This window comes from Vicia villosa, linkage group LG1, assembly GCF_029867415.1.
Source record: "Vicia villosa cultivar HV-30 ecotype Madison, WI linkage group LG1, Vvil1.0, whole genome shotgun sequence".
Classification (NCBI taxonomy): domain Eukaryota; kingdom Viridiplantae; phylum Streptophyta; class Magnoliopsida; order Fabales; family Fabaceae; genus Vicia; species Vicia villosa.
Genome location: NC_081180.1, coordinates 79,418,779 through 79,487,290, shown reverse-complemented (window position 1 = coordinate 79,487,290; position 68,512 = coordinate 79,418,779). Strand labels below are relative to the sequence as shown.

At 32.0% G+C, this 68,512-nt stretch overlaps 4 protein-coding genes and 1 long non-coding RNA gene across 34 annotated transcripts; 2 read left to right on the top strand and 3 right to left on the bottom strand.

Annotated features, from left to right (window-relative positions):
* Nucleotides 1-13,913: 13,913 nt before the first annotated feature.
* Nucleotides 13,914-17,725, bottom strand: LOC131643286 (ATP synthase subunit beta, mitochondrial). Its single transcript, XM_058913476.1, has 9 exons — nt 17,187-17,725; nt 16,486-16,561; nt 16,291-16,379; nt 16,042-16,159; nt 15,847-15,950; nt 15,601-15,759; nt 15,279-15,503; nt 14,881-15,192; nt 13,914-14,335 (listed from the first exon to the last, which is right to left on the bottom strand). Exons 1-9 carry the CDS (start codon nt 17,661-17,663, stop codon nt 14,213-14,215), a joined length of 1,683 nt encoding a protein of 560 aa, XP_058769459.1. The 5' UTR covers nt 17,664-17,725; the 3' UTR covers nt 13,914-14,212.
* Nucleotides 17,726-18,221: 496 nt separating this feature from the next.
* LOC131643287 (ATP synthase subunit beta, mitochondrial-like) lies at nt 18,222-20,800 on the bottom strand. The gene is made up of 9 exons (XM_058913477.1): nt 20,302-20,800; nt 20,120-20,195; nt 19,932-20,020; nt 19,669-19,786; nt 19,473-19,576; nt 19,220-19,378; nt 18,907-19,131; nt 18,503-18,814; nt 18,222-18,403 (listed from the first exon to the last, which is right to left on the bottom strand). The coding sequence occupies exons 1-9, from the start codon at nt 20,764-20,766 to the stop codon at nt 18,287-18,289; spliced, it is 1,665 nt and encodes a 554-aa protein (XP_058769460.1). The 5' UTR covers nt 20,767-20,800; the 3' UTR covers nt 18,222-18,286.
* Nucleotides 20,801-28,921: 8,121 nt separating this feature from the next.
* On the bottom strand, nt 28,922-37,513 carry LOC131643284 (protein DETOXIFICATION 16-like). Of its 3 annotated transcripts, none has more exons than XM_058913471.1 (9): nt 37,195-37,513; nt 36,422-36,966; nt 36,228-36,270; nt 30,020-30,063; nt 29,886-29,942; nt 29,540-29,778; nt 29,340-29,458; nt 29,162-29,248; nt 28,922-28,985 (listed from the first exon to the last, which is right to left on the bottom strand). In XM_058913471.1, exons 1-9 carry the CDS (start codon nt 37,480-37,482, stop codon nt 28,938-28,940), a joined length of 1,470 nt encoding a protein of 489 aa, XP_058769454.1. In that variant the 5' UTR covers nt 37,483-37,513; the 3' UTR covers nt 28,922-28,937. The 3 variants fall into 3 exon arrangements, with proteins under 3 accessions (XP_058769454.1, XP_058769458.1, XP_058769457.1); XM_058913475.1 differs by having other exon boundaries at nt 36,422-36,962; nt 37,195-37,331; XM_058913474.1 differs by lacking the exon at nt 28,922-28,985 and having other exon boundaries at nt 29,169-29,251.
* Nucleotides 30,533-35,473, top strand: LOC131643285 (uncharacterized). 28 transcript variants are annotated; one of them, XR_009296193.1, is made up of 10 exons: nt 30,533-30,757; nt 31,014-31,074; nt 31,245-31,326; nt 31,876-31,947; nt 32,109-32,373; nt 32,467-32,802; nt 33,067-33,135; nt 34,628-34,739; nt 34,921-35,080; nt 35,161-35,473. It is a non-coding gene; the product is annotated as an uncharacterized LOC131643285 (long non-coding RNA). The 28 variants fall into 28 exon arrangements; XR_009296183.1 differs by having other exon boundaries at nt 31,867-31,947; XR_009296192.1 differs by having other exon boundaries at nt 31,014-31,101.
* Nucleotides 37,514-47,158: 9,645 nt separating the features above from the next.
* LOC131643283 (protein DETOXIFICATION 12-like) lies at nt 47,159-50,588 on the top strand. The gene is made up of 7 exons (XM_058913470.1): nt 47,159-47,525; nt 48,464-49,008; nt 49,303-49,389; nt 49,482-49,538; nt 49,635-49,873; nt 49,968-50,173; nt 50,350-50,588. Exons 1-7 carry the CDS (start codon nt 47,235-47,237, stop codon nt 50,410-50,412), a joined length of 1,488 nt encoding a protein of 495 aa, XP_058769453.1. The 5' UTR covers nt 47,159-47,234; the 3' UTR covers nt 50,413-50,588.
* The last annotated feature ends 17,924 nt before the right edge of the window (nt 50,589-68,512 follow it).

Here is a 68,512-nt window from a genome sequence, read left to right as displayed (position 1 = left end):
CAGGCCTTCAAAAAGGCCAGACTTAGGCTTTGAATTTTTTAACAGGTCAGACTCATGCTTGGCAAAGCCTAGCTCGACCCAGTCTATTCTCACCCTTACCTGCCACCCCCCGTTTTTTATACCTAGCACCCCCCATAATTTTTTAATTCAATTTTACCCTTATTGAAAAATGTTGAAATACAAAGAATTTTTGGTATACCAGAAATTTCAAGTTATTGGTATCATAGTTTTTTTTTTTTGCAAAAAATATCAAAAATTTCAATTATAAGAAAATTTTCGGTACATCATACCCGAAATTTTAGTTAATTTGAAATTTCTGTTATACCGAAAATTTCAAATTTATGGTATCACAGGGTTTTTTTTTTGCAAAAATTAACAGAAATTTTGAAAAATCTGATAATTTTTTCAAAATTTCCGGTAAAAAACTCACGGAAATTTTTTAAAATCCGATATTTTTTCAAAATTTCCGATAAAAACGTATATTTTTGAAAATTAGTGTTTTTAAACAAGGATATAATGATAAAAACATAGCTTTGGAGGTGGCAGATTTAATTTTAGGGTGGCAGATAGACTTCTCCTTAGAAACCCGCCTTGTACTCAAGGTCGACTTAAGGGTCCATTACCAAAGAAAAGTAAAAATTAATTTATATTTTTTTTTTACAATTTAACTTATTGTTGCTGTAAAGAAAAATTCTGCTTTTTTTTAGTAGTTTGGACCATTAAGAAAATGTAGTAGGCCTAAATGTGAAGGGTCCATTAAGTCAATAACATATCTATAATATAAGAAAGGAAGATGTTTTGGAAAAAAACATTTTTGCCCTTCTTTCTTTGTCTGCCACCTCATCAAAATGGGGGTATTTTGTGTCCAAAAATTACTTTATACAACCAAAGATGTCACTCAATTTCATTATAACTACATGGTTAGTAAATTGTGTCTTTGATTTTCGTGATTGAACAAAATGCTGATGCCATTTTGTTCTCTTTGGTTTCAAACAAATTTTTATGCTTTTTCACTTATACCAATGTCTCATCACATCACTTTTTGTTTTTTTCTAGCCATTTTCTCTTTCTTCCTCCACAAATTTTTTCTCCTCTCTCTTTCTTTGTTGTTCCTCCTCTTCATGTTTCTAACTCTCTCTCTTCCTTAGTTGAACTAAAAAACAAAAATCAACATTGTTATAACAAAAGAACCTCAACCAAAAAGACCAAACGGGTTTGAAAAATGATGTTTCAAATTTTTTTTCTTTCTTATTCACTTTAAATCTTACAAAATGTAAGCATAAAACTGCATATAGATCTATAATAAAATGCAAGCATAAATTTGTGGCGAAGGAGAACGAAAACGATAAAAAGTACTTGAATTAAAATTTGTTTGATTCGGTAGAGAGCTTGCGTGAAAGGGAGTGTGAAAAACACTTCCTTTCTTCATTTCCAATTGTGGCGGTCAACGGCAAGGTTGATCAAAACGAAAAACCAATTGATTTAATAAGAAGACTACACAAAGATATGTACAAAACGAACCTTATTTCATCAATAGGCGGCACAGTGGCTAAAGATTTGGGTAGAAGGGGTGCAGCGGCGGTTAGGGCTTTGGGGGGAGAGGAAATAGTGTTTTTGCTTTTTCTGTTTTACTGATAAGGAAAAAGACATGGGAGATGAAGGAGACAGATTGAAGTTTGATACAAATCAAACATTATACAACTTTTTAATTAGGGTTACCTTTTTAATTGATGGATTGGGCCAACCCATTATTCATTTGTACAACTCATTGTCTTTTTCTCATTACCATTTAATTTTGGAATAAATATTTATTGTTGATCATGTTTTACTATCATTTTCCATTGAATATGTGTTTTCTATTTATGCACTATTTTTTAAAATTATTTACCACTTAATTGAATATATTTAGTTTTACCAGATAAAATTGAACTTTTTCTTATAATATTGAAAAATATTAGTTATTTTATAAATATAAAATATAAATGGAATATAGTTGTCATTGATAAATAAATATTTATTATTCATATACTCATTATTACAATTAAACTAATTATTCAAATAATTATTTTCAATTAATACATACCAAAAGATGAATCAAATATTTGTATTTATTAATATAAATATAAATAACTCACGGGACAAATAGTAGTAAAAGGAAATAAAATTTTAATAAATATTATTTTTTTAATGTGGAAATTATATGAAACGGGAAAAATGAAGAAAAAAGAGAATAATAACATTATTTTCCAATCTTATATTAAATGATATAAGAAAAAAGAGAATCAATAACTCTTTCGAATAAAAATTTAAGATGAGTTATCGATTTCAAATGAAGGTTGAGATAATAATAATTTTACTATTTAAGAATTATTATTATTATTATTATTATTATTATTATAAAATATTTATAGAACGATTTTATTTTTTATGCATCAACTTTACAAATTAAAACTTTATCAAATCATAACATATTATTTTGTAAACATAAACACCATATACCAATTTTTTAAACTTTATTTTGACTATATTGTCTTATCTAATTAGCTTGACAAAGTTATTATGTTAGCGTATAAGAAAAAATCACTTTATAAAGGAATATAAAATAATTGTATTAATCAATTTTGATTATTGGGGTGTTATTTTAAAAAATAATATATTAACCACTTAGTCTCAATAAAATAGAGAATGAATGCGTATCCAATACATACATAGATTAAATATTATCGAAATTAAATCTATAATATAAGAAAATTAAATGTTATGAAAAATATAATTTTAACTTTTTGTTTTTGTCCGCCACCTCATAATTTTTGGGGCATTTTGTGTAAAATTTACTTTTTACAACTATACTTTTGCAACTAAATTGTACCATTTTGTGAGTATTTTGTGTCAAAGTTTACTTTATGCATGTGTAAAATAATTATACGCTTTGGGTGCATGAGTATTATTTTCTTTTTTTAATTCACAAGTAAATTAGTTTCTAAAATATATGTTATTAGTCTAATTATGTGTCAAATGTTTGTTATAGGTCAAAGTCAAATTCTATTATTAATTTAAATACTTTTATAAATGATGCCTACAAAAAATTAATATTTTTGTATGGGGTAAAATATATTTGATCCATGTATTTTTATAAACGGTGTTATTTTTATATACGGGAAAAAAATCTATTATTGATCTAAATATTTTTATATACGAAAAATTTACTATTGATCCATATATTTTTGAAAATGATACATAAACATAAATAATATTTGTGTACAGAAATTTTTTTTATTAATCATCTAAATATTTTTATATACGAAAGATGATATTTATGATCCAAATATGGTATACAGTAAAAAATCTATTATTGATCTAAATATTTTTATATATAAAAATTTACTATTGTTCCATTTATTTTTGTAAATGATACCTAAACAAAAATAATATTTGTGTTGTTCTGTTGGCTGGATCGTGAGCGATCGCCTACCATTGATTCAAAAAAATAAAATATTTGTATACGGAAAAAATTTATTATTGATCTAAATATTTTTATATAAAAAAATGATATTTATGATCCACAAAATTCTGATTCAAAAATGGTATACGAGAACAAAATCTATTATTGATCTAAATATTTTTATATACAAAAATTTACAATTGATCCAAATATTTTTGTATATGATACATAAACATAAATAATATTTGTATACAGGAAAAAAATTATTATTGATCTAAATATTTTTATATATGAAAGATGGTAAGTATACGGGAAAAAATCTATTATTAATTTAAATATTTTTATATACGAAAATTTACTATTGATCTAGATATTTTTATAAAGGATACATAAACATAAATAATATTTGTATACGGAAAAAAAATTATTATTGATCTAAATATTTTTATATACGAAATATGGTATTTATGATCCAAAAATTGTATACGGGAAAAAATCTATTATTGATTTAAATATTTTTATATATGAAAAAATCTATTATTGATTTAAATATTTTTTTCTTCTTTAATCTTTTATTTAATATAAATATATTATGTAAATAATGTTAGATTAATTATTTAATTAATCAAATATGGATTGAAATAATTAATTATTAATTAATTATATTATGGTCAAATGTTATTAAACACTAATTATTGATGGATTGTTTGATTGGGCTTTGTGCCTGAATGGACCGTGATGGGTTGGACCATTCAGTTAAGCCCAATGAGAGGTCTCTGCCCTCAACCGTTTAGTTATTTAAGCGTTGCCCCATTAGACGATTAACATACTGTGAAAACCCTAAACGGAAATGAGGGTAGTAATCCTCTCATACTCATTCTCTTTTGACGGTGTCTCAATTCAAAAGGTCTCCCAATTCTAAAAGGTACGCCGTTCTAATTATTCTTGATTACTCTGTAATATTATAATATGCTATAATTTGTATCAATAGATTCAATTAAATTCATCAATTGGTATCAGAGCCTGATTAGATACATTTTATAAAGCTATTATTTGTTATTTTATATGAATCCTAATTTTAATGGATTAATAGATCAAGAACGCTAGCAATTTTTAATTCTTGAATTCAAAAGTTTAGTTTGACTAAACCGAATACTGTTCCTAAAATGAGTTTTAGTTTTGAAGCCATAAGAATAATCAGTACAATTACATGATTTTTCATATTATCTCCTTTAAAAGATCAAATCACAAAACCTTTCTCAGTATACAATATATGTGATGATGGATCGAAACCTTTAAAACCTTTAACTTTCTTTCCCTGTGTCAATTTTTTACATACATATGGTTTAACTCTTGATCCTGATCTAAGTGCCAATTATTAAATTATGGTCCATAAACAATTAATATCAGTGGATCATCATTGTTACTAACCTATAGTAAAATTCTCAAGTTGAGTGTATTTGAAACCGTGCACCCATTTTAGGTGCCAAATTTTGTGGAATGTGATTTCAAAAGAAATTAATGCATATATCATAGGAGATTAGCTGTTTCGTGATATACTTCTTCAATGCTTTATTTTTTAGGGTTGGGAAACTTATAAAATTTATCTCCAATTTATTTTAATTGGGTTTATAATTTAAAATAAATGAATAAATAAATGAAATAAGACGTTGTTCTTATCTTTGAGATTTGCTGAGGAATTTGGAAAAAATAATTTTTGATATTTATCTTGCATTCAATATTATTAGTTCCATGTTTTTTTTACTTGATTATAGGATTTTATCTTAATTCTTATGGGATATCAAGTGAACCTAATAGTGATTGTTTTGATTTGGATTAAATTAAATATGTGAATAAGGAACACAATTTACTGTTCATTCCAATCCATTGGTCTTATATATAAGAGATAAATCTGCCTAATGTGATGAGTGCCTAATGTGATGAGTGAGACTGTTTTCTTACCTATAAGATATATATTTTCAAATATTATATTCTCAAAAGCATAAGTATAAATTATAATCATATTGATTATTTAATTTATGACACTTTATTATTTTCAATTTTATTATGAACGTGTTATTAAATCTACTTAATATAAATCCAAGGTTGTCGTGATGACAACCTTTGACACAACCCTAATCCTAAATCCAATGTGGCATGATATTAGAAACCTTATCCAATGTGGCATCATATTATAAACCTATTAAAATTTTGAATTTTTATCACTTTTTTTATTCTTCACACCAAATCATTATATCTATCCAATCTAATACCCTAATTTTCTTATAATAAATAAATAATTTATAATCAAATGATTAGGAAAATAATAAAATAATGGTTAAAAGTTTTTAAATCTTAAATTTCTTAATTAAAAATTATAGAATTATAGAATATATATAAATTATTTTATGGTCATAACTTTATTATAGAATATAATATAATCAATTACCACTATAATAATAATAAAAATATTAATAATATTCGATTACCACTATAAAAAATCTTCAATCGAAAATCAATTATTAAAAAAATCTTCCAAATATAAAAAATCTAGAAATCTATCCTATATTTCAAGCTTTATAAAATATAAAAATATAATTTAGGTATGCGAAATATTAAAATATTAGTATTAGAATGATTAAAAAAATTTAGTACAATAATACGAAATAAATATTGTAATTGATAATTTCCATATTTAAATATTGTAATTTTTTTAAAGATATATATATATATATATATATATATATATATATATATATATATATATATATATATATATAATTGTTACAATTATTATAGTTTAATATCTATTTATCATTTTTTAACAGCAATTAATTATGACTCTTAATATCAATTTAAAAAATCAGTTACATTTTACCATTATTATATTAAATTTAAATTTTAATTAGCTCAATTATTGTGTAATGTCAAAACATAAATTTATTTAAATAGTTTTTTTCTATTATTGCAAAATATTAGTATTCTTTACCAAAAATATTTCAATGTTGATTATAATTTTTTTTAAATATAATTTTTTTTTACTAACAATTATTTGTAAAATCTTATTATTAGTGTTTAATGTTATGATCATTATATTGAATTTTATTTACAATTTATTTTTGGAACAAAAATCAGTTACAAATTTTATAATTATATTATCTTAATAATTACATTAAAAGATAATGTTTAGAAAATGAGGAGTTTCATGAAACTGCCATTCATAATATTGTTTTATTATTCTAAAACTGATAAATCTTTCAGCCTTTCTTCCTTAAATAGATAAACTTCTCTCACTTTCTCTCTCACATATATTTTAGAATTTGATAAATAACTTGACAAAATATGGAATGAATGAGTGAACTATTCTACACCGATTCTTTATCTAATCCAAAAAGGTTTCATTTTTTTTTTTACATCTATTCAAATTTATTTCATGTCCATATTTTTTCGAATAAATTTTATTTTATTATTTTTATCATATTTCATACATTTTATTCCGATTATATTCAAATTCATTTCATACTCATATTCATATTGTGTAATATAATTTCTAATTATTATTCAACAGGTTTTGCAATTTGAAAGAGGGTCTAATCGGCACAAGCTCCTACAAATAACAATCTGAAAACGAAAATTGAAATATACATCTCTTGCATTCCTTTAGAGAATCTAAATTGTATAAATTGTAATACATATGCTTATGTTAAAGATATTTTTTTATTTTTTTATTTTTTTATTGATTTTTATTTATTTTTTGGTTTAATTTCTCTCCTCTTTCTTCACAATTCTAGAATGGTACTCTTTTTGCTTTTTTAGGATATAAATTCTAATTTTCTTCTATAGTATAAATTCTAATTATTATTTTAATCATATTTTATACTCATATTTATTTTGATATATGTTGTTTATTATTGTAGTAATAAAGATGCACATAAATTTACCGGTTTTTCAATTTTAAATTTTATCGGTTTCTACGAATAACAACCTTATAATAAATTTAAAAAATAGAATATTTTACTTAATTGATGTTACTTAATGATTAGTTGTATTTTTTCTTATTTATTGATTATTGTATCACTTTTCCGTAAAATATAATTCTACAACACTATTATTTTATTAATTTAAACATTAAAATTTTTAATTTAATTATTCAGCTTTGAAATTGTTTAAAGATGAAGAGAATAGTTACTAAGCACTATTGTTCTATAAATTTAAGAATATTATATAATATTTCATTTTAAGAAAATAGTCTTACAATATATTTTATCATATAATTTAACCATGAACCTGATATTGTAACAAAAAAAATTACTTATTCAAGGTCTCATATTTTTAATTATTAATTTATTTATTTTATAAATTTTATATATTGGAATTTTAAATTTATTATAATAAATTTAATGACAGCTATCATTACATTTTATAAAATTGTTGAATTGAATCATCATCATTACTTCAAAATATTTTATAGTAATAATAATAAAAGGAATGAAATTAATGAATAATTTAAAATTTATGAAAAATATAAAAAAATTATTAGTAGTTAGGAGGATAGAGAAATGTTATAAAATCAAAGTAAATATAATATCAAAAGCTAATAATTTAAAAATGTATATATAAATATAACTAATACATTTTTCAAGTGATTTTTTTTATTATGCAACTCATACAAATTTTAATTAACAATTACATCCATTAATTAATTATTTTTATTATTATATTCATAATCATGTTTATATAAATGTATGATATTGACTTATCATTATTTAATATATAATATTTTTAGATTGTATAGTCATAATAATGAATATATTAACTATAATTTAAAATCACAATAATATATTATAGGTCAACCGCGCAACGCGCGGGTTTTATACTAGTTTAGTTAACTCTAATGAATTTATAATGTGTATTAAATTATTATCTCTCATGATAATGGCCAAATCTCATATTTCAATTTTGTATGGTTTAAACAAAGATATTTATGCATTTGTCAAAAAAACAAAAAAACAAAGATATTTATGCATAAATCTATTATGTGAAATTTATGTAATTTATTTGGGAGTTTTATTTGTCTTGATGGATATCTTAAAAGCATGTAATATCGTTGCACTTCGTTCGCTTGCTGTGGAGAAAATAAGTTGCTTTGTGTTGAAAAATTTAGATTCAATATACAACCTTCACTGCCGATATTTTAAGCCTAGATTGATAAATAGTTGTTACGTCTCGCCTATTTTCTAAGATTGAATTACTAAACAAATGTATTTTGTTGTGGTTGGAATGAGAATTAATTGGATGATTTCAAGTTTTGTTGTACATTGAATGAGAATTAATTTGACGGTTTCAAAAAGTCTTGAAGCGTGATCCAATTTTTCGCTAAATATTTAGCATTTTATTGCTTGGGCAGTATATTTCTTAACGTTGTGATATATTTCAATCTTTAACTATAATGAGTTATTAAGTGATTGATTTTAATATTATATTATAATTAATTATTTGATATATTATGATCTTGAAATAAATTTCAATGTTATATGTATTCAAATTTTCTTATATAATAAATTCAAAAGATCTAAATGACATAAATATTTTGTTTTGAATTTACAATAATTTTATTATTAAATTATATATTGCTTAATTGTATACCTTCTCATTGGTAAAAAATAGTAATAATTATTATAAAGACAATTTAAATAATTTTATCCTTGCATTATATTAATTTAAATTATCGTTTTATATTTTGATATCACGATTTATCGTTGATTTATGCGTTTTGGATGACACTATAATATTTTGCACGTCGTCAAAATTTATAAGGATGAAAGTCGCAATCTCTAAGGTTAGTCATAATTTGATTAATTTTGTAATCTCTTGTGATTTATTATATAATTGCATATAAGGAGAAATTTGTTTCTAGCTAATATTATGTACTCCTTTTGAAAAAATATAAATATGCATTTATATAAAATTGTTATTTATTTTTTTTTTTTTTTGAGTATTATGAAATCAAGACTCTATATAATTTATCATAAACTGATTTCTTGTTATATACTCAAACAAATAAATAAGATCTAATCTTATGAGTATATATGAAATATTATTAATTTGAGAGTTTTATTCTAGATAATAAAGCTTAATTTATATAATTGTAATTCAACTATTATGGATACAATTATACAAATTTTTCTATTTTAATTATCTTAATTTGCATGATTGTAACTCACCTATCGTGGGTACAATTATATAAATTTTGTTTACTTAAATAATTAAAATTATTTTTATTTTAATTATATTAAATATTATATTTATTATATTTATACTCTGTCGGATTTGTTATTATTAATATAATTTATTTTGTTTAATGTACTTGTGATTTATGATTATGTAAGTTATGGTTCGAATACCCTATCGGTATTAGAATTTTGGTGACATAATATTTGTACATTGTTGTTATATTTCCTTTTAAAGACATGTAATATTTTAATTTTATGAATTCAATAATTTATTTTAAATATATTTTTTGTTAAAATATATTTCAATTCTCTTTGTATTATGTAAATGACTGACATACCCTATCGGTGTGGCATTACTTGACATGATCAGTTGTGATAGAGAAAATAGTTGAGTATTTGTATAAATATGTTAAAACTCTTAGATTAATGATTCAACTATTTTTCTCTATCAAGTGGGAGAATTTAACATGTCAATTATATAGAAATAAGAAATAAACATTATTTATTTAATATTATTTTATGGAGACTTATAGTGAGGATAATGTAGTCTTATGTTATTGATGGAAATTCATGACTACTTGTGTTATATCCTCAATATTAATTGAATTAAAGTCTCATATGCTGCGTATAACATATTATGTTTCTCAAATGTGTGTAATTATATTTGTAGCATTTGAGTTTTGAGTGAATTATTAAAATGTTGTATTTAATCCTATATTTAAAATTATATGGATATTTGATGTCACTCAAATGATGGTAAACCTTTTATATGACCATCATATTGTTTCATGTGAAATTATATCAATAATGATATATTTTGTTTATGTGCAAAATATGTGGTTGAGTTTGTAAAACTCTAGTGATGATATATTATACAACCACTTCTCTGTATATATTTGCACTAAAAATAAAATTAGTATCCCATTGAATAATCAGAGTATTTAATATTAGTGGGCTCTGATAAATGTATATCCATTGTTATATTGGATCAGTGGGAGTGCATGTGTATACAAAATAATATAATCCAAAAGAAAAAGAAATAGATTACTATTCTCATATTGTCATATATTCTTTTATGCAATATAAAATATGACATATTCTAAAATGACTTCAAAATGTAGAATAACTCTAAGAAGTATTATTCTAATATACTGAGATATATATTATTCTCTTAATCTCAGGAAACATCATAATTGGATGTTTGGGTCGATATTGAAAAGACACAATAATTCCTTAGCATACAATAATATTGTGTTATTCTATCTTCAATAGTCCACTCTTGTCAGGTCATAATATGAAAGTACAAATAAATATTCATACTCCTATCGAGTATGATATTGTATTATGAAGGTACTTATGGTTAAATGTAATTACTCTTGTAATAGGATATTCCTATATGTAATTACTATTCGTAGACCTATGTGGATATTCTATGACCTATAATTTAAAACTCATTAGTATAATCACTTCCTAAGACTTATACACATGAGTAAGTCCTATGATATTTTGGGTTAGTGGGAGTTTATTAATAGCATTTTCATATGCTTGGGCCATTGTTTATAACATATTACTCTTAACTTAAATATGTTACTCTAAATTCATCGTTGTTGATTTAAGTTGTGAGTTTTAACTTGTATGATTTGTCTTCCCTATCGGATACAATTTCTGCAGCGTTGAAATTTACTTCTCTTTGGATTGATTAGTGTTTTGACCATTATTGGTATTCTAATATTAGAATCAATATTTTTAATAATTAATTATTGTCATTCAAGTGGGAGATTGTTAGATTAATTATTTAATTAATCAAATATGGATTGAAATAATTAATTATTAATTAATTATATTATGGTCAAATGTTATTAAACACTAATTATTGATGGATTGTTTGATTGGGCTTTGTGCCTGAATGGACCGTGATGGGTTGGACCATTCAGTTAAGCCCAATGAGAGGTCTCTGTCCTCAACCGTTTAGTTATTTAAGCGTTGCCCCATTAGACGATTAACATACTGTGAAAACCCTAAACGGAAATGAGGGTAGTAATCCTCTCATTCTCTTTTGACGGTGTCTCAATTCAAAAGGTCTCCCAATTCTAAAAGGTACACCGTTCTAATTATTCTTGATTACTCTGTAATATTTTTATATATGAAAGAGGGTAAGTATACGGGAAAAAATCTATTATTAATTTAAATATTTTTATATACGAAAATTTACTATTGATCTAGATATTTTTATAAATGATACCTAAACATAAATAATATTTGTATACGGAAAAAAAATTATTATTGATCTAAATATTTTTATATACGAAATATGGTATTTATGATCCAAAAATTGTATACGGGAAAAAATCTATTATTGATTTAAATATTTTTATATACGAAAAAATCTATTATTGATTTAAATATTTTTTTCTTCTTTAATCTTTTATTTAATATAAATATATTATTTAAATAAATGCGCGTACAAGACCAGAACCCGTGCGTATGCACGGGTTTGTTACTAGTTTTAATAAATAGCAAAAACCTTAAATTACCCGTTTCCTCTTCATCACATGTTTTGCAAACTCTTTCATCCCGTGTTTTACAAACGGCACCAGCAAGCAAGCCAATCATCGCTGATTTCAAATGGAGCAAGGGCAGTATGGTAGAATTTGAAGGAACTATTCCTTAAACTTGTTATTAAGCGCGGGTGATTTTGTTGGTAGTGATGGTTGTTTCATGGTGTTGCTTGTAATGTTGAACAATCCGCCTGGGTCGAAGATGAGAGGGCCTACAACAACGAAATCGAAAGAACAAACAAAATTGTTTCCAATAAACATGACGACCTTAACTTGTATTTCAATCAATTTTTCCTAAGGGCCATCGTCGTCGCGTCTCGTTGCGCCAGTGAACCAGTATGGTGGAAGGAATGGTCGCGCAGTAACAATCAAAGAGTGATTCACCGGAACTGTGGTTAAAAAGGAAAGGAAATGTGAATCGCAGAGAAGGGCATGGTTGGTTGGATACGGATTTGGAAGAAGACTCATTTGCTCATTTTCTTCTACTGGATTCGTCTTTGATTTCTCATCATTTGCAAAAAGAAAGAAATTGTTTTCACCGGTGATTTCGAAGGTAGTGACACAGTTTAGAATTTGTGATGTCTTTGTGATTTTGTTGTTTTCCAGTGTCGCCTCAAAATTTATATTGAAATTGTTGTTGTTTTCTAGAGGTTTGGATTCAACCACACAAACGTCGAGGATTCGAGGATTTGCGGTGGACCAATGACTCTATCTTGAAGGTGAATAATATTCAGAGTTTCTTCTTGAAAAAACTCAGTGACAAAATCAGAATTGGTGAACAACTCACCTTCTGTATTGACATTGTGTTGTGAATTTGCAATTTCATTTCTGAATAGATCTAGATCTAACGATAATGGAGAATGGGTAGGGTGGGAATGACCAATGCAGTATGGAGTATTTTTGGGTTGTAGTTAAAATGATGATGTGTGTGAATACCATAATGGGTTAGGTGTGGGGTGGTGGTGATGAATGTCAGGTCTATGTGGTGTGATGGGTGAACTAAAATTTGATGGAGGAATAAGTGATCGGAGATGATGGAATACATTCAGTTGTGAGGTTGTTGAAGCTTGCTAGAAAAACTAGCTTGAAATGATTGTTGGCTTTGGATGAATTTAGTAAGGGTGGCTGGGAGTTTTTCCATAGAGGGGGGAGGTGGAGTCTTCTCTCAATGAGAGCACCATTTATAATGAGCATACCTTTGAAGCTAAGAGAAATAGAGAGAAACTACTGTAAAATTACTAACAATTCTAAAACTAACTTCTTCATTTATTTCATTGATAATAATTACATTCACCAAATACCTATTTATAAAATTAAAATCAACTAAATATTTCATATCTAGATCCTTCTAAAAGGTAATGACTCACCACTATTAACACTAATGGACTTATAAAACTTGGGTCTGGTTCATTATAATTACTTCATTCATTATAATTACTTCATAATCAATCATGTGAAAATATATTTTATGAAACAAGGACAATCAATCTTAGTATTATAAATTTGTTCAATCAAACTCAAAATCTTGATTCAAACTCGAATTAATATTTACCTCATCAATGTGCACAGAGAAAAAGCATATTCAATAGTATCAATAAATATTAATAGATGGAGAGTAAATTATGAAACAAAGTACTACATTGAGAATATCGAGAAGGTAAGTGTATGCTTCACAACACATGAACCAATTCTAAATTTTAACATTGATGCATCCACATGTAGTTTTCTGAACAAATAAAAATGTACAATCTGTTGCATCATCCACTTATTAAATAACACAACGGAAAAAAAGCGGCCACATAATTTGGTTGATCTCACCGTAAGCAACAACACTCAAAATGAAAGGAATGACCATTCAGATTATAAAAATTATAAGATGGAAAAATTTTGTTGCTTGGCATTGCCAAGAAAAAGTTCCTAAATTATTAAATTTTCGCAATTATAAAGGAATGACAAAATGATGGGAGGGATGTGTGAGATTAAGATGAAGATGCTGCTGATTCCTTGGCAATCTTCTCTGCCTTTGCAATGACTTCTTCAATACCACCAACCATGTAAAATGACTGCTCTGAGAGGTCATCGTACTTGCCATCCAACACACCCTGCAAATTACACAACAACCATGCTTTAGTGTCCACAAATAAAAACAATGACAAGCTCTACTTTGTAGCCATCCTTGTATCTAATAGAAACAATGACAAGCTCTACTTTATAACCATCCCTGTATCTAATAGAAACAAGTTCTCAAAGCAAAAATAAGACAACAATCAAAAGAAAAGCTAGTTCGTGAGTAAAACATGAAAAAAGATGGGGTGCATTAAGGTAAAATTGGATGGTGCTTGGAGAATGAAAGGCATCATCAAATATGTTTTAAATTTGAAAATTTTAAAAAGCAGAATAAAAAGAGGTGAAAAACAATTTGGATGCAGCTTTTTGTCAATTTAAATCAAGTCTAAAAGTGATTTCCAATATCACCCATGGCATGCAACAAAAAAAAAAAACAAATACAAAAAACATGCATAGTTTGTAGCTTATAAACAAATTAAAGTGCCAATAGCAACAAGATGAGATTCCAATTACAACAACCAACAATCAAAGCTTTGTAACTTGGTTAGGCAAAATCAGACTAATTGAAGAAAATAAATACCTGGAAACTAGTAATGTTCTCCTTCAAGTCAACATATTTGCCAGGGGCACCAGTGAAGACTTCTGCAACATGGAAAGGCTGGCTCAAGAATCGCTGAATCTTACGAGCACGGGCAACAGTCAATTTATCGTCCTCACTGAGCTCATCCATTCCCAAAATTGCAATGATATCTTGAAGATTCTTGTAGTTTTGAAGTACTTTCTGTACACCACGAGCGGTTTCATAGTGGGCCTCCCCCAAAATAAGTGGGGAAAGCATACGAGATGTAGAATCCAATGGATCGACAGCAGGATAGATACCAAGCTCAGAGATCTATTCAATAATTATCAAGAGTCAAATTTAGCTGGTTATAAACAAAAATATAAAGGCAGTGGCAACTTTAAAAAACATAATCAAACCTGTCGTGACAACACTGTTGTGGCATCCAAGTGAGCAAAGGTTGTGGCAGGAGCAGGATCTGTCAAATCATCAGCAGGCACGTAGATAGCTTGGACAGAGGTAATTGAACCCTTTTTGGTGGTTGTAATACGCTCCTGAAGACCTCCAAGATCAGTAGACAATGTTGGTTGGTAACCAACAGCAGATGGGATACGACCAAGTAAAGCAGACACCTCTGAGTTAGCCTGCACTCATATCATCATTAAAAATATGATAAACTGCCAAGTACAATTTCAATTGATATAAAACAATATGATTTATCCTAGATAAGATGGTTCATACTTGAGTAAAACGGAAAATGTTGTCGACAAAAAGAAGCACATCTTGCCCTTCGGCGTCACGGAAGTGCTCAGCAACAGTAAGTCCAGTAAGACCAACACGGGCACGGGCACCAGGGGGTTCGTTCATTTGACCATACACAAGAGCACATTTGCTTTCGCTCTGAATTCATTAAACAACCATAGTTAACTATGAAAAATTATCTACTAGGAATAATATTGAATGTGTATCATTAAGCACTGTGTTTACCTGTTTATCACCTAGCTTGATGACACCACTCTCAATCATTTCTCTGTACAAATCATTACCCTCTCGGGTTCTTTCTCCAACACCAGCAAAAACAGAGAAACCACCTAAAAAATTGAAATGGTAAGAATTAGCACACATTACAAAAGAATAGCAACTCAATAAGAAAAAAAATGAGTTCATTAAGCTAGCATATACCATGAGCCTTAGCAACATTGTTGATAAGTTCCATAATAAGCACAGTTTTTCCTACACCAGCACCACCAAACAACCCAATCTTTCCTCCTCTTTGGTATGGTGCAAGCAAATCAACAACCTACAAGGAAATTTTCATGCAAATTTAGACAACAAGCCATTAGATATCCAAGCCTGCAAATACTGATGGAACTGAGAAAGAATGCATTCATAAATAAACAAAGGACAATAAGAAACAGTAAATAACAATACCTTGATACCAGTAACAAGAATCTCCTGCTCAGTTGCTTGCTCAACAAAAGCGGGGGCTTCTCTATGGATTGGCAAAAAATGCTCAGTTTCTAAGGCAATTGACAATAATTACCATCAGTTAGCAGGATTCAAAGGTGTTGATAAAAAAAACATTAATCTACTCATAGATATTAAGACATGTTATAGGTTACTTACTCAATTCACCCTTCTCGTCAATAGGCTCTCCAATAACATTCATGATACGTCCAAGGGTTGCCCTACCGACAGGAACCTGAATGGAACCACACACATTAATTGTAAAATATTAAAGTGGCTAATTGCTAGCAATAGACATACCTAAATACTAAAACATGCTTTAATCAAGATAGGTAAATCCATGATGCAATGAGTAAGTCTAAAGGAAGGTGGAGCAAAAGAATCAGATCACAAGATCTATACCAATTACAGTGATCAAGAATTATTCAGCCAGCAGGATGCAATTAAAAGTGAAAACACAAAATGTAAACAGAAAATTTTTACTCATACCAAACAGGCCCAAACGCTGCTCTCAACGTATAGAACAATTTGACAGTGAAATGGGTTATAAAGACTACAGTTTCAGAAAACCAATATCAGCCCTAAATAGATGCAGACAGCCAACAATTGAGAGCACTTAATCAATTTCTTCCAACAATCAAAAAGCAGGAAACTCACAAGATAAAAACAATAAACTATATCAATTCCATTAAGACAAAAAAACAAATCTGGATCCACAAAATGCAACATATAGAGTCAGATATAACTGATCCAAAATTCAGATCTAGCAATCAGTAAAACCCAGATAAAGTCAAAAAAGTCAGAAACTGCAACCAATAAATGAATTGAAACAATTCAAAGCTAATCGATTGGATATTTACACTGATAGGGGATCCAGTGTTGAGCACACGCCACCCTCTAACGACACCTTCAGTAGCATCCATAGCAATAGTTCTGACAACGCCCTCCCCCAAATGCTGCGCAACTTCCAACACCAACCGTGTCTCATGATCCAAAAGCTCAAGAGCAGTCAAGATCGGAGGCAAACCCTCCTCGAATCTGACATCGACGACGGCACCAATAACCTGACAAACATGCCCGATCGCACCCTTACCAGTGAACTCATCGGTGATTTTACCACCACCAGGAACCTCCTTTTTCGCTGGAGGCGGAGATGGAGGAGCGGCAGCAGCTGCGGCGGAAGTGGCGTAATCGGCTACGCGATTAAGAAGGTAGCCGCAAGGAGAACCACGGGATTGAGAAGTGAGCCTCGATGTTGAGGCGGAGATTGAGGGTTTCGACGAGGATCGACGAAGAGAAGATCGAATCAGAGACGATACGAGTCTGCGTGAAGCCATCTTCAGAGAGAGAAAGGAGAGAGAGAAAGTGAAGATGTCTAGGGTTTGTGGAGTTGAGGCAGTGACACACTATATAGCATAGCAAAACCAAAAACTATGTATATTCTTTCATTTTCGCCCTCGGTTCTTTTTCAATTTTTCAATTTTGACCTCTATTTTTTTTTTTAATAAATATGATATTTCTGGGACTAATACTTTGAATCAGGTAAAATCATTAAATTAAATTATAATAAATAGCATATTCTGACTTTTGTGACAATTACTAAATTACCGGAATAAAAAAACCAAATCATTTAGTTCCATGTATTTTCACTCTCCAAAATTATGCTTCACATCAAACCGACCAAATCTTGTGGTGAGTTTTGTGAGAGTGATGCATGCGCCCAACGTTATAAGGAAGAACAAGGAGGGGAAAAATTTGTACTCTCTGCATCTGTCCCCTTTATTAAATAACATAACAGTAAAAAAAAAGGGTAATAGGTCATGATTCATGTTACAGTCCGAAACAAGATTAAAATGAAAGGAATTACCTAAGAAAATTTTGAAAAAAATAAAAGAGATCCTAAATTATTAAACTTGGCATTTATGATAATTGAAACAAAATTGTGTGTGAATTGTGTGATTTAAGATGTGGCATTTTCTTTTGCAATCTTCTCTCCCTTTGCAATGACCTCTTCAATGCCACCAACCATGTAAAATGCCTGCTCTGAAAGGGCGTCGTATTTTCCATCCAACACACCCTGTAAGTTGTTGCACATTAACAAGGAGCCATTAACAATCAAAGCTTTGTTTTGTCAACTTGGTTAGGTAAAATTAGACTAAATGAGAAAATTAAATACCTGGAAACTAGCAATGTTCTCCTTCAAGTCAACGTATTTGCCAGGGGCACCAGTGAAAACTTCTGCCACATGGAAAGGCTGGCTCAAGAATCGCTGAATTTTACGAGCACGGGCGACAGTTAGTTTATCATCTTCACTGAGCTCATCCATTCCCAAAATTGCAATGATATCTTGGAGATTCTTGTAGTTTTGAAGTACTTTCTGTACACCACGGGCGGTTTCGTAGTGTGACTCGCCCAAAATAAGTGGGGAAAGCATACGAGATGTGGAATCCAACGGGTCAACAGCCGGATAGATACCAAGCTCAGAGATCTATATTCAATAGTCATCCAAGTCACATTATTTAGTTAGTGGTAACAACCAAAAGATATCACTAAAATTGCCAGTATAGTTAATATTCAAACCTGTCTTGACAACACTGTTGTAGCATCCAAATGAGCAAAGGTGGTAGCAGGAGCAGGATCTGTCAAATCATCAGCAGGCACGTAGATAGCTTGGACAGAGGTAATTGAACCCTTTTTGGTGGTTGTAATACGCTCTTGAAGATCTCCAAGATCAGTAGACAATGTTGGTTGGTAACCAACAGCAGATGGGATACGACCAAGCAAAGCAGACACCTCTGAGTTTGCCTGCAAATGCATCATGCGCATTATATGTCATGTTATGCATATCAATTGAGATATAGAAGATAGCTTAGACTAGATAAGTCGTTCATACTTGAGTAAAGCGGAAAATGTTGTCGATGAAAAGAAGGACATCTTGTCCTTCAGCATCACGGAAGTGTTCAGCGACAGTGAGCCCAGTGAGTCCAACACGGGCACGAGAACCAGGTGGCTCGTTCATTTGACCATACACAAGAGCACATTTGCTTTCACTCTGAATTCATGAAACAAACCATAGTTGCCAACTTAACAAAAGGAAAATATTATGAATATTGTTTATTGTATATGATGAACAGCATTGTGCTAACCTGCTTATCATCCAACTTAATGACACCACTCTCAATCATTTCTCTGTACAAATCATTTCCCTCTCGGGTTCTTTCTCCAACACCGGCGAAAACAGAGAAACCACCTAATAAATGGAAATAGTAAGCATACATTTACAGGAAAATAGCCTCTCATAGCCTCTCAATAGGAATAAATTAGGTGCACTAAGCTATATACCATGAGCCTTAGCAACATTGTTGATAAGTTCCATAATAAGCACAGTTTTTCCTACACCAGCACCACCAAACAACCCGATCTTTCCTCCTCTTTGGTATGGTGCAAGCAGATCAACAACCTATATGAAGAAATTTATGCAAGTTTGGTATAAAGCCAATAATATTTGCGTAATTGAACATTTAAGGATATGAGGTTGATAAATTCACCACAAATAAATAAATAAATAAATAAGATAAAAGAAGTCACTAGTAAAAGAAAAATACCTTGATACCAGTAACAAGGATCTGCTGCTCAGTTGCTTGCTCAACAAAAGCAGGAGCCTCTCTATGAATGGGCAAATAATGCTCGGTTTCTAATGTAATTCACAAAAAGTTATCATCAGCTGAAAACTTTCCGCAGAAACTATGACAGAAAAAACTTCAGACTTATGACAGATTTAGAGATTGCTTACTGAAATCGCCTTTCTGGTCGATAGGCTCTCCGATAACATTCATGATACGTCCAAGGGTAGCCCTGCCAACAGGAACCTAAATGGATTGAACAAGTATGTTAGAATTAGAAATAATAAATAATAGAAAACTTAACAATAAGGATAAAAAAATGTGTTAAAATAGCAAGTGAGTGGAAATTTACATTGATGGGAGAACCGGTATTGAGCACGCGCCATCCTCTAACAGCACCTTCAGTAGCCTCCATAGCAATAGTTCTAACAACACCCTGGCCTAAATGTTGAGCAACCTCCAACACGATCCGTGTAGAGCCTTCAAGAACCTCAAGCGCAGTAAGGATCGGAGGCACTCCATCTTCGAATCTCACATCCACCACAGCACCAATGATTGCACAAATATGTCCAATGGCACCTTTCCCTGTACGTTCATCAGTAATCTTTCCATCAGCAGCGGGAATTTTCCTAGCCGGAGGAGGAGCGGGAGCTGCAGCGGCAGCGGCGGTGGCATACTCAGTCGCACGGTTGAGAAAGTAAGCGGAAGGGGAAGGAGAAGCACGGAGTCTGGATGTTGAAGCGGTGATGGAGGATTTGGATGGAGATGGACGGAGGGAAGATCGTATCAAAGACGAAACGATTCTCCGTGAAGCCATCGTTAGAGAGAGAGAGGTTTGTGAAATGAAGAAGTGAAAAGTGATAGTTAGTTAGTATATGTAAAATGAGAAGAAGCTACATTGCTCAAAAACGAAACGTTTTTTTGTTGAACGGTTATGAAGTGAGACACGTGGATTGTGAAGTTAGAGTTTTCTGGGTGCGATGAGTTTTCTGCGCGCGAATATGGCGTTTTGAAGATATTGACTTTGACAGAGTTTTGTGTTCAAGGAGGTGACGTGGGAGTACTCTCTCAACGACCGTTACACTTTCGTCACTCTGATTAGTTTACTTATTTATCGCAATGGAAAAGGGAGAAATTTTCTGCAATCCGTGGGAATTTTAATTTAAAAAGTGTTACTTTTGTTTTTTTTGTTGTTAGTGTTTCTTCTAGATAAATGTCTTATTAAATGAATTTTTTAATATTGTATAACTTTTTTGAAAAAAAAAATTGAATGAAAATTTATATAAAAAGTTTCTACAAAAAATATTTTAAATATTTATTTTTTGTATAATAAGTTTAAAGGATAATTTTTCAAAAAAATATTTAAAATAAAATTTCTTAATTAAAATTCTCATAAGAAATTGTTTAAACTTTTTCATAAAAATATATAATTTTATAATAAGAGAATTATCATAAGTTTCAAAGGGACAGGATATTTGGACACTAGATGAGATGGAGGGGTAAGATGCATTATATTGTCTATTCTCCATGCGATTTAGCATCAAAGAGAAATTTGTGGAAGGGATTGCTGGATCTCTCAAGTTGAAATTTAACGATGGGGATTGGTGTTTAGCCGGTGATTTTAACTTTGTGGTCTGCGAGAAGGAAAGGTTGGGTAGAGAGCTATGGTGGTTAAAAGGTCGGAGATGAGAGATTTTGCGAGGTTCGTTGGGGAGAGTGGGCTGGTGGATGTTCCTTGTAAGGGGCAAGTGTATTTTTGATTTAGTGGATATGGCAAGTGCATGAGTAGGCTTGATCGGTTCCTCTTGTCGGATTCTATCGTTGACAGTTGAGGAGTAGTGGGCCAGTTGATTGGGAAAAGAGACGTTTCTGATCACTGTCTTATATGGATTATAGTCAATAATTTGAATTGTGGGCTTAAACCTTACAAGGTTTTGAACGCGTGGTTTGAAAACAAGGAGTTTCTCCCGTTCATTGAGAAGGAATGGTCGTGTTTGATTGTTCGGGGGAGGGTGCATTTTGTATTGAAAGAAAAATTGAGGTTGTTGAAGGTGGCTCTGAGGAGGTGGAATTTGGAGGTGTTCGGGAAGGTGGATTTAGAGATAGAAGGGGATAAAAGTGATATTAATGAAGCGGACGAGTTATTGGAGAGTTGTGCGGTGAGTGATATTGAAGAGGTGGTGACCAAGAGAAATGAAAGTGAGCGTAGGATGTGGTTAAGACTTCACATCAAGGAGAATGTGTTGTTCCAAAAATCCAAATTGAAGTGGGACTGTAAGGGGGATTCTAACAGTATTTTCATTGTATCATGAAGGATAGACAGAGAAAGAATTTCTCAGGCTCTTTAGTTTCTTCTAATGGTATATTGGAGTCGGTGAACGATGTTAAAGAAGAAGTTAAGAGAAATTGTAGTGAGAAGTTTGTGGAACCGGATTCGAGTAGACCTTTGCTAGAGGGGATTCCTTTTAAGAAATTAACGGCAGAGGTGAGCGGGTCTCTTGAAGCAATATTTACGAAAGAGGAAGTTAAGGGGGTTGTGAAGGGTAAAAAAGTCAGGGGCCTGGTGGGTTCAACTTCTTCTCCATCCATAAATGTTGGCACTTTTTGAAGTCGGATATCATGAATCTATTTAATGATTTTCACTCTACAGGAGTTCTTTCTAAATTTGTTGGGCCTCGGTGATTATAAGCCTATCTATCTTGTTGGATGCTTATATAAGGTGATTTCGAAAATGTTAGCGACTAGGTTGAAGAAAGTGTTAGATACCTTTGTTTCTCCGAGCCAAAGTGCGTTCGTTCCTGGAAGGCAAATGATGGATGAAGCTCTTATTGCTAACGAAGTCGTCGATTTGGCAAATAAGGAAAGGATGGAATGCTTGCTTTTTAAGGTTAACTTTGAGAAAGAATACGACAAGGTGAGTTGGAATTATTTGAAGTACATTTTGATTAGGATGGGATTCAGGGAGAAGTGGATGAAATGGATGAAGTGGATTGTTTTTTGTAGTTATATGTCGGTGTTGGTAAACGGAAGTTTGACGAAGGAGTTTCGTGTTGGGAGGGGGTTGAGGCAAGGAGATATGATTTCTCCATTCTTATTTGTATTGGCATTGGAAGGTTTGGCATGTTGGTTAGGAAGGCGGGGGATTTGGGAGATTACTTCAATTTCAATGTGAAGGATTCTTGTTTCGTGGACTTGCTTCAGTTCGCATACAACACTTTTTTATTGGGAGACGGTGGTTGGAAACATGTGTGGGCTCTTAAAACGGTTCTTAGAGGTTTCGAACTTGTTTTCGGTTTGGGGAGAATTTTAACAAGAGCAAGTTATTAGGATTTAATTTGAATCCTCATTTTATCCTGGAAGCAGCAAACTTTTTAGCCTGTAAGGTGGAAACTAGTCCTTTCACCTTCCTCAGCATCTAAATCGGAATTAATCCAAGGCGCGTTTCTTCTTGGAATCCTTTGATTAACAAGCTGAAATCTAGGCTCTCTTGATGGAATGGTAGATTCTCAATTTCGGCAGGAAAGTTACTTTACTTAAGTCGGTTCTCTGTAGTGTTTCTATCTTTCAGATGTCGTTTTACAAAGCTCCTTATGCAATATGTAAGGAAATAATGAAGATACACAGTAGATTCCTCTGGGGAAACAGAAGATAGGAATCAGGTTCATTGGGTCTGTTGGGACAAGGTGTATGAGTCGTCGGGAAGTGATGGTTTAGGAATGAAGAAAGTCGCGGAGTTTAATAAAGTATTGTTATTCAAGTGGATTTAGAGAACTACTATAGGGGGGAATCTTTGTGGAATAACGTTTTAAAGGCTAGATACGATTTGTTGAACTTCAATTTTCTGTCAACAGTAAGTGCTTACTACAGCGGTAAAGGGTCGGTTTGATGGAAGGATATCTTGATTTTGGTTAAGAAAGAACAAGATAGAACTTTAATCAATAATTGTCATATCATTTTGGGAGACGGGGCAAATACTCTGTTTTGGTTTGATAATTGGACTCATTTAGGAATCATCAAGGACGTCTTTCCTGATTTGTTCGATGTTTGTTTGGATAAATTTGCGACAGTGGCCAGTATAGGTATATGGCAGGCGGACGACTGGGTGTGGGGGGGTCTCGGATTCCATGTGGCACTCCGTCTCGACGTTGCTGCCAATCTGCCAGTCTATTTTTTCTATTATGTTTCTCACTTAACGCACATCATATAAATACCATTCATGCATCATTTCTTAAACATTGAAACTAAAAATATACAAAGCATTGTTCATCATCTTCAACCTCTTTCTATGCATAGACACAACAATTACACATAATCATTTTTGTTGGTGTCATCTAGATTTAGGTTGAGAAGGTTCAATTTAGGATTGGGTTGAGAATTCTTTGGGGGTTTCAAGATAAATCCAATTAGGGTTTTCTTCAAGATCAAGGATTGATTTGGGTTTTTTTTCACAAGATTGCATAATTTGAATTCAACCGAGTGAGAGCTTTGAAGAAAGACGTTTATGTCAAAAGAGTAATGGTAACTGAAGGATCACTTCGCTAATCTTGGGTCACGATACATTAGCAATTTTGATTCAGCCAAGTGAAATCTTTGAAGAACGGGGGTTTTGTCGAAAGAGTAACAGTAACCAGAGGATAGAAGATAGGATCAACATCAACCATGGGGTTTGGATCGCTACTTTTTTCTCCTGTAAACTACATTTGCAAAGTTTAATTTTCATTATCTTAATTACTTTAGAATTGGGGGCAGATGTACCCATAACGAGGTTGATTGGGGAATTGCCTAAACAAATCTCTCTCTCTCTCTCTCTCTATTGTGTTTACTTGCAAATTGTGAAACCGTTGATTGTGCAATCTATACATAGAGATGATTTCTTTGTCTAAAATTTAAAATTGTTTTTGTTTATTTGATTGCAATCTACAAGATTGTAATTGGTTTCTCATATCAACTAAGTCAAAGAAAATCTGAGTTTAATAGATTGCACATCAAGTGATCAATAAATTGCTATAGTTGATTTTTTTTCTTATTTCATTAGAAATTAACTACTATTGTGTGATTTTTATTCAAACGTATTTGCTGAAAATATATTGATTGTTTTTCTCATCTTACGTATTTGTTCAATCGTTTAACGAATATCCGGTCTTTTTGATAACGGTTCGGGATAAACGATTGTCGATTCGGGATTATTTCCGTGCACCATAGTTAAACATTTTTTAAAACATAATTTTAATAATAAATTTTCATTTGCGATCTATTTACCCCCTCTAAATCGTAGCCTATCGTCTAACATAATTATTTGGGATAAGAGTATGTCAACTTAGGTCAAACTTGTATAAATATCATCTCTATCCCTTATCTTTTTATTTTATAGTCTTTCCTTTGGTTATCTACTGCTTAATCACTTGTTTGTTTTAAAATATTTTCAAACTCTGATTTTTCAAATGAATTTGTTTTCAACCAAAGTTTTTCAAACCACCACAATTTACGTTCTCTTGTGTAAGGAGTCACAAGTTCAACAAGAACAAGTGGGACAAGTTGAAGAAAAAATTGCTAAGAGAGTCAAAGACTTTTCCAAGCGAGGATACAGAAAAAACTCTATAAATAGAGTTCTCATCCAGTTCATTCTATATTTAATTCATATTTTATTAGTGATGTAGTCACATTGTAATAGTTTGTATTTATGTACCACGAGAGACAGTTGAGGTGGAAATTTCCAAGAGAGATATTGAAGAATCAAGGTGGAAGCTCTATCCGGTCGAGAAATCATCGCAATCATCATTGTAAAGCTACAATAAGTAAGCTAGCTAAATTCTCTTTTGTTGGTGTTAGGTGTAGATATACGACACTAATGTATTCATATTGATCATGACATTATATATGTTCTTGTTAGACGCTATTATTGATGATTACCAAGAAATAAAATCCGTTGGGCCTCAGTGACCTGTCAACAAAACCTAATTTATTTTTGGCACAAAGTAACACTGTTACTTCACGACTCCATGAACCATAGTTATCACCAGTAAGTAAATGGGTAACAAGGACAATTGAAGGATTATCTGAATGGTGAATAACATAAGGATCTATGTTTGGGTTTGTTGTAGAATGATCAGTGATGGGCGAATTTTCAGGCATGGTGACAGATGAAAATAAGGGTATGGATGAAGAAGAAAAAGGCAAATCGAGGGATATTAACCAGAAAACAATACTGATACCATATAAGAAAATATGTAGTAAAATAGGAATAGTTGTTGTGTTTTTATTTCATGTAATTTCCATTACATATATACACAAACTATATAAACTAAAAATGAATACAAGGTATATGCATTGAAAACCTAGTCTATATTGTTAGTGCACAAGGTGATGAAAGAAAGCAAAAGGAATATTATATTCTCTGTAAATGACGGCTACAAAAGCTGTGAAATGATTAGGTTTAAATGCATCCACAACTAGTCTATTTATACACAGAAAACTAGGGCCACATAGGCAACATACTAAAATACTAAATTATCCTTCGATACCATCCATTAATTTAGGATTTCCTATACAAAAACTAACAACACCAATTACATCCCTTAAGAGAAGAAATTGATTCGTCTTGATTGCCTTCGTCAGAACATCTGCCAGCTGCTTCTGGGTGTTGCAGTGCACATCTTCTAGTACTCCGTTTTGGACTTGACTTCTTAGAAAATGATACTTAGTCTCAATATGCTTGCTTCTCCTGTGTAGTATGGGGTTCTTGGCAAGATTGATTGCAGACTTGTTATCAATCATCAGCTTCAAAGGCTTATCTACTTTGATTTTTCAGATCCTGCAATAGATTCAGAAGCCAAACAGCTTGACATGCAACTACAACACCTGCAATGTACTCACATTCACACATTTATAGTGCAACAACAGGCAGCTTCTTGGAACACCAAGAAATAGGACCTCCCAGAAACTTAAACAAGTATCCAAAAGTACTTCTTCTATCAACTCTATCTCCACACCAATTAGAATCAGAGTAACTCATCAACTCTGAATCTGTTTTTCTTCCAGAAGTGAATAGTACTCCATACTTCAGAGTTTCCTTGATATACCTCAGAATCTTGACAGCAGCTTGGTAATGGGACCACTTAGGTTTACTCACGAACCTACTAACCATTCCAACTGCATAGTAAATATCAGGTTTGATATTACACAAATACCTTAGAAAACTAACCAACTGTTTGAAAGTTCCAGCATCCATATCCTCACCATCAGAGTCAGAATCTAATTTATGATTTATTTATGATGGATTGATAACAAATTCATCATCAGAATATCCTCTGGCTATATTTGCTTCTTCTTATTTCCTTCCCTTATTTGACCAATAATCTTTAGCAAAGTGGTCAAACTACTTACAATAGTAACATTGAACATTCTTCTTGTCAAACTTCTCCTTTCCCTTTTTATGTTTATTCTGATCAAACATAGAGGTTTCTGACTTCTGGAATCCATCACCACGTCTATTCTTGGCTTCTGACCAAGAATGCTTCTGGTCCTTCTTGACAAAGGAAGCTTTTAGGACCTGCTCAACTTTCCTCTTAGAAGTTCTTTCAGTCAGACGCAATTCTTGCGCCTCTATACTGCTTTGCAACTCTTATGGTGTCCAGATCTTTAGAATGCTCAATTGTTACAACAATGTATCAAATTGAGGAGTAAGAGACTTCAACACCTTCTCTATGATTACTTGTTCAGAAATGGTTTCTCCACAAGCTTTCATCTCATTAGTGATCAAAATCACTTTGGAGATGTACTCAGATACCTTCTCGTTGTTCTTCATGTTGAGATTCTCATATTGCTTTCTCAGGGACTGAAGCTTCACCTTCTTCACTGACGCGTCACCACAGTAACATCTGATCAGTGTGCTTTACGCCTCCTTCGACATCGTCGAATCAACGATTTTCCCAACACACATTCACATACACACACTGATGGATGAAGAACAACGCCTTCTGATCTCTCTTCCTTGTTTCTCTATGCGTTTCTCTTTGTTCCTCCGTCGCATCCGCTGCAACCAAGACACAACCTTCGGTAACAAGCTCAATAACATCTTGAGCACCGAACAACACTCACATTTGAATCATCCACTTATTCCATTTTTTTCCACCAAGCACCGGAAGTTTTGTATTCAAATTAATTTCACTCATTTTAACCTTGTGCAAGTCACTCAGATCTCACGAAACACAATGTTTTCCAATCCCGCAGAATAAGAAAATGTGATTTTGTTCCAATTTTGTCCAAGATTCAACATGAATACAAGAACCAAAATCAATCACACAACGCCTCACTGTTTCACTTGTGTTTCTCGTATTTCTCTGTGGATCCGAACCAGAGCTCTAGATACCAATTGTTAGTGCAGAAGGTGATGAAAGAAAGCAAAAGAAATATTAGATTTTCTATAAATGACGATTACAAAAGCGGTGAAATGAGTAGGTTTAAATGCAGCTACAATTAGTCTATTTATATAAATGTTAATTATCATATTTTAGATTTTAGTTTAATTATTTATCAAAATATATGTTATTTAAATAAAATAAATGTTAAGATTTTTAATAGAATTTAACTATAAAATAAAAAAATATTCAAATATATATGAAAATAAAATAAAATAATTTATCATATAGTATTTTAAAAAATTATTATTTTATTTCTAATTAATTAATTAAATATACTAAAATATAATAAATAACTAATAAAATAATTTTTTCTTCATAACGTACTAATGTAAACAGATCCTTAAAATCAATAGTTTAAGAAAAAAACTAATAAAAAAAGTATTAGTATATTTTTGACCTTTTCAACTCTAAAATAGAGTCTTAGTAGAGTTTATTTTAAATATAGCAGAGATTGATATTTCTTTGATTAATAAGGTTATTATAATACAATAAAGAACTACTACCCAAACATGATAATCTTCTACAATAACAAAGAAGCTTTCCGAGGGAGAAATATCTTCTGTATGTGTTATGTCATTACTTCGGTTTTCTGATTCACGTGAACTGCTTTCCTAGCCTGCATGAATCAAATACATCACTTGGTCATTTTTATTATTGCCAACAAAATATCTATTGAATGCGAGATAGCCCTGATATTTATTATCTTTAATTTATTATTTTTTTCAAATTATTACCGCTCTTGACGTGTTAGCGCCCGTGTTGTGTTTCATTGATTAAATGTTTGTTAGTTACCTCTCTGTCCCAATTTGTACATGCATTCACTGTAATCAATGCTATTCCTTGAACACTAAGTCCACATATGATTCCCATCCAAAGTCCCTACTTCCAATAACATTTTTCAATTAATAGTTACCAGCGCCAATGCACAAAAACACAGACACTTTCCTTAACAATCAGAAACAAAACTCACCATCCCTCCAATATTGAACACAAAGGCAAATAAGATAGCACAAGGAATTCCAACAACATAATAAGCACCAAGGTTTATAAATGCACATACATTCTGCCAACCACAACCTCTAGCACTTCCTGTTCAACCAAAACCATTTGTTATTCAACTTAAATCAAAGTCGAATCCAACAATAGCACTCGAGTCAAGTTCGATTTTACCAGAAAGCACACACTGGAAACCGTCTAGGAAATCAGACAGTGCTAGCAGAGGCATCATCTTGGCAACATATTTGATAACTTCATCTTCATTGCTATACAGCTTTCCCCAAACATTTCTTACCAAAATGGTAACCGATAGTATTGCTATACCCTCGACTATGGCAATTACAATCATCACGCGGAGAGCTAAAACCGCGCCTTGTGCATTGCCACAACCTAATTCGTTTGACACTCTTGTGCTTCACAGTATGAAACCATTAAGTTAAGAAAAATCGAAGTTAAGAAGTAACAAAACTTGTGTTACAAGTAAAAGTTATGAAAGCTAAATTTATTGTCAATCACTGACCTTATGGCACCACCGAGACCAACTGAGATCGTATAGACCATCCAACATGTATTAAGGCTGCCAGAAAAAGGTTCATATGAATAATGATGGAATATTCTTGATCAAATTAATGGATGAGTGAGTAAATGGTTTACCTTATTGATAATACAGATGTTTCTAGTTGAGGGTTTGGTAGAAGCACTAGTGCAAAATGAACAATATAATTTTAAAATTTACACCCAATATTTAAAAAAATGGGTGTAAATAAGAAATATGGTGGCAATTTTATAAATAAAATGTTATTTTAAGTATAATCAGGTGACCATATACACCCTTTTTTTAAAAAACGGGTTTAAATTAAGAATATTATTATAATCAAATTTCAATTACTCCCATTAAACTAAAAATGGGAGTAAATTTATATAAATTAAAAAAATATTTAATTTTATAACTCATTATTTAATTGTGTGACATATTAACAAATAATTTAAACGTTATTAATATTAATGTGTGACATATTTGGTGAATATAATGTGTGATATATATTACGTGAATAACATTTGAACATTATTTATTATTAACATTATTAATAAATTAATATGTGACATTAGGTGAATAAAATATCTAAACATGTTATCAAATTAACCAGATTCATTTTCACCGATCATTTTCATTTCACAAAACCCATTTTATTCTAAAACTCAATTTCATCCATCGATCAACTCATCGAAACTCATTTCACCGAAACCCAAAATCATCCATCGATCAACTCATCGCATGCACCCTTCTCTCATTGCACAACTCATTTCAGCGAAACTCTTACTCTCATCGCATAGCTCATTCGCTCATTTCACAGCTTAACGACGTGCACGATGAAGAAACCTGACTAATTGGTTAGTGTTTTTTTCTTCAATTTAGGGTTTAATCTTTTAGGTAGAACATTAGAGTTTAATATTTAAGAGTAGAACATTAGGGTTTGTTGATCAATATATGATTGAATATTTTTGAAATTAGGTTGCGATGGTTTCATATATTCACTTATTTTGCAATGGTTTCATCTATTCTAAGATGAATATTTTTTGGTACTCCCAATGAACGAGTTGTTTGAATGTTCACTTTACGCTCATAATGAACGAGTTGTTGATGCAGTAGAAGATTGAAGAATAGGTGAAATCGAAAGAAGCTGGATTTCCTCGCCGAATGGAGGGAGGTAGCATCTCTAGACTTAATTATTCTGGTACTTTCATGTCCAACTTTTTTTTTTTGGCTTTGGATATAGGGTTCTCATAGTGTAATACAATACAATTCTATTTTTAATAGTGTGTGTTTATGAAAGTTTCTGATAGCGTTTCTCTAGTCTGATTCACTTGTATGTTTAAGGGATACACTCATGGATTATGATGACAATGACTATCAAAGATAGAATCTCAATTTAGCTGGTGAAGGGAGTACCAAATTGGGGGTAATGGTTTTGTTTTGTGTGATTCTGTTTTTTGATTTCACTGATTTTACTCTTTCGTTTTTGGGTTTTTGATAATCTAATTGGATATGTGCGGTTCTATATCCTTTCTGGGATTTTCTAGTTTTTGTGTTTATGTGCATCTATTATAACCAAACACCTCACATTTTCCTCAATATTATGATAGCAATATTGTTGTGTATTGTGGAAGTAAGGGTACAGTTGGAAAGTAAACTTGTTAGTCGTTTAGTATAGATCTCTTTTGATGTGTTTTGGTTTTCTAGAAGTATGTATTTTGCTTCACTTTATATCATTTCTCAACAATATCTTCGTATCCATTATAATATAAGTATATTTTTAAAGAGTTGGGTGGAAATTTGCATTGTTGTCAATACACCTCCAGATGAATAAATATCAACTTGTAGATTTTAAATGATGTGTTCTGTTGAAAAATGTAAAGATAACTCTCCAAACCTTTTTTTAGTTTCTTGTCTTATAATACTTGGTTCCTGGAAGTTATTTATTTAGTAGTTCCATTGGTAGGGTCCTAAGGTCGTCATAGCAGGAAAAGTGAAAGGCAAATTGAAGGTTACTCGCGCATTTGGAGTTGGCTACTTAAAAAAGGTTTGTACTTTGTATTCTCTTTTACTTTTTTCAGTGTATTTCGATAAACAGTTTAACTAATCGTTTCAAGAAGAAATGTGGTTAAAAACAGCATGTCTTAAATATATTTTCATAAACTCTTTCAAACACTTAGGCCCGTGTTTATTATCATTCCATTGTAGAAAAGTCTGAATGATGCTTTGATGGGAATCCTTAGAGTTCGCGACCTTACGAGCCCACCATATGTTTCCACTCAACCATCACTAAATGTCCATAAAATCTCAAACTCTGATCAATTTGTTATAGTAGGGAGTGATGGACTGTTCGACTTCTTCAGCAATGAAGAGGTGGTGAAACTTGTTGAATCTTACATCTTAAGGAATCCTTTTGGTGATCCTGCAAAGTTTCTCATTGAGCAACTTGTAGCTAGAGCAGCTGATTCTGCAGGTCAGTTTTTCAATATCTTAAGCTAAATTTTAAGTTTACATGCACTAATATATAGATTGTTATGCGCTGTGTTGACGAGTAAACCTCGTGCAGGTTTTAGCATGGAAGAGTTGATGAATATTCCGGCCGGGAGGAGAAGAAAGTACCATGATGATGTTACTGTAATAGTGATCATGCTTGGGATGAATCAACGGACTTCAAAAGCTTCAACTTGCATCTAAGACAGACTAGGATATGATGCGGTTTTCAATCTCGGCCGTTAATATGAGATATGACAGTTTAGATTACACTGTAACAAATTCTGCTTAAAATCAACCTAGACCATTAATTTGAGATCAGAGTCGAAATCAAAACTGCGTGACACATATACTGCACCAAATCCAAATGCATATGAAATTGTCCAAAGATAACTTGTGTGTAAGCTTGTATGTAAGTAGCTTTTCAATGAATGCTCTTTGGTAGGATAAATTTGTGGTATTGAAAGTGTGTGTGTGTGTGTGTGTGTGTGTATATATATATATATATTCCAGTCTGGAGACATGCCAAACTATACTACTTCAGATGGATCAGTATGTATAATTTATGACACCTTCTTCTCATTGGAGAAGAAGAGAGCAACTTGTTCTTTTTAGGGGTTCAATATAATGTTTTTTCTTCTATGTTTTTGGCAGTGATCATTTGGTTTTTTTGCAGGTTAAGATCCAGAAAGATAGTGAAGTGAGACTAAAGATAATTGGGACTAGAGTGGACACAACTGAAATTGTAAGCCCACATATATTGTATCTTTTACTTTGCTTATATGAATGCTGTTAAACTTCATCAGCTTTATACTAAATAGTTCTTTAAGAAATTCAAATAATAAGATATGAAAGTACTTGAAAGAGACCATTGAGTGTGCATATGTGAGTGTGCCTTGTGTGTGTGTGAGAGAGAACGAATTCAAGAACAAGCCTTCAATTACATAGAATTGGCAAGATTACCCTTGTTATTTATTATTCTTCAAAAAGCTTTAGATTTTTTAGTCAAATTATACTACTATTACCAGAAAAAAAATTAGCTATTGTGTTCTTTTGATATGTAATTATGTATTAATCATATTTGCTATCAAAAGTTTTAAAACATGCAGTGTTCTACAATTCATCCATATATAATTTGCTATAAATAATACCTATCAAAAAGATAACATTACATACATCAGAAAACATTATATTGAAACCCCAATAAAAAAAAGGCTAAGCGATAGACTTAGACCCCCTATTGTTGTTGCATAGTTACATATAGTGCAGTGGCCGTGTATAAGATACTTGTCCTTAAACAGCACCCCATTAAGTTAAGCTTATTATCACCTCGTGCCATAAGCTCTAATATATTAACTCATCGTATATATATATTCTGACTTTCTCTTTCTATATATAAACTCACAATTACCACATAACCAAAACAGGTAATTAATATATTCAATGACTGTTTGTGCTTGATAAGTTAATGAAACTAAACCCAAAGAGCTCCTGCTTTTTTAAGCATTGCCATCAATATATTACATGTGTGTTGTGTTTGTGTGTGTGTATATATATGTCTATATGAGATTATAAAACTAAAGGTGAAAATGATGAAATGAAAATTACTATATGTGTTTGTGTGTGTGTATATATATGTCTATATGAGATTATACATCATATACAAATAATATTAGTTTAATCATCGTATAATATAAGATAAGACCACTTGAGGTCCAAATAATATTTTATTTTATGACAACTAAAGGTGAAAATGATGGAAATTTATGCCGGTGCACCGGTTACAGAGCAATAATTGATAGTCGGTAATATTGAGGTAGGAATTGAGATTAGACTAAAAAGAATACAATATCACGTTTGATTTTATTAGGAAAGTTCATTCGGCTGAACGCGTGTAACATATACGGGCACTACATACGGTTTTTTCCTTGTAAAATCTTGGTTCTAGCTTAGCGCAGATTTGGACAACATATGTAAAAACAGAATATTCAGATGAATTGGAGTACATTTGTCAGAATATTTGTGCATCAATTTTGAACTAGTTATGGTTTTTTTGTGTGCTGTGTTGTGAACCTATTTTGTGATTGTTTATTGTCCACCAGTTTTAAACTTGTATTGTATGATCTGATCGCTGTTGGGTGTGGAAAGGATCATTTTGTAAATATACTACCGTTTTAGTAACAACTGTAGACTTTTGACAATTTAGATAACTCAATGTAGTACATGTACATTTTCAGGTTTGCTTCGTTGTCCCACGGATCTAATGTTCAAGGACTTGAAACAACTGCGACATTTGATCCAAAAACGGACGAGTTTGTTATTCACAGTCCCACGTTGACTTCCAGCAAAGTGAGTGAATTCATAGTTTTTCTATTCATTTGTAAAACAAAAAGCTGTGTACATCATGTGTAAAACTCATCACTATTGTGATGTGTGGGGGGAATGTCTGTGACCGCAAGCTAGAAATTTCGGCTTCTTTTTTAGTTGATAATTAATTCTGAACTAGTTTAATTGAAATATTTGTGAGCAGCTTGTCACTGGAATTGCACTTCCACATGGATCAAACAAACTTTATTCTGGCAGCACCGATGGGACACTTCGGACATGGGACTGTGTTACTGGTCAATGTACTAATTTTGTTTGGCAATAAAGAGTCTCTGTGAATCTTCAGTGGTTTTTTGCTTTTCTATGTTAGCTCTACACAATTGCTTGTTGCTTAATATATGTTTTGTTTGATAAATTGATAATGATTTCTTACTGTTTTGTTCAGGTTTGGGACCTAGACAAATTTGAGTGTAAAATGACACTCAATGCGCATACAGGAGAAGTCACATCCCTTATTTGTTGGGAAAAATTCTTGCTATCCGGTTCATCAGACTGCACTATCAAGGTCTGGTATAAAACCGTCGAGGATACATGTGGAAAGCGGTTGGATTCAATTGGACTAGAGAACACCGAAGCTAACCGTCAAGTATGGCGTAAAATTATATATGAAGAAAGTGTTATGACTTGGTTAAAATATAATTTTTATGTGTATGATTTTATAGTACTTGAAATATTATGAATGCACATGATTTTGTATACTTTTTGGTTAATATTAAAAATATTTTGACTTAGTTAAAATATGATTTTTATGTGTATGATTTTATAGTATTTGCAATATTATGACTGAAAATGAAATATAACTAAATGATGTATATGAAATAGGGTGTAAATAGATTTAAATATAATATAATTGTTCATTCATAAATGACGTATTTACACCCGATTTTTATTAAAATAGAGTGTAATTAAGAAGGTATCTACACCCGATTTTAATTAAAACAGGGTGTAATTAAAACGTAATTACGCCCAATTACACCTGATTTTTATTAAAATAGGGTGTAATTAAAACGTAGTTACGCCCAATTACACCCGATTTTTATTAAAACAGGGTGTAATTAAAAATGTAATTACGCCCAATTACACCCGATTTTTATTAAAACAGGGTGTAATTAAAAACGTAATTACACCCGATTTTTATTAAAACAAGGTGTAATTAAAAACGTAATTACACCCGATTTTTATTAAAATAGGGTGTAATTAAAAACGTAATTACGCGCAATTACACCCGATTTTTGTTAAAATAGGGTGTAACGTAAAACATATTTACACCCGATATTCTTAAAATAGGAAGTAATTACGAACGTATTTACACCCGTTTTACACCCGTTATAAACGGGTGTAAATGCGTTAGACATTTCTCACCCTGTGGATATACACCCGATTTTTATTAAAAATAATGGGTGTAAATTTAATAAAAAACGGGTATAAATTAACATTTTTGTACTAGTGAAGGCCAGAGAGAAGAACAACCATCTCAAAGGACCAATACTCCAAACTGTCAAAGGAACAACAAACTTAGCAAAATGTAATGAAAAATTCGGTACGGTACTCCAAATGACAATGTTTTAAAAACCGGACTGAACCAACCAGTTTAACCGGTCAACCGATGAACTGGTCAGTGCGTCGGTTGGTTCGAGTTGTACTACCATATCATAACTGCTGAAGCCAAGGCGAGTTTTAAAAAACTAAGAACATCATTCAAAGCTTCTTTGGAGACTCCAATCCAAGTTGAAGCACAAGCTGTAGAAGAGTTTATGTAAATCACCAACATGAACACATTAACCCAATAGGACAAACTGATTGCCAAGGCTGCTCCTTTGATTCCGAATTCATATTCAAACACAAAAACCAAACAAAACACAACATGTACCAAAGTTGTGATTCCAGAGGTTATAAGCATTGGAAAAACATTGTTTTGAGTCTGTAGAAATCTGTTAAGACATTGAATTATGGCATAAGCAAAAAGACCAGGGATCATCCACCTATTAAATATTCCAGCTTGTGATGATATTTCATGGTTTTGGCCAAATGCTATGAGAATGTTGGATGTGTAAAACCAAATAAAAGATAAGGGAATGCTCAATCCTAGAAGGACAATGATTGCTCTTTGTGTGTGAACACCTAGCATGTGATATTGTTTGGCTCCATAGGCTTGGCCACATAATGTCTCCAATGCACTTCCCATTCCTAACTTCAAACACATTTTAGAAACATGGAAAGTTCAGATCACTGACCAAGGTCGTTTTTCAGGGCGTGCAAGACGGACTCTGATTCAGATATGCTTGCAAACTTTGTGACTTAGTTTTAAAAGCTCTACTGAAGATCATGAACAAAAAAAACTAAAACAACAAGAATAACATTTGGTAACTCATGAAATCAAGTCCAAGATATTTGAAGAAAATGAACATGACCCACTTACCAAAACACTATAACCAGTGACTGAAGCAAAGGAGTTACCCAAAGAAGCTCCTGAAAGAGGAAGATTCCCAAGATGACCAACAAACATAATAGAAATCATTTGTAAACTATATTGCAATAAACTGACTGCAATAAGAGGCCCTGCTAGCCATAATTGCTTTTTAGTTTCCTCAGCAACATCTTCACTGATGCAACACCATTGATCAAGTGTCTGAGCTTCGAATTCTTGGTTTGTAGGTTGGTTTGAACATAATGGAGTCTCAAGATTCGATTTGTTTGATGTTTCCATTGTAAGCAAGAGGACAAGACATTCATTTAACACAAATAGCGTAATTGTAAGACTAGTCATAACTCATACCTTTAATCATTCATAATAAAAAAATATTAGTTGTCCAATCTTGCTTATGAATGTGGACAAACTCAGTTTTGTCACATTCATGATAAGAAAACAAAGTTAATTGTTTTGTTGTCCAATTTCTAGTGTGTTCATGTCATAGGACAATCTTAGTTTTTTTAATGAGTGGACAATTATTTTAGTTTTTGAAAAATTATAAAATCTAATTTAGTCTAATTTTTAATTCTTAAAATATATTATGATAACATACTCCTTATTAACTAATGTTAGAAATGCTACGTGGGGTCGGTTTACCTTTGACTTTTATCGACTTTGATTTTATCGGTCTCTTAAATTCGTTACGAGTTGCCTTCTTCAGCCCTAGAATGCCTTATGATTTTGATGTTGTCGGTCCAAGTTGGTATGTTCTTTGACATTTGTCGTGTGGCCATTTTTCCATTATCTTAGCCATTTTAGATTATTCTGTTCTGACTTTTGGTATCCTCCTTAATCACGATGTGTTTTCATAGTCTTGTTCTTATAAATTTTATGTATAAAACACAATTAGTGGTCCTTTCCACTATATCTAGGCGTGATAAAATTCTTAGAAAGTGATAGGATTGATCAATCAAGTGATAAAATTGGTCAATCTTAGAACAATCACCTAAGAACCAAGAAACCCATTGTTACCAAGAACCTTGAGAAAACCTAGTGTATGTTCTTCATTCACCAACACCTAATTTCTTGATGATACCTTCTGATTAACCTCCTAGAATATGGATTTTGTGAGTTTTAGATGTGTGTGAAATTCTTCAGATACTATTAATATGGACCTTTTTCAACCTTTTCAAGAACCATTAATATGAACCTTTAACTTTAAACATTGAGTATGAGAGATAGACCAAAGGTACATTATATAATGTATTTCCTTGAAGTTGTATTTTTATGTATCAGGTGAAAGAATAGTTTCTTGGATATGGATTTTGGTTATGTGTTGTTCAAAAAGAGAGAATAATGTATATATACTTCATTAAATACTTTGGTGAAACCATGTAAAGGTTGTCGGAGAATGAATTTGGGAGTTACCAATCAATCGAGGCTAATGGCAATCGCTCAAACAAGTCCTCGTCAGATCTGACGAAAGAATGTTGCAGAAAGAAAGCTTAGAGCAGGTTATTTTGGATAGCAGGAGTATTGGGTCAAGATCATTAAGGATATTATGTGTAGGCAGTGTAGCAGTTGAGTATCTGCATCAACAAAAGGAATTGTTATTGAATTTATGTGTAGGCTAATGCAGTGTGACTATTAGCATTCAAATTGATAATAGTTCGTTGTATTAAAACTTTTATATTAACTCTTGAAAAAGTGAAATACATGATTATTTTCTCGATGGTTTTAAACCACTAGATAATGGAGTAAGCATAGTGAGGCGGGTTGCCGAACCATTATATATTTTTATGTACTCTCTTCCTTCCATATCTCTCTCTTTAATTTTCGTCATTCATCATGTAAAAGGTTAAATCATAACATAATTTATATGTAATTTAGGTCAGATCATGCTTCTACTGATTTATTGTATAAGTATAGGTTTGTGTGCCATCAAATCTATCAAATCGTGCTTAAGTCAATTTTGTTAAATAACATGTCTATGTTGAGATATTAAGTTTCTTAGATTAAGCAACTTGAATTGTCCTAGATGAATTAAGTCATTGTTTGACTATACTCTTAGTAAAAACATTGAAATACATTAGTTAGAATTCATAGTGATGAGATTTTATGCTTCCATTTTTTGTTGTTTAAGCTTCAGCTCACCGAACTATGATTTTTGTATTGAAAGTTTTTCACTTGTTTTTAAAAGTGGATCGATCTATTCATCCCCTCCTTCTAGACCATTTTCATACTTATATTCTCAACCAACAATAGTTCCCCTAGGAGCAATTTCATCTTGGACCATGAATAGTTTCGATGGATCTCCATCCTATATTGTATGTGTTGCTATATAGGTTGTTGTATTTGTTGTTGTTCCCCACATAGTTACCATACATATGATTTGCAGAACAATCATCAAACAAGTATGAACTTCTATAATAAATAGAAGTTACTTCCGTTGTATCTATCACGACATTAACTAGTTAAATAACTATCACTTAAGGTATTGCCATCAGGACTTTCATCATTATGTGAATTTAAACCACCTGATCAACAAGTACAATAGTTTCATTGACTTCATGTCTACCTTAAAGAAACATTCTTTAATTGGCAAAATTTTCTTTGAAGCTATAATCGTCAGTCCTTTTGCCAAAATATCAGTGATGATTTCAACTATAGAGCACCATTCTATCTGCACCTAAATCCTTAAGGATCACAACTATGAGACTATCATTAAGGTTGGATTTTCCTAATATAATATTAATTTGTTGATATGATAAGATGTGTAACAATATTAGTTGTAAATTGAGTACATAAAGAATTTTTTTCAAATTTTATACACTTTTAAAATTTAGTTGAAAGAAGATTAAATTAAGTAATTTTTTTTAAATGTAGATTAAATTTTAAAATAAACTAAAATAAAAATAAATAAAAAAAGTTAAATTAAATTTTAAATAATTAATTTTATTAAAAAATTATTCAATAAAATTATAAAATAAATAAATAATATTTAGTAGGTATAATGAATATTTGTAATACAGTGGGAGAACTGACTTTTTTTTTTTGGTTTTTCGCAAAACATGTTGCGGTTAGCATGAGTCGCCACCGACTTTTATTTTATCCAATTTTATTAGGAAAGGCATAAAAGAATAGGAAAGACCTTTAAAAGATTTTGAGCTCGGGGGTAGTTTATACAAAGGGAAGGTATTAGCACCCTTTGTATCCATGGTTATCCACGGACTCTTAATTTCTTAGCTCACTTTATGTGAGAAGTGTTTTGATTAAGTTATTTATCTTGAATTAGGGTTAGCTAACGTCCAGTTATTAGTCTTGCCATACAAACCCTAGTTACTAGCAGTTATAAAGAGTGCGGAAAATAAAATGCGGAAAGTAAAAATCCTACGCTATTACATGTCTTTGGGAGAGTTACATAATCGGGGAGTGCGAAAAGTAAAGCCCTAATTAAACTATTACAAACCATGAGCAGTTACATAATTGAAAATTACGGAAAATAAATCCTAATTAAACTATTACAAACTCTGAGCAATTACATAATAGAAAATGCGAATAATTAAATAGCGAATGAGTCGAAGAGTCGAGAAATGGATGAAGGTTTTAGAAGAGAGGGTGAAATTAGGGTTGGAAAAGAAATTAGGGTTAGAAAGAATTTTAAAGGTTAAAATTAATTAAAACCTAATTCTAAATTAATTAACCTAATTAACTCATTAATTATGTACAATTAATCTAGTTAAATTAAACCTTAATGACTAAGTTAATTAGAAAATTATTAAAAAAAACAAGTTAATAAAAACCTAAATCTAATTATTTTTGTATTTTTAATGATTTAAACTAAATTAAATGAAAATATTCTAATTAAAATTAAAATAAAATTAGCTAAATAAAATTAAGAGAAAAAAATTGGTTAGTTAAAAAACCTAATCCTAATTTGTTAGATTTTAATTGGTTAAGAAAGTAATTAGGTTAATTAATTTAAAGAAATCAAGAAAAGAGAAGATGAGAAAATTGAGTAAAAAAATAAGAGAGGACGCCAGAGATTGAACCCACGTCCTGATGATCACCAACGTGTATGCATGGCCATCTATGTTGCGCTGCATTCGTTGTTATCAAACCAACAAGAAACAGTAAATATTAAAACATGTCCAAAAACATCAAATTCAAACGCTGGTCAAACATGAGCCCCATTTGGTTGAGTGGACGAATCAGGATGAGGGAACATGCCACACATCAATCAAAGGAGTCAACATCACTATTCATCTTCTTCATCTTTTGGGACCTGGGATTTTAGCTACGATTTTGCTTCTTTTTAGCTATGATTTAGCTACGATTTTAATCGTAGCTACCCCTGCAAATATCAAACCTGCAAAAAACAATCACAATGGAAAAATAAACAACCCAGATCCACTTAAAATTGTCCCCTGATCATGAATATGACCTCCGTTTTAATTGAAACCTCTTGCAAATACGAATACAAAGAGCAATAACTTTCATGCCCTAACAATGGCGTAACACGTTCAAGGCTTCAAAGCTTCACACCAATGGTTCAAAGCTTCTTTAAATAGTGCTAGGAACTCATACATGTGGTTAGTTTAAATTGAAACACGATAATATGAGAGATATAAAAATCAGAACATGTATGAAGATGATAAACACGATATGCACGTTCCATGCATCATGAGACTTAGCTATTGATTCATTCTCACCCTTGGATGCCTAAGGAGTGAATTAGGATGGCCGGGATGTATTGAAACTTGTTGTGAAAAGAATTGGATTCTGCCCTTATTTCTTTGATTTTCGCAACTTTGAAAACCCTATTCTTCTTGTCCTCTTTTCTCCCCCTTTGGTCTGAACGTGTTTAGTATATATAGGAGAATGAATTAGGTCAAATATTTTTGGAAGGAGATTATGTAATTGGAGAGATAAAATTTGATTGAAAATCATGTTATTTCTTTCTAAATTTGGACAATATCTCCCATAACCATGCATCAACGAAATTTGGACCTCCAAAATGCATTCTTTGGGCCTCCATGTGATTAGAAAAAAAGCCATACAATTTAATCCATTTAGTTGATCATTTATTTAATTTATTTAGTATTTAAATGAATAAAATTCAAATAAATATAAATAAAAATTATAAAAATATGATGATGGATTTAAAGGTCTTTATTTGGGTCATGGACATGTTTGAAACCTAAAACTTAGGCCCCTTAGTCCAAAAATTTAAGTTTTGCTCAATTAGGGTTTTGTGCATTTCTCAAATTTTGACCAATTTGTACCATTCATAATTTGCTCAATTCTTGACATATGAAGGTGTTCTTGAGATTTTTAGAAAGCTTAAGATGTTCTCTAAAATCTCTCTTTGGTTTCATCTCAATTGAGTCTTTCATGTTCATGTACACTTCTTTGAGAAAAATGACTTTATGTTAACTTTTGAAAGGACCTGTAATGTTTTGGCCTATATCTCTCAAATGGAGCATCTTTGGCCTTGCCCTTGGTGTGACAAAGTTGTAGAGAATGGAATTTACTTCAAAATGAGATTTGATTGGGAAATTTCTGATAAAGTATGTGAAAGTTATACTTGGTCAAAGTTCAGTTTACCTTACTTAGAAAAACCCTAATTTAGCAACTTTTGACTTTTGATGAATCTTGAGTCTTTTTGATGAATCATGATCAACCCTTGATCAAATGATGAATGTGACCTCAAAACCTTGATGTTGACCAAAAATCTTGAAGTTTGACTATATATTGACCATAGTTGATTTTTGACCTAATACAATCAACTATTGACTATTTGAGCAATTAACTGAGCAATCTTGCATTGTAAGGCCTGAAACTTGGCATGGAGATACCTTGAGACATACGAGGCATTATGAAGTCCACTTGAGGCCTTAGAAGTTCCATCTTCTTGAGGGAAATCAAGACCTTAGTTGGAGGTCCTTTGTTTATGAGGAGTGTAGGTATGTCCAACCTTTGAATAGTCTTGAGCAATAGGAAATCCTATGAGCTTGAGGAGACTGCTTGAGCCAACTTATCTTGAATATTGTGAGGGCAAATTTGAGAGTGCAACAATATTGATATATGTAGTTTATTTAAATACTTATCCTCAATAAATATTACTTTAATAATCAAAAAAGACATTTAGTCATAAAAAAACTACATTATTTTTAAAAACTAAATAGTTCCATTTAACATAAAAGTTTTATAAGAAATTAATTTTACGTTAAAAGTATAAATAGATAAAAATAAATAAATATTTAATATGTACAATAAAAGTAAACATGTGCTTTAATAAACATTTATTATAAATAAAAAAGTCAATTAAAAAAATTATAACTTGGAAGTGATTTGTATGCATATACCAGCCAACCAAGTTTTATCATACTAAGTTAATATTAATTAACTTTCGCTATAATATTTTATCAAAGATCGTACTTTATCCAAATTGTTAATTATGATATTTTTCTTGATAATTTCTTTTATAGTAATTTTAGGTCTCCGTCTTCTTTTAATGTTTGTTTTCTATCTATGTGATCTACTCTCATTGCCACTGAATTTACATGTTTTCTCATTACATGCTCAAACCACTTAAGTCTATTTTTTCACCATCTTCCACCATCTTATCTACTATAAGAGTTACCCCAACACTTTTTCAAATATTTTCATTTCTAATCCTATCATGTTTAGTCTTGTCTTACCACACATTCAACACATCATTCTCATCTCTCAACAATACTTACTTTATTTTCAAGTTGATTTTAACTGCTCAACATTTTGTTTCGTACGATATCGCAAGTCTTACAACAATCCGATAAAATGTTCCCTTCATCTTGAGCAGTATATCTGCATCATATAAAGCCCATGAAATATTCCTCCATTTTGGACACATAACTTAAATTTGATGGTTTACATCATATTCTATTTCTCCATCATTTTATACTACGGACCCAAGATAATTAAAGCGTGTAACTTGAGGGATAATATAATCTTTAACTTTTATCTATAGGTTAGAAACACTTCTTTTTTTTGATGAACTTACACTCAATATACTCTCTTCGGTCATAATTATAAGCAAAATTAACTACTTTCACACTAATAAAGAAAGTTAGTTAAGTGTAATTAATTTTTTTTGATTTTATGTATAATCGAAGTAAAATTTACTATAATATTTTCATATATATTTGATTAGGGATGAAAATAGGTCAGACCGATAACAGGACACTCATGTAAGACCACATTTTTTTAAATAGAAAAGACTTAGAGTGTGTTTGGATGAGGCAATTAAGAATTTTTAAAGAATTTAAAATTCTAAGCAATTCAAATGATTCAATTGAAATTCATTCAATTTTAAATTCTTTTGTTTGGATGAAGTATTAAAATGATTCATTGTTGAATTTTTTGGTCATTTTCATCAATTTTAAAACTTTTGGGCCAAATTTAAAATATGAAAAATAGGGACTAATTTGCAATTTTTGAAAATTTTAAAAAACCATTTTGTAAATTTGGAAAATTATTAGGGACTTATTTGCAATTTTATGAAAATTTTTGGGATAAATTTATAATTTTAATAAAATATTAGACCTTTTTGCAAATTTAGAAAAATTAATAATAAACAATTTAACATTCAAGTTATGGAGCAATTTCAAATTCTTTACTTTTTGATGTCATTTGAAATTCTTTAAATTTAACTTGAATAAAGTACTTCATAAATTTACATCATTTTAACAATTCTCCATATTTTTCATCCAAACAATGAATTTTGGTCAAATCATTTTCAATTCCCTCAAAAAATTACTTTCCCTTAATAAAATGCTTCATCCAAACACACTCTTAGGCTTTTTTATAAGCCTATTTAGTTAAAAAGGCTAGGCCTCAGACAAAAAAAAAGTATTTTAAGCCTATCAGCCGTCCTATTTAAATAAATATGAATAATTTTTTTATTATCATTATGTTATGTTTTGTACTTTGAATTAAAGTACATAAATAAAATTTGGTTATCTTGAAGAACTTGTGTAAATAAGATGAAAATACCTGATGAACATTATTTTCATAAGTTTTCTTAAATTAATAGCCTCACAAAATTTATGCTAATAGGTAAGTTAAAATAAATCAATACAAATAAATTTGTAGTCTTTTGGTCTTTTAGTTAATTAGTCTATTTAACATTATTTAATTACTTATTTACATATGTCTAAAATAAATAGACTTTTATGTATGCTAACAGGCTAATCAGACCTTCAAAAAGATCAGACTTAGGCCTAAAAATAAGTTTACGATAGACTATAGGTCAGACTTAAGCTTCGGTTTTTTTGACAGACCAGATTTAGGCTTGGCACAGGGCCGACCCAATCTAAACTGAGGCTCTAGGCGAATTTTAATATTAAATTTTATTTATTAGATTTTAAAATTTTATTTCTTTAAACATCAACTTAATTGATAGTTGTGTAAAGGATATTCAATCACGACTAGACAATTTTGAATTGACTATATCTCATCTATTCAATTTTAACCATGAGATTCAAGTCGTTAGACAATTAGACTAAAAAAAGAATATTTATTAATTTTTGAGTTTAAAAATAGTGCACTATCGGTGAAATAATTTTACACATACAACCAATAAAAACTCTTACATTTATCATGTCATTTCAGTATTTTAAAAATAAAATTAAAATTTATTATAATGCATGTTCCCCATTAATTGACAGTATAAAACTATTTTACAATTCAGTTCATTTCCTTTTTTCTCTTAATTTTTTCTAATTGATTTTACTTAATATTACTTTTAAATTGACAATAAAACCAATTTGTTCAATCTTTACCAAGACAATATTGATCTTAAATAAATTAATTTTAATATAAGTTATTATTATTAATGTGGGTTTAGTGTAAAATGGTAAAACAATAAAGCTTAAATATTTTTACAACCAAAAGTATATATTAGTATATACTAAAATATGTTACGTTGAATCAATGTTATTTATATGCAATGCTTTAACTATTATTTTGGCTACCTTTATTCTTTCCAATATTTTTGCTAATTCTCTCTCTAAATTGAAAATCATACCGTCAAAGCTGCACTACCTGATAAGCGTAGGCAAATTTTCAATACAAAAATCACTACAATACTGTGTATATTACTCCAAGTGCTAATAGAAAAAATTGGAGGCCCAAGGCGGTTGCCTAGTTGGCCTACCCCTTGGGCCGGGCCTCTTGATAAAGTATAACTCGGCCCAACCTATTTCCACCCATATATTTGATGAATTAACTAGCAACATTAAATGCTTTTGAATTAAATTAAGAGTATAAATACAAACATTAATTAGTCTAAATGTTAATGACTAGAGAGAGTATTTTATCTTATCTTATTTCTTCTTAAAAAAATAAAAATAATGTGATTTTAAAATTCGTCTTCAAATCTACTATCTAGTATTTAAATCCTCCTTCATTCGACTCTTCAAACAAGACTATATTATTAAAAAAAAAACAAATATCTCAATTTTAATTATTAGCCATGTTCATAGAATACATCTAATACTAAAGTAAAAAAAGATAAGGTTCTAATTGAACCTTGAACCTTTATTTGTGGGCAAATGAATATATTAAAATTGAAAAAAAATTCAAAAAGTAAATAAAAGTAAACATGAAATCATAAAAAGTCAAATTTAAAATTAATAAAAAAAATTCAACAAATATAATTAACTCAAATATATTAAATACATTTAATTTATAAGATATAGATATAGGTCAGATACAAAATAATTATTAAAAAAATAAATTAATATTTAAAATAATAATAAAAAAACGTTACTTGTATCATTGTATGTATGTATACTGTGGATTGATTGACTAATGACTATGACTATGACTAATGATAAAATCTTGAAGAACGCACGCCGTAAAAAATAAAATAAAACCTTAACGTGACTCGTAGCGTATTATTATTATATTAAGGCTTATATAATGACAGGCGAATGCCACCAAAAAGAGAGACTGAGACTCAGAGACCAAATTTCTAATCTCTATCTATTGCTGTTTTCTTCAACATGGCCGAAGAGAGAACCGCAATGGAAGAGAGTTTGTTAGGAAAAGAGATAGTTTCGAAAACAGAGAGGCGTGATGAAGAAGAGACGAAGAAGAAGGGAATCAGTAAGGATATTTACTTGAAGGAAATGAAGAGGATTTGTTGCTTATCTGGTCCTATGGTTGCGGTGGTTTTGTCGCAGTATTTGTTGCAGGTGGTTTCTACCATGATAGTTGGTCATTTGGGGGAGCTTGAACTCTCTAGCGCAGCCATGTCCATCTCGTTTGCTGGTGTCACTGGTTTCAGCTTCCTGGTAGTAATCCTTACTAGTTAGTTTCTTCATTTTCATTTTCTGAAACTATCTTGTTTGACTGGTTTCTACTATTTTTTTTTATTAATTGTTAATTACAAAATTAGCTCTATTTTTTGTTTTTTTATGAAGAAGCAAATATGAAGTTGTTTTGATTTTGTCGTCACGTCACGTGAGAGTTTTTTTTTTTTTTCTAGCTGTGTTTTAGGTTTATATGATTAGTTAATTAATTAGTATGAATGGGTCGCCATGCCATTTGTGACAAGAACATTCTTTACTTACACACCTTAATTTTTATAATCATATAAAATAACATGCTCTTAAATCACAAAAATATTGGAAATGGATTACCCTGTAACCATTCATCTCTCATACTAATTTTTTTAGATGTTTAATGATGTAAAATTTGCACCACTTGATTTAAATCATAAGAGTGTGATAGTGTGGTTTCATGGTCCCGAAAATATTCGGCGACTTTAGATTTGCTGACTTTGGATAAATTTGATTATTTTTGTCACTTTTAGGTTTATGTGGTGGTAGAGTCCGCCGCCTTGTGCTCGTTTTTGGTAGGCTTTGGCGGCCCGATTTTTGCCACTTAAAAGCTTAAGGGGTAAGGCCCACCGTTTTGTGTCTGTTTTTGATAGGTTTTGGCGGGCCGAGCAAAGGTTTCGGGCCCCCGCTTTGTTTTTTTTGGCCGATGTGGAACATGATTTTTTGTCACTTTTAAATTTAAGAGTGGTAGGATCCGCCGTTCAATTTTTTTTAACTTTTGCGAGGCGGGAATGTTTGTCACCCTTAAATTAAGGGGTCTCATTTCATTCAAAGAAAATTAAGTTTCATCCTTCAATATATATGCATATGTTTGGACACCCTTATCTTATTATAATAAATTTGTCACTACAAGTTACTTAATGCATTGGTGATTTTACTCATGCTAACAGATGGGAATGGCTAGTGGACTAGAAACCACATGTGGACAAGCTTATGGAGCAAAACAATATCAAAGAATAGGAATGCAAACATACACAGCTATTTTTTCTCTTTTATTGGTTTGTCTTCCATTATCTTTCATTTGGATCAACATTGAAAACATACTTGTTTTCACAGGACAAGACCCTCTAATTGCACATGAAGCAGGAAGATTCACAATTTGGCTTCTTCCAGCACTTTTTGCATATGCAATATTGCAGCCACTAGTTAGATATTTTCAAATACAAAGTTTGCTTTTTCCAATGCTTTTAAGCTCCTGTGTCACTCTTGTTGTCCATATACCTCTTTGTTGGGCTTTGGTTTTCAAGACAGGATTGAATAATATTGGTGGAGCAATTGCAATGAGCATTTCCATTTGGTTAAATGTCATTTTTCTTGCATTGTACATGAGATTCTCTTCTTTATGTGCAAAAACTAGAGCTCCAATTTCTATGGAGCTGTTCCAAGGAATTTGGGAGTTTTTCCGCTTTGCTATACCTTCTGCAGTAATGGTTTGGTAATTTATCTTCCTCTTCAACTCGGCTTGTATATATTCTTTCATGAAATAAATCAACATTTCGGCCCTTGAAATTAGAAGGATTAGGCAATGTAGTCCCTCTATGAAATTGCAGTTTTGTTAGGTTGAAGGACTAAATTGCAACTTTGCAAATTTGAAGGACTAAATTGACCAAACCTTCCGTATTTAGGACTAGAATGATGATTTACTCTTTCAATTTCATAAAAAAAGTTTTATTAGGCTTTGTGTTGTTTATTTTCCAATCATAATCATTTTTCATGTTGATGATTGTAGCCTTGAATGGTGGTCATATGAGCTAATTGTGTTACTCTCTGGGCTGTTACCAAATCCACAACTCGAAACTTCAGTTCTCTCAGTTTGGTATGTCGCCTTCAATTTTTTCTTACTACTAATCTATCAATCTTAGTTATCTTATTAGATTTTTCGCTAATTATTTTTCCATTTTTATATAGTCTCAATACCATCGCAACTCTATATACCGTACCATTTGGAATTGGTGCTGCAGCAAGGTTAAAAGTTTAACATAAACATTTTTCATTTTTAATATTCCACCCTTCGCAGTTATATCTAATTGAATTATCTTTCTTTGTCTCCGAATATTATAGTACAAGAGTTTCAAATGAACTAGGAGCTGGGAATCCATTTGAAGCCCGCGTTGCTGTGGTAGGTGCTATGTCTCTATCACTCATTGAAACAACTATAGTGAGTGCAACCCTTTTTGCATGCCGCCATGTCTTTGGTTACATTTTCAGCAATGATAAGGAAGTAGTTGATTATGTCACTGTCATGGCTCCTCTGGTTTGTATATCTGTTATATTGGACAGCATACAAGGCGTTCTCGCAGGTAAAATCCCCTCTCGGCATAAATAACTATAATTCCTTAAACCATTTTCAACTAATTCTAACATGATATTCTGTTTTACTATTCTTTGATTCAGGGATTGCTAGAGGCTGTGGATGGCAACACCTAGGAGTTTATGTCAATCTAGGGGCCTTCTACCTCTGTGGGATTCCGGTCGCTGCTGCATTGGCATTTTGGGTTCAAGTGGGAGGGAAAGGACTTTGGATTGGTATACAAGTTGGAGCGGTTGTTCAATGTGTTCTTCTTTCTATCATAACAAGTTGTATAAATTGGGAGCAACTGGTATGCCATTTAACCTTTTTGTCTTGAAACTATAAATTTCAAGTTTACTGTGTCTGCTTCTCAATTTTAAGACAATAAGATATAGTAGCAAATTTGGATAAAAGATGATGTTATAATGATTATGAGGTAGTATTCTTTTAGGTATTAATTTCATTCGTGTGGTTTTACTAATGCAGGCAATGAAGGCTAGACAGAGGATATTTGATGTTCAGTTTTCAGGAGAGAATAGATTGGTATGATAGTAGTTGTTACAGAGACAATTCTTCACTTTATTGGAATTTTTGAACTAAAGCTTGTGATGTCTTATTTTAAGCGGATATACTGTAGTTTATATGAGCATATATGCTTTGGTGTATATGACTTAGAATCTCATGGTACTATTCTAAAGATAGAAAGAACAAAAAGTTGAGCAATATATCCGTTTTACTAGTATTGTTGTTAGGTGTGGAAATAGGCCAGGCTGACCTACAAAGGTCTATAGTCTAGCCTACTTAAGGCCAGTCAGACCTAAAGGTTTTAGCTTTTTTAAAAGCTTATTTTATTAAATAAGTCAGATTTAGGCTATTAAGAAATCATTTCCTTTTTAAGATAAGGTGGTGAACATTGTTTTTCTTTTTAAATTGCTTAAGAGTTGTAACATTTGAAAATAACAAAAAATTCATTGTAAGGCTCAAAGAGGTTTGTCAAAGGATTCACACCCTCACAAGGTAGGCTTTTTAGGCCAAGTAATTTTTCACTTAATAAAAAACAATGTCTTGATCATATCCATGATTTTTAAACATATTAGATAATAGCAAGACTGATGCAAAATATACATATTTAACATACATGTCTACTCTCATCATTTAAGTAAAACATGAGGTTGCACACATCTCATTTGGATATGTTTATGATTCATGACTTATCTCAACATATTTTCTCTAGACAATAGAAAAATCAAACTTTAAATAAAGTAAGGAATTCATAATCATGTTAGTTTTCAAAGGTAGTCAGTCAATAGTTATGAATGAAACATTAATTTCATGCATTTTGACAGTTCAGATCCTCATCTGAACGATTTGCAGACAAATTTTCTTTGACAATACTTTTTCAATTTTTTTTAAGAAATTGACATTTAACCATGAAAACAATAAAATTAAACATGTTTATGTCACTATCTTTGATCATCTTTGTATTCCACCCTTTGCCAAAAAAAAACATTTGTTCTCAAGCAACAAAATAGTGAATGGAATATGGATGACCTCGCTTAGCCCCAGGCTTTACGCTTAGTCAACGTTGGCATCAAAATGCTATAAATGCATTATGTGGCTTGTAACACCCCAAATTCTAGACTAATTATTTATTTAATTATTTTAGCGTGAATCTATGAGTCATTGTGAAGTATTGAAAATGTGATGAGATGTTGAGTCCTTATTATGGTTTGTGATGATCTGTGATGTTTGAGATTATGATGACTTATGTGATGTCTTGGTGATTCATCTGATGTTGTGGTGGTTTGCGTGAGGCTTATGTGTATCGATGAATTTTGGCGTATTTTAGAATAATTAGAATAATAAGTGGAATTATTTTAATTAGTAAAATAAAATAATATCAGTGTTAGAGATATTAAGGGTAAGAGTGGTCATCTGTGAAGAGTAAGTGAGGGCAATATGGGAAGACCATATTAGGGGTCCTGGGGGTAAAAAGAGAAAGGAGGAAAGAGGGATTCATTCTGTACGATCAAAGTTTTGAGAAGAGGCAGAGGGAGAGAGCTAGGGCACGAAGAACATGGAGGAATACATAGAGAGAACGCGAAGAGAAATAGAATCCAACCGTGAATTAAGGTAAGGGGGAATCTTCCTTTTAGTATCTCTTATGTGATCTTGAGTGATAGGTAGATTGATGTATGGTTTGGTTCAATTAGATATTGGGATTGTTAGGTTAGGGTGTTATAGTTTGGATTGAATTGATGCAATTTATATGATCTATTGGTTAATAATGAGTTTAAATGATGTTTGGTGGTGTATGATTGAATGTATGATGATTGTATGCCTGTATATGCTGTTTAAACTCGATTTTGGACTGAAAATAGGTGGAATCGCAGGGTCTGATACAGACCTGAGAATTTGTAAAATCGCAGGCCCGCTAAGCGGAGGGGGTCCGCTGAGCGGAGGACCCGACCTGGTTAGCTTCTGTCTAACTTCGCTAGAGGTCCGCTGAGCGGAGGTCTGAAGGAATTCGCTTCTGCCTCGCGTCGCTAGCAGTCCGCTAGGCGAACCTTGCTGTGCAGGAATTTTTCTGAACTTTAAAATAGCGTATCTTTTGATCTGTGAATCCTTTCTTAGTGCCGTTTTGGGTGTTGTGAAAGTAATTAAATGTTTTATATGATGAATGATGAATATGGGCAGTGGCCGACTTTATTTCTTTAAAACTTGATTTAATTACTTGATGAGAATTAAGCATTGTGTGCATGTGAAATAGGTGTGACAATGTATTTGATGTGGTGATGAATTGACTGTGATTATTATTATGATTGTGATGAATGCATGACTATTTGAATGATGTTAAAAAGATGTACATACTTATTCGGTGATGTGGTGTTGAGATGAGTTGTTCATCGTGATCGGTGATGTTTTTAAGTATGTTATGTGTGTTCATTCATTCATTTGCATTCGGTGATGGATCCCGGTGATGTTTGGATCGATGGTGGACATAATTTTCATTGTGCGAAATTTGTGTCAGTGGGCCGTATCTCGATGAGGCGTAGATCGGTCAGATGGATTGATTCCACGGTTTATTGGTATCACATGCATAGTGTCAGTTGAGTCATATGCATTTTGTCATAACATGATTGTATGGATTTCAGTGTTATGTGGTGTATTTTATTTTGTATGAATTGAGGAATAATAATGGTGAATCTGAATATGTATGATTGGGTGAACGATATATTATGATGCTTGTTGCTTATGAATTGCATAATATTTACTAATTGAGAATGAGACTCACCCTTACATGTTGTCATTTTCAGATTGAGGAGTAGCGGCATTAGTGCTCGGTGAGGATAACTCATAGAGTTTATCCGTTTATGTTGGGTCGTGTCGATCATGCTCTGATCTTGTAACACTGGGGGACGATAGTTTTAGAGTTTTATGAGATTACTCTATTTTATTTGGTGTTGAATTATATTTCCATTTGGTTGTATTGACGATGTTTTCTTATTCCGCTGTGATAAACATGATTATGTTGGTAAATCGTTTCCTAATGAAGCATGACTTTGACCATAGTTGGTTTATTTGTTTTTAAATAATTGTGGCACCCTTGTGTTTATGTTTTTACTCTGATTATTTATTTAAATTGCCGCGGGATTTAGAAGGGTGTTACATGTCTCGCCTAGCAATCCATTTGCATTAGTCCACTATTTTGATGTACCTGTGTCATTTTTGATACCAAGATTCACCGAATTGATGTAGCAAAAATTCATATAAATTAATTTGAATGTGCATGGTGTGTAGTTAGTCAAATACAAAGAAACAAACTTAAGATAAAACAAGATTCAGTTGCCTTCCAATAAACACTTGTTTAACGTCAGTAGCTTGACAGTGATCAGTGTTACTTAATATCAATTACCTTATAACATACTTGACGATCTTTGATTCTGACCTTTACTTCACCGTTATCAATGTCCACGAGCATCCTCCCAATTTTCAGGATGGTCTTCCTAAGATGGGAGACATCTTTGAGTATTCTTTGATATCCTGTATCACAAAGTCCACAAGAAATGGGAAGTTATTAATCTGTATCAATACATCTTTGACTGTTCCCACTCATGTCTTGCATGTTTTGCCTGCCATTCAAAATGTTGATGCAAATGAATCTATTTATATATACTCAATCCTTTCTGTCAATGATAATGTTATTATATTTATACGCATGCCTAAATAAATAATTGCATTTCCAATCTTCATATTATCTATGGAGACAAGTAATAAAACTAATCCAAGGTCAACTTTTTTCCAAGGTAGATCTTTCTAATTATCTTTGTAGGACTCATCCTACAATTCTTCTTCATTCGGTCCTCATGCTCCTTCTTTTTTTGGCTTTGATAATAATTATATCACCCACAAGAACATCACTGTGGACTTGAGACTTCACACACAAGAGGATGAGGGTGAATTGTGTGGTTTGAAAAAACTTTGTTTTAAAAACTATTCCATATTAAAAAGAGAGTTTGAAAAACTTAGGCAACAAAAAGTAAATAGTAGAAAATAAACTGCAGAATTTAAAAAGTTAAGGGAGAGGAAGAACACCAAGAATTATAGAGGTACGATCAAATTAAAATTACCTACTCCTCTTTCTAAGAATTGATCTTGAGAGTTTCCAATAATAGTTGAGAGCTTTTAAAAAGAAAGATTCTCGTAACCCCTTATGCAAGGAAATACTGGTTGGTATTCAACCAAATAATACAGGACGATGAATATGAGCGTTTGCATCTTTTCTTCAATATATTGTTGAGAGTGAAATGACCAATATTACTTGCCAATGGAAAATTAAAGCAGTTAGTTTTCTTTCCACGAACACAGACCTTGGAGCGGTTAGTCTTTAAGTTCCAAAAAATATGAGCTCAATACTTTGATATTAATAGGGCTAACAAAAAACCTGTGAGATTTTAGCGGGGCTAATCTCAAACCTATGAAGCTTTTAATACCAGACTGGGCTTCAACTAATCTTAGTTTTAACCGGGCTGACTAAGAACCTATGAAGATTTTAATATTGGCTAATATTCAAACAGACCTAGAAATGATCACACAATATCCCAAATATAAGCTTTTTATAGGATAAGCTTATAACCCATATAAACCCCTAAAATAGATGGTATTAAAACAAGGCGTATACAACAGATTTCCTTGGTGAATTTTAAAATTCTACCATTTCCATAACTATAGATATATCCTCACTCATAAGGAAACTTTTATCACAAAGACATTTGGCTAAAATATTTAGTGAGAGAAATTTAAATAAAACTTTAAAGAGAGAGAGAGAGAGAGAGAGAGAGAGAGAGAATGTGAGAGATGAAAGTGTTCAAACACGATTCTGGATGCTTTGAAATGAGAAATGAGACCTTGATTTATAGCCATGGTTAGCATAAAAAATAAATTTGCATTAAATGCATTTTGTCGATCTAATCGATTATAGCAAGTTTCTAATCAATGAGATGATGCAAATATACGTTTGTAAGTTCTCAAAAAGGAAGTTTAAGATATATAGTCATTGCACATAACCAAGTCACATTCAAACTAGCTTGGGCCTTAAGTTTATGCATTTCTAATCGATTGGGCATATGCTCTAATCGATTAGAAAAGTCAAAATTTTGCCCATGGCTTATTTGACTGCTCCCAATTCATATGATACAACTTCCATATGTTTTTCAAAGTATTTTATTTTGGTAAGTCATTTTGAAAAATGTTTTCGCGTGTGAGTGTGTGTTTTAGCTTTGTGCTTTTACAGAAAATCTCAGTTGTTTTACATATGTTCACTCACTTACTAAATTAGGATATTACTCCTTTTATATAAGATTTTTCCATGTGGTTCTCTTTATGTTGACACTGCTTCAGATATCTTAACATGAGGCTTTAGATTATTTCCATTTGATTTTAACCTTATTATATAGTCAAGTTTATCAAACCATAATACTTAAGTTTTCATCTTTAACCGCTTAGTTGCTCATGCTTGACTTAACATTGTTGTCATCAGAGTTGTCATCGTGATGGTTGTCGTCATTAAAAGTAGATGTCATGTTACTTTCAAAATAAGGTTCCACATTCCCCCCTTTTTGATGATGACAACACATCTCAGGGGAAGTTGTAAAAAAATAGTAAAATTTTGGAGTATAAAATTCTCCTGAGTTAGATATTTAAGAAAAGGAAACCATCACACTCATGTTATTATTAAAAAGTTCAAAATACAGAAAGGAAATTTGATGAATTAAAATATATGAAAGTACTAAAAGAACTTGCAGGACACAACAAAAAACACTTAAATGAGACTACTCTTCATCAAGGGCATCCTAAAAGAACAGGTCATGAGGTAGTTTGGATTGGTCAGGGATGAAGTGGCGAACTATGAAGTTGATCTTGTCATTGATAACATCTATTTTTCCACTTATGATTTTAGGAGGAGTTTGGTTGTTAATATCTGATGGGAGTTATTTGAGCTATCTATCTCTATGGGTATCTCTTAGTTTTTGGATTTTCTTTCCTTCTCATTCGATGGTGCCTTTTCAGTGATCTTTCAATTTTTAGCCCGTACTGCATTGATGGTAGGACATATATTCCTATCATTGTTTTTTCTTCCTTGACCTTTTCATCTTCGAAATTGAACCATGTTTTCTTCTAGAATCTTTATGACTAGGTTTCCATATGATAGGTGTGAGCCTTTTTCTTGCTTTCTATCATGCAGTTAATTACTTGTTGTGCCCAGTTTACCTTGAGCTTATTTTCTATCATCCATACAGTTTCTACATCCATTTGGGTTAGGAGACCAAAGTTACCCTTTTTTTTTTGGAAAAGAGAATATGATTCATAACATAGTGAATCATTCGGCTTTCAAGATGGATGTATCCAGGTGTGAATGGATAAGGTATGTGTGATGAGGGTTGTTTCATGAGGGATGATGCAATGATGATATAGTTGTATGTGTTAGCTTTGTCTCCAAGTTCAACGGTTATGTCTTCATAAGGAAGATAAATCATCTTTCCCAATTCTTCTACTGAGAGATTTATCCTATGCCTTCTTACCTTCACTTTGAAGTATTTCGTCGATAAAATGAAGGTTTGAAAAGAACATCTTTACAAGGGATGTATTATTTTTTTTGAAGGTATACAAAAAAAGGAGAAAAGGTTAAGTTCTTCAAAGGTTTTTAAGAATTTACATCCTTTAGAATCTTCTGGAGCTAGAGTGTGGACTCTCATAAGAGTTCGGTTGGTAAAGTGTTGAAAGTATCTTATTTCTTGTTGTTTGGTGGTGAAATCATCAGTGAGATGACTGAAGGTGAAGCTTAATATTCTTGGATTCATGATGATTTTGCAAGAGTAATTTCACAAATAGGAAGTAGAGAAACAAAGAAATATAATGCAAGAGTAGTGAAAAGAGTTTTACCCATTTATAGCGTGCCTTCTGAGAATTTGAGGTCTATTCTAGGAAAGTATTAGGTGCAGATTGTGGTGATTGGAAATCAAATCATATTCTTCCTTTTTGGCTTTCCTAATCGATTGACTAGTGGTTCTAATCGATTAGATTTGTGATTGCTTCAGAACTTTGTGATATCCCTATAAATGTTGAGATTTCATTTACTTGAAGTGCAAGGAAAGCTTGTATTTTTTTGGAAAAACGTGCTTCGAGCTTTTCTAATTGGTTAGCATAACGTGCTAATTTATTAGGCATTTGTGGCTCAACTTTCTTTATATATTTTTGGAATTTATGTTGTCTTTTTTTACTTTTCAGCACCCCCAATTGTTACTTTTCAACACCCCTTTACTAGAAGACACTGCAAAACACTTAAGGTTTCATATTTGATGCCCATATTATAGTGAGTGCATTTATATACTAGAAACTTCTTTTCTCTGGGATTTTTATTTTCCTATCTTGAAAATGTATCTCCCTTGTTGGGTACTTTTAAGAAGATTTTATCTTCTTCGTTGGAATACGATTCTTTCATATTTCTCTCTAAGGTTGATGTCTCTCTTCCTCTTCTTTGTTCAAATGTTGAAGAAACCTTTTCTCCGTTTTTTTCGTTCCTTGAACAAGAGGGTCCTTAATTTGATGTTGAATTTTCTGAAGATCATTTAACTACTGAGTATGTTCTTTTGATGGATAAAGCCGATGTTGTATGATAAGAGCAAAATGAGGATTATAATTCTTTAGTTTGAATTCCTTCATCTTTAAGTAGTTGAATCATATATTTCATCTTCTATGTGATTTTCTTCTTTCTTAATTTTTCCTGAAATTCATCAAGACTCCCATCTACTTATTTAAGAGTTGGATTGAGTTTCCAATTCTTAATTCTTAGATATTTGTTTGTAAAACAGTTTCAAACAAAACTTCCTATATTTCTAAAATTAGAAAAACATCCTTGACTAATATATGTATCTACTTCTCCATCACGTGTTCATCTTCTCTTGTTTGATACTTGGAGAAACTTCATATATCTTTTTCAGAGTATCCCATATTCCTTGGTGGTTTTACAATGACAAACATCAAAAAGTTTAGTATCATCTAAAGAAATTATTATAAAATTCTTGGTTTTAAGATCTATACCTATCTTTTTCTTTTATTCTTCGGTCCAAAGAGAATAGGAATTTTCCACTACTTCATCACCGACTTGATGAGTAGGGTAAATGAGACTGTTGACTATTGTTTCCCACAATTTATAATTTTAACTTTGAAGAAGAATTTGGAATTTGGCATGCCAAATATAAAAACGGCTATTTTCAAAATATGGTGGTGTATTTAAAAAAAATCTTGTGTCGGAAGTCATCTTCCTCCTGAGACGATTAGTCCTTAAACATGAGTTAGGCTCTGATGCCACTTGTTGGACTTGAGCTTCACACACAAGAGTGGGTGAATTTTGTGGTTTGGAAAAACTTGGTTTTATGTTTTTGCCATATTAAAAATAGAGGTTGAAAAACTTAGGCAGCGGAAAGTAAATAGCAGAAAATAAATTGTAGAATTTAAAGAGTTAAGGGAGAGGAAGAACACAAAAAGTTATAGAGGTTCGGTCAAACCAAAAGGACTTACTCCTTTCCTCAAGAATTGATCTTAAGAGTTTCTAATAATAGTTGGGAGCTTTTAGTATGAAAGACTCATGAACCCCCTTATACAAGAAATTAAAATGATGATTGATCTTCAACCAAATAATACAAGACGATGGATGTGGCACACGTTTGTGTCTTTTCTTCAATATATGGTTGAGAGTGAAGCGGGAAATCTTCCTTCTCAACGCTGAATTAAAGTGATTATTCTTGGCTAAATTACATCCAGAGTCCTTTAAGTTATTTAATTGTAACAAGTCACTCCTTTATGTTATTTTTGCTACATGTGGGTCCTTTATGTTAACTAACGCATGCACCGTTATCTTTTTTTTGCTTTATTTTGTTTTATTAATTTTATTTTAATTTCTAAAATTCATATTAAATTCGTTTCTGGTCCAAAAATTATGAAAAAATTCCTAAAATATTTCTTCTCATTTTACATTTCATGTAATTTTATGAGAATTTTATTTTCTGTTTTACTATTTTTATTTAATTTCTACTTTTGCGTGCATTTTGATTAGTTTAAAAATACTTTTACATACTAAAAAATTTTGAAAATTTTATTATTATGATCCAATGATGGTCTTTGACCTATGTTAAGTGACATATAAGTACCATTAGTGCCACTCTTTTAGAAATGAGTTTGGAAAAAAGGTTAACGGTGCAGACGTTTGTTAACATAAAGGACCTTGATGTAGCGGGAAAATCTAAGGGACCAACTTGTAACAATTAAATAACTTAAAGGATCTTATAGGTAATTTAACCATTATTCTTATTTCAACAAACTCATGCCTTGGAGAGATTAATCTTCAAGTTCCAAAAAAATTGAGCTCAATACTTTCACATGCCTTAGAGCGATTAGTCTTCAAGTTTCAAAAAATTTGAGCTCAATATTTTGGTTTTAATAGGGCAAACCAAAAACCTGTGAGATTTTAGCCGGACTGATCTCGAACCTATAAAGCTTTTAATACATGGTTGAACTTCAACCTATCTTGGTTTTAAATGTGTTGACCAAGAACCTATACAGATTTTAACACTGGCTAATCTTCAATCAAACCAAGGACTGATCACACAATCCTCCAAATATAAGCTTTTTATAGGATGAGCTTATAGTCCATATAAATCCCTAAATGGACAGTATTCAACCAAGGTGTATACAAAATATTTCCTTGATAAATTTTATAATTCTATCATTTTCATAATTATAGATATATCCTCACTCATAAGAGAACTTTGTTCATAAAAGTATTTGGCTAAAATATTTAGTGAGAGAAAATTAAATAAAACTTTAGAGAATGAGAGAGAGAGAGAGAGAGAGAGAGAGAGAGAGAGATGAAAATATCAAAACACGATTCTGGTTGCTTTGAAATGAGAAATGAGACATCTATTTATAACCATGAGGCTGGCTTATAAAGGAATTTGCATTAAACGCATATTACCGTTAGCTAATCGATTAGAGCAAGTTTTTAATCGATTATATGATGTAAATATACGTTTGTAAGTTCTCAAAATGGAAGTTTAAGATATCTAGTCGTTGCATATAATTTAGGCGCATTCATACTTGCTTGGACCTTAAGTTTGTGCATTTCTAATCGATTAGGCATATGCTCTAATCGATTAGAAAAGTCAAAATTTCGCCATGGCTTATTTGAATGCTCCCATTTTTAGTAAGTTATTTTGAAAAAGATTTTAGTGTGTGTGTGTGTGTTTTAGCCTTGTACTTTTACAATAAAAAACCTTTGCCTTACATATGTCTACTCACTTACTAAATTAGTTTTAGTAGATTACCTCTTTTTTACAAGCTTTTGCCTTGTGTTGCTCTTTATGTTGACACAGCTTGAAATCTCTTGATATGAGGCTTTATATTATTTCCATTTAATTTTCTCTCATTGGATAGTCAAGTTTATCAAACTATAATACTTAGGTTTGCATCTTTAACCGCTTAATCGTTCATGCTTGACTTATCATAATTATTCTTTGCATCTTAATCATCATGGTGGTTGTCATCATTAAAAGTAAACGTCACATTACCTTTAATATAAGGTTCCACAATCACCGATCCTTCAAATTATTCTTTATATTTGCACAAAATATATTATTCGAGAGATCTGAGACCTGCTTGGCTAACTGGTCTAATTTAAGTGCTTTTGACTATGATGGTTTCATATAGGTAGTTTACTTAATTATATTGAACATGAATTTTTACTTTGTACGCAATGTATTATTTTTTCCTTTAACATATATTTATCCCTCTTTGATTTTCTGATTAAATTTGTGACGAAACAAATACTTATTTTTCTTTCTTCAAGTTTAAATCTAGTTTCCCAATTTTGTAAAATATCAATAGCTATCTATTTTTTTTGAATATCTATTTAAGTTTATCATCACCATTAAATTTACAATTCACACCCAAAAATTAATGGTTAAGATACCAACTTTTATACTCCCTATCCAACAATGAATGACCCATTTGAAATAAAATGATGTTTTAAAATAAAGGGTTAAATATGTTTGACGTCCTCATAAATATCTCGATTTTCGTTTTTAGTCCCTGTAAATATTTCCTTCAAACAATGGTCCCTGTAAACTTTTCCGTCCATAAACTTGGTCCTTCCCGTTAAAAAACGCAAACGGCTGCAGACGTGGCAGCGCTTAAGTTATTTTTGTTGTACACGTTTTATATTTATGGTTCCACTTAAGGCTTAGTGTTGCTGCCACGTACTTAATTATTTTTTTTGTGTACATAAAATATTAACCCTAATTTTTTCCCCAAACATATGTGTTCCCAATTTATTCTGCTCTCCCCGTGTTCGTCTTCTTTCCCCAAGTCTTCTTCTTCTCTTTCAGTTCATGGCTTCTTCAACCAGACGTAGCAAGGCGGCCTCATCCCAGGACACAACAGGAAGGAATTTCGTTCAAGGGAGAAAGTGTGCTTGCAACCTTCGTTTGATTTCGTACCGTTGCAAGCAAGGATTTAACAAAGGGAAGCTTTTCTGGAGATGCCCTATATGGCAAAGCGAAGAAGAAACCTGCAATTTGTTCATCTGGGATGAAGACCTGGGTAAAGAAGAAGAGATTCATGACGATGTGAACAAACTGAAAGAAATGCAAGCAATGTTGAAGGAACTCTATGAATCTTCACTGAAGAAGAATAAGAAGTTGAACATGAAGATGAAGGCTGAGGCTTTTTCTGGAAAATTGAAGCTAATGTTACTTGTAGTATCAATGTTGATCAATATTTACTTGTTAGGGAAATGTAATTGCTGAGGCTGTTTTTGGTTTAGTTCTATGTAATAGGTTTAGTTCTATGTAATATTGCTATGAATATTGTTATGAATGTTGTTTTGAATGTTGGTTTTGGTTTTGGTTTAGGTTTACTTGACATGAATGATGTTGAAGACATGTAATGATGTTTAATATTCTGGTTTAAGTATTGTTATAAAAGTTGTTTTGAAGACTTGTAATATTGTCTTTGTTACAAAACTATGGTTATATTGTTGTTAAAGTTGTTTTGAATGTTGGTTTTAGTTTGGTTTAGGTTACATTTTGTTGAAGACATGTTGTATATGTCAGTTTATGTTGGATTGAAGACAAGTAGTATGTTATGAAAAAAAGTAGATTAACAAAAGTATCATCATTACATAAGATGTCACAGTACATAATATTGTCAATATTACAATATGAAATTAACCAAAATATGATGTTTAACCAAAACACATGACCAAAAGATTTGTAGTACACATATCTTCTCAGTTTGACCAAAAGAGTAGGTTTACATTACATTAACTAAAAGACCAGACAAGGCATAAAACATGACAGTTCCACATTCACTGTGTCATACTCTTGCAAATATCTTCCCAGTTTTTGGAGTTGTTTTCATCACCATCATCTTCATTGATGACCACTGGATTATCAGGTTGTCGACCTGGGCCAGGAATGTTCCTTACTTTGAGTGTCTTGAGTCTCTCACTCTGTCTCTTTGATTGTGTGGAAGCCAATTCAGTCTTGTTCTTTGCCTTTTTAGTGGGACTCAAAATTTTAACCTAAAACAAGAAGTAAAAGAATAACTTAACAAATACATACCAAAACTGGAATAGTGAAATAACCAGAACTATGAAGAAAATGTTATGCTCACAGGATCACTTTTACTTGGCACTTGTTTAGAAGCTGGTGGTTGTTTACCAAAGAACACCTTAAGCCTTGACTGAGTTGCTTTTGATGGGCTATTCTTTGACTGTTCTGCTGTAGATGAAGTTGCATTTGTATGAGTTTTTTCCACAGGGCTTGGAACTGACTTAGCTTTTTTGACAGGTGTGGTGTCAACTCTAATTGGTGGAATGTCCAACACACCTTCACAACTCAAAATAGCTTCCAAAGTTTCAGCATCCCAGTCACAATACTTGTCAAATACATTATGTTCTTCAGCATTCCTTCCTTCCACATTTTGTTGAGCATTCCCTCCTTCTCCAGTTTGTTCAGCATTCCTTCCTTCCACATTTTGTTGAGCATTCCCTCCTTCTCCAGTTTGTTCAGCATTCCCTCCTTCTCCAGTTTGTTGAGCATTCCCTCCTTCCCCAGTTTGTTGAGCATTCCCTCCTTCTCCAGTTTGTTGAGCATTCCCCCCTTCCCCAGTTTGTTGAGCATTCCCTCCTTCTCCAGTTTGAGTACTTGTCTTAGCAGCAGTTTTGTTGTTCTTCTTTTTCTGAGGTTTGTCTTGCTTGTTCATTTTGTTGGAATTGCTGGTGCCTGCATTCATGGATCCCTTTGGCCTCCCTTAATACCAACACAACCATCATTAATATTCAACTAAAATTTAAAAACATTCTGAAATTTAAATACTCTGAAAAAGAAGTTTACCATTTTTTTTGGTCCATTAGTTGTAGCAGGCTCAGTTGCTTGGTTTGGAACATTACCTTCAGCAGTTTGACTTGCTTGTGTAGGTATGTCCTGCCTTACATTCTCATATGGAACAAGCACAATTTGTTTGTTTTTCTTGCAAGTCCTAGCATTATGACCAAGTTCTTGACACTTTTTGCACCTATGACTAGTGTTTGTCCTTTGCCATTTATGTTGGTTTGCCTCATCAGGTTCCCTCCTACGAAGTTTCTTAGGCCTGCCTGGGCCACGCTTGTACATGGGTGGTAATATAACTGGATCAGAGGTCTTAGGCCATTTGTTCTGACCATTCAAAGGTGTGATGACCTCACTATAACATCTCTCATAAGTGCTCTTGTGATAGTATTCACTAACATAGTTTCTAGGGTCATCCCCCTTTCTATATATTGCTGCCACACTATGCCTGCAAGGTATCCCCACCAACTCCCACAGATTACAAGTACAAGTTTTTTGGGCCAGGTCCACTACAAAGCTATCAGTTAGAAGGGTATGTGAGACTTGGAAAGTTAACCTCCCTGCATATGTTGGAGTCCAACTAGCAGATTTCTCTATTTCCCTATCCAATCTCCTAAGAGGTTTGGCCATTACCAGTCCCTTATACCTATCTACCTTTTCCCTAAGAGTTGCAAACCTAGCCATCAAGTAATTCCTTATCCACTCAAACATAGTCAATATTGGTTTGTCCCTTTGTAACAAAATGGTTGCATTGAAAGACTCACTTAAATTGTTCATAAGGACATCACATTTAGAATAAAAAGGAAAGGCATGCTTACACCATTTGGACTTGGGGATAGCTTCTAACCATTCATATGCTTCCAAGCTTGCATTCTTGATTTCAAGCATTTTAGCTTCATGTGCTTCATAATAAGTTGACTTAGCAGCAGCCATCATTAAGTCTCTAAATAAGGTTCCTCCTCCAAACTTCTTCTTGAAGTTTGCATACAAATGACGTAGGCAAAACCTGTGTTCCAGCCCTGGGTACTCTTCTTCAAATACATTTACCAGGCCCTAGTAAACAACAAGTATAAATCATTGAACATAGTAAAACACATGTATAAAGCAGTGAACATAGTAAAACACATGTATAAAGCAGTGATCACAGTAAAACACAAGTATAAATCATTGAACATAGTAAAACACACTTGCCTTTTGCTGATCAGAAATAAAACACCATCTTTGTTCTCCAATGTCTTCAATGAGCAACTTCATAAACCAACTCCAAGTGTCCTTTGATTCTGTCTCCACAACACCAAAAGCAATAGGCAGGTATTGATCATTAGGGTCACGTCCAACTGCAATTAGTAGTATACCACCATACTTGTTTTTCAAATGACAGCCATCTAAACCAATGAAAGGTCTGCAAGCTTTTATCAGAGCCTTTTTGCTTCCATCAAAGCACATGTAACATCTCTCAAATCTAGGTTGCAGCCCAGGAGCAGGTGTCATAGTGTTTAACTTGAAAGTATTTCCTGATGATGCTCTTCTCAACTCAGCACCATATGACCATAATAAACTATACTGCTTGCTAGAGTCACCTTCCACTATTCTTCTAGCCAACTGTCTTGCTTTGAAAGCTCTACATCCAGGAATTTCAGTTGCATACTTAAGCCTTACATCTGCCACAACCTCATTCAACTTCATTTTTGTATTGTTCTTCAAACCATCAACTATCACCTTTGCAACCCATTCAGCTTTGGCACTTTTGTTAAAGAAATGCCTTCCACACTTGTGCTTGTGAAACAAAGTCTTGATCCTAAAAGTGGTAGTCTTCAAAACCCTACTACACAAGACAGTATAGTTACATATTTTCTTTTCATTACATACCACCCTACACCTATCAGCATCATTCTTTTCAAACTTCACTTCTCTCCCATTCAACACATTGTGCTCTAGGACTACTTTCTTAAACTGTTTGAGTGAAGAGAATTCCATCCCAACCTTGAATTTGAAGTTCTTACTTAAACCATCATCTTCTTTGAACCTAATTGTAGTTGGTCTATCATCACAACTGTCATCATCTGCCCCACTATCCAGTTCATCAGTGATGTATTCTTCATCAATTACATGCTCTTTACCCATCTCATCTGTGATAAAAATGTTATCTGGCTTTTCACTAGTCTGCCCATCATCAGCTCATTCTGCGTGCCCTTCTCTATCACCTCCATGAATACCTTCATCTACACCATCATCTTCAACTTCAATCCCATCATCAGATTCCTTCATCCTTTCCTCCTCACTGTCTTCAAAGTGTACATCCTTGACTGATTCATCACTAGATTCATACTCAACCTCATCTCTCTTTCTTCCCTTTCCTTTTTCTCTAACCTTCTCCATGAATGTTGCCTCTCCTGTCTCTGGTTTTTCCTCACTATATATCTCAACATCAACATCATTTGCATACGCATACACACCCAGCTCAACAGCATCTCCATCATCCCTAAATGGTTTCAAATCTGCTTCAAAGCTGCCACCATCATGTTTCCACCACATCTTCACTTTGCTAGCATCAAAATCAGAAGTAATCCCTTTAACTAAATCTATAGCTTCGAAATATGACCAAATATCTGGATCTTGACCAGTAAAGGCAAACACATTTCCACCCTCGTATCGTATCTTGGGATCTTTTACAAATGAACCCTTTGTGAAGAATATCACTTTAAAATTGCCCATTGAAGTCTGTGGGGTCATCAATAAGGCAGAAAAAACAAAGTTAGGGCAACAACATGAAGGGGACATAGTTAGGGCACAGAAACAAAAATTGGGACAAAGTTAGGGCACAGAAAAAACATTGGGACCACAAATATTGTTAAACAAACCAAAAACGGAGCAAAAGAGACAAACCTTTGAATGCAGTATACGAAGAAGAGGGACCACCACCGATTAAACAATGTTGCTTTCAGAGAATCCAAGGCGCACAGGGACCACCACTGGGACCGGCGATTTGAAAAGGCAGAGCAATAGTAAATTCACGATGGGGCCACGAAGAAAGAAGATTGATTTGGGGATTTGGGGATTAGGGTGAAAATGGTTAAGAACGAAAAACCTAAGAACATATCAGATTTTGTGGTAAGGATGAAGATTTCTCTAAGTGTGGATGGACTAAACACATTGGTTTTGATTCAATGTGAGTACACGCCACGTAGGTAAAATTTTAATAAACAATGCCACATGTAAAATGACACGTATGCAGCCGTTAGTTTTTTAAAACGGGAGGGACTAAATTTGTGGACGGAAATGTTTACAGGGACTATTGTTTGAAGGAAAAATTTAGGGGGACTAAAAACGAAAAGTGCAATATTTATAAGGACTAAAAACTTATTTAACCCTAAAATAAATGATCCATTTTAATTTTCAATATTTTTTTCTTTTCAATTCTACCCTTTAATTAATAAAAATTTCACCATTTCCAATACATGATAATGATACTATAGTAAAAATAATATTTTCTCTTTTACTTTTATACATTTTTTTAATCTGTGTAAAATGATGTGCTGGATCACTCATTGTGGGATGGAGAGAGTAATTTTCATAAAGCCGGCCCCATTAAAATTTTAGAGAATATCTCATTACACCCCTTGATTCTCTTATGCACGTGGCAAAATTCCAAATATGCCACTGCTTCCGCAGATGCGCATTCGGAAGTACCTTTTTTTTGTTGCCAAAAGTTGAATTTTTTCCATAAGTGCATCTACAGAAGTATTTTAAACCAGTGAACTTTGGGGAAAATGGCAAATTAATTCAGTTCAGGGATATTTCATAGATACATCTACGGAATGAATTAGTGCCAAAATAATTCATAGATGCACCTACAGAAGTATCTGGTATATATTGAACAAACATGATCACCCCCCTATTGTTACATTTCTTCTTCAACACTCACCTCTGTAGAACCTAAAAACCCTACATCATCAATATCATTTTCACGCCAAAACTCCAACTTTTTGGTGCAACAAATCAAAGGGAGGAAGAGAAGACTGAATTTCAGGTAAATAATCATCTTTTTCCATTGCATTGCTCACATTATGCATCAATTTTCTGTCAAAAAAAGTAACGTTGCTTCCGTAGGTACATCTACGAAACATGTTGAAGATGAACATGTTCCGGATGTGCATCTACGGAACATGTATGTGCTATTTTTTCCAGCAGTCTTGTGATTTTGTGTTATTTGTACTATTGTTTACAAATAGGTATGGTGCACCCCGATAATATCTCAAGAGAATTAGTTCCTTCATTCGATGTTTCATCGAAGGTTGATGGGGTAGTCGTAAATACGGTTGATGTCGGCAGTGACTTTAATAACAAGTAAGAGTTTGATGATCGTGATGACATGCTCACATGGATTCGTAGGAATGCAACTAACTTTGATTTTGGTATTGTAGGAAGATCGGATAATGGTACGGTAAGAAGAAACGCGTTCGTAATAATGTTATGTGAAAGAAGTAGGAGCTACCATCATCATCTAAGGAAGTTTAAAAGAGACGACACATGTACTAGAAAATGCAAGTGTCCATTTAAAATTCGTGGTTAAATGTTGGCTAGCAATGAAGCGGAGATTTAGTGTTATTTGTGGCTTGCATAACCATGACTTGTGAGCAAAATTACAAGGTCATCCTAGTGTATGTTGACTCAATCCAGAAGAGAAGACGTGTATTAGTGAC

Excerpts from the sequence above, each read along its gene's own strand:
- LOC131643286 (XM_058913476.1), bottom strand. The coding sequence starts at position 17,663 with ATGGCTTCACGCAGACTCGTATCGTCTCTGATTCGATCTTCTCTTCGT. Across the intron at positions 15,504-15,600 it reads ACATTTTCCGTTTTACTCAA|GCTAACTCAGAGGTGTCTGC; the intron begins GTATGAACCATC and ends ATATGAGTGCAG. Across the intron at positions 15,193-15,278 it reads CAACAGTGTTGTCACGACAG|ATCTCTGAGCTTGGTATCTA; the intron begins GTTTGATTATGT and ends ATTATTGAATAG.
- LOC131643287 (XM_058913477.1), bottom strand. The coding sequence starts at position 20,766 with ATGGCTTCACGGAGAATCGTTTCGTCTTTGATACGATCTTCCCTCCGT. Across the intron at positions 19,787-19,931 it reads TCCTTGTTACTGGTATCAAG|GTTGTTGATCTGCTTGCACC; the intron begins GTATTTTTCTTT and ends TTCTTCATATAG. Across the intron at positions 19,577-19,668 it reads CAATGTTGCTAAGGCTCATG|GTGGTTTCTCTGTTTTCGCC; the intron begins GTATATAGCTTA and ends TCCATTTATTAG.
- LOC131643284 (XM_058913471.1), bottom strand. The coding sequence starts at position 37,482 with ATGGAAACATCAAACAAATCGAATCTTGAGACTCCATTATGTTCAAAC. Across the intron at positions 36,967-37,194 it reads TCACTGGTTATAGTGTTTTG|TTAGGAATGGGAAGTGCATT; the intron begins GTAAGTGGGTCA and ends ATGTGTTTGAAG. Across the intron at positions 29,249-29,339 it reads TGTTCAATATTGGAGGGATG|GGACTTTGGATGGGAATCAT; the intron begins GTGAGTTTTGTT and ends TATTGGAAGTAG.
- LOC131643283 (XM_058913470.1), top strand. The coding sequence starts at position 47,235 with ATGGCCGAAGAGAGAACCGCAATGGAAGAGAGTTTGTTAGGAAAAGAG. Across the intron at positions 47,526-48,463 it reads TCACTGGTTTCAGCTTCCTG|ATGGGAATGGCTAGTGGACT; the intron begins GTAGTAATCCTT and ends TCATGCTAACAG. Across the intron at positions 49,009-49,302 it reads CCTTCTGCAGTAATGGTTTG|CCTTGAATGGTGGTCATATG; the intron begins GTAATTTATCTT and ends TGATGATTGTAG.